Below are 60,948 nucleotides of genomic sequence, written 5' to 3'. Positions count from 1 at the left end.
GTGGAGGGAGGGACTGGAGGTTGTTGCAATAGTCTGGGAGAGGGGCGGGAGCTGGCTGCAGAACCGGGCCGCAGGGCGGGCCGGGCTGGGGGAGGCAGCCTCTGGAGGCTCCTCAGGGGCTGGCCAGAGCCGGATCCAAGGGTGTGGCGGGCCCAGTCATGATTCGGGCAATGGCCGGTGCTGGGGCGTCTGAGGGAAGGCTGTGAGCCGTCAGGCGGGCGAGTAGGCAGGCCAGATCAGAGGTCAGGACTCCAGCCTCAGTTGGGGTGAGGGCTTGGGGGGCAGGCAAGAGAAGCAGGAGGAAGAGGGTCAAAGGCCAAATTCCAGATGGTTTGTCTGGGCTGAGAATTGCTGAGCCAGGAGAGGGCAGGAGTGGAAATGAGCAGGGCACCTCGGACCCCAACAAAGTGCAGGGTTTCCTGGGTGGAGGTTGAGGCTGAGAGCCGCACCTGGGTGCCCGCCATTCCCCTGCTCCCGTCCGGATTGGGAGAGTTGGAGTGGAGCAGCCTAGGAACTTCGTACTCTTGTCGGGACGGGCAGGCAGCGGGCACAACCTCGGGGATCCGGGGCTGAGAGGACAGAGAGGGGCTGGTTGCGGGGCTCTTACTCTTTCTGCCAGCCGCATTCAGCCTGCCTCTTCCTGCTTCCCCCCCAGCACAGAGAAATGCTAACGGACGCAGGAAACGCTTGGATGACGGGTGGGTGGGTGGATAGAGGGTGCCCGCGTGCAGGAACGCAGGAATGCGCACGTGGATGGACGGGCGGGGAGGTGGGAGAATGGGTGTGTGCCCGGCTGGGCGGACAGACGGATAATGGATGGGTGGGGGAAGGAGGAAGCGGATGGCCTGACAGATGGCTGAGCGAGCATGTGCGTGTGTGGACGAGAGAAGATGTGGAGAGGCATGGCTGGCCACAGGGATTCAGGCAGAACGGCGAATTCGCCGTGAGCCACACCACGATGGCTGGCGGTCTCAGAATGCGACTCGGGATCTGTAGGAGTGCGGTCTGGGACGCCAGGACCGCTGGGAATGACCACTGGCAGGGATCACGTGTGATGCTCCCTTGGTACCATCGTGTGTCTTCTCGGGTGGGGCCCCAAGGCCGCTGCGTCTCCCTCCCAGAGGTCAGGCAGGTCCCGACACCAGGCTCGGCTCCCAGTGTGGGTTCGGAGGCTGCAGTTCTCGGCTCTGACCGTGGCCCTTGCGGCAAGGGCGCACCTCCAGACGGCCTTGAAGACAGAAGCCCACTTCCCCAGGAGGAGCCTGGTCTCCCAGCTCCTGGGACAAGCCAGACAGTGGTTTTGGACGCAATGTGTGGGCCCGTGGGGGTAGGGGTGAAGGCGGCCTGCAGAGGGGTTGGCCTAAAGAGAGCCCAGTGGAGCAGCCAGGATGGGGGTGTGGATCCGATTGGGGGGCGCCCCCTGGGCGGGCGTCCTGGAGCCTTGGCACAGCCCGCTGCCGAGCCAGCACATTGCTTTGTGTACAAATCACCTCCTTTCCTCCTTTTTCTTTTGTCCCCATCCCCCCACCTCCCTCCATTTCCAAATTCTTCCCAAACGGCCCCAGCCTTCAGGCAACTGGTGGGCAGGAGGCGCCTGGTCTCCAGTGGGAGCTGCTGGACGGATGGACGGGAGGTGGGCGAGGTCCCAGGGCAGAAGTGGGGAGGGAGGGCAGTCTTGGGGGGGAGGGCAGCGGTTTTGGCCTCCTTTCCCTCCCCACGTGCTGGGGCCGCACCCTCTGTGCTTCTGGATGGGAGAGCGGGACGGGAAGGGGGGGTGGTGGTGGGGATGGGACAGGGTGGGAGGGAGAGGCTTGGGGAAGGTGGGGACCCAGGAAGCGGTGGTGTGTCCAGGCCTGGTCCCTGGGGGTAAGGGATTCTGACAGCTGGAGGGGGCTGGGGGGTGGCGTCCCCCATGGAGAGAGGCTGGGTGTGCTCGTGGGTGTACCTGGATGTCTGTACATGGCAGTGTGTCCACGAGTGCATGTGCCTGCCCGGGGCTGGCTTTGCTGAGGGCCCATGCAGCTGGCTGATGTGTGCGTGTCCCCACGGGCCCACACCTGCACCCACAGCTGTGAGGGCAGGAACGTATGGTTCCTCTGGATCCCCCAACCTGGGCACAGCTGGGGCCCCGGTCCCTCTCCCGCCAGATGCCTGGCCTGAACATCTGGCCACATCTGCCCACAAGGATGGGCGTCTTGGAACCTAGCGCAGAGCTAGAAGGACCCAGCCCCGCCGCTCTGTTCAGCGTCCTCCCAGCTCCGAGAGGGACCAGGCTGACTCTGGGTCACAGGGTGGAGGCAGAGCAGGGACTGCCTGAGTCTGGGGATCCCAGGAGGGACGGCAGCTCCCCTGGCCTCTGCTGTTCCTGTCCTTCCTCTGCTGCTCTTTGGCTGTGGGAGTGGGGACTCTGTGGTCCTTGGGGCATCTGGCAGAAGCCTGCTGCCAAGGGTGACCAACCTGTCGCAGTTCGCTAGGGAGCGTCCTGGTCTCAGCACTGCAAATCCTGTCTAGTGGGAACCCCGTTCGCGCCCTGGCAAGGGAGGATGCTCCGTCACTCTGTTGCCAGGATGTTTCTTTTTCCACCATGTCCTTCCCTCTGCTACCCCAATGTCAGCGTCCCAGTCTGCATCCCCGAACCCTGGAAGCTTCCCTTCTCTTCCTGCCCCCTCCCTGCCCCAGGGATCTCTGGCGTCTCACTGTCCCCCACACACTATTTCTCATCCTGTCTCTTCCCTCTCTGCAGTCAGGCATCTCCTGCGCTCCTGGCACCCTCTGGGGTCTCTCTGTCTCCTCTCCTGTCCCCAGGATGGTCACCTTGTTGGTTTTTCGGGTCTGTCTCTCTGTTGTCTGCCTACTTCCTTGTCTTCCCTCTCCGCCTCTGGTGCCTGCCCTGTCTCCCCATAGCTGTTCCAGCGTCTCTGGCTTGCCCCCTTCCCTGGGTGGTCCAGGCCTCCCTCCTCTCCCCCCCGGTACGCACCCCCAGGGCTGGCTGGGGTGAGAGCCAGGTCTGGGGGCTGTGACCAGGCCGGGAAGGGGAACCCAAGCAGACATGATATTTATGTTAGGACTTCAAAGCAGAGCAGAGCCTGAGGCAGGCTTGGTGGGGGCCGGTCTGGGTAGGAGAGGGGAGGCGTGGTGAGCCAAAGCCTGATCAAGGTCAGCTCAGGCCCCTCCCTGGTGAGGGGCTCTTTGGTGACACTTATCTCCCCCGTGGGACACTGAGATCTAGAGTGGGGACAGAACAGGCTATTTTGGTACCAAGTTCCAAGAAAGGCACTTCCTGCAACCCCGGTCCTGCCTCCAGCCCCATCCTGTCTTCCTGTCACCCTGCAGGAGCGGGTCCTCCGAGCATCAGCCCCTCCGGGGAGGCAGGGGGCTCGGGAGGTGGCCAGAGCAGAGGGCTCCATCTCAGCAGGAAAACATCCCCGACGCTGTGTTCTCGGCTCTCTGGCAGAAGCCTCGCCTGGCAGGGCAGCGAGGGTCTGTAACCCTGTCGGCCCTGACTGGGCCAGCCGGCTCCCGCCCTTCAGGGCCTCTGGGGTCCAGTCCGGCTGCCGGTCTGAAGGCCCCAGGGGCCAAGATGGCCGTGAAGGTCACCCCACCCCTGCCCCCCACCCTTGGCCTAACCCCTGCTAAAGACACCCAGCTGCTGGGGCTGGGAAGGCGTAAGGTCAGGGGCCCAGGCCCGGGGTGGGGAGGCCGGGAGTGGCCGATTGTCTCATCCTGCGGGCTCCGCTCCGGGTCCTGAGCCCCTGCCAGGGGCCAGACCCTGCAGACACCCCTCAGGCTGGGCCACCCTTCAGGAAGCCCCCTCCCACACTAGAGACTTGCTTTGGACCCAAGATCCTTTCCAGTCTGAAGCCAACCCGGGCCCCCAAAGCCCCAGCCTCCCGGGTCACTGCCCCCACCTCGCAGATCCTTCCCGGGCGCTTCCCGTGAATCACTCAGGCTGGAATCTGATGAGCTCAGGCCGCCCCACCCGGGACCGCCGGCCTCTGCCTCCCTCCTGGCCAATGGGGGTGCCACACCCCCCACGGGGGTCTCCTCAGCAACTTCCAGCCCCCACCAGGGTCCACCATGGCCTGGAATGGCTGAGTGTGGCAGGGATAGGCCGGGGCTGGAGAGAGATTAGTCGGGATCAGGGCTTGGACCTCTTCAGCATGATCAGAAGTGTGAAAGAATGTGTGTGTGTGCATGTGTGTGCACGTGTGTGTGCGCGTGGGCGCTTCCTATGCCGGTGCGGCGTGAGAAGCAAGCCCACGTGCGTGACTGAGCAGAGGCCTTGGCAGCGCTAGCTGGGTGGGCGGGTGTCACCTGTGTAGCACTCGCCGTGTTTCCGTGTCCGCCTGTCCCCCATGGATGTGTGTCACGGAGCCACATTCTGAACCTGAGAGGCTGGGGGGGGTGATGAGGGAATGTCTCTGAGCTCGCAGATCTGGGGATGGCTGTCAGGGTGCAGCTCAGAGGAGGGGCCGGTGTGTGTGTGTGTGTGTGTGTGTGAGTGAGAGAGAGAGAGAGAGAGAGACGGGGTCCCATCCTGCAGGGCAGGAGTGGCTAACAGTCTCCAGGTGTTTCCAACACTCTGAGTGTTCCTGTTACAGCTGGGGGTGCCCAGGTGCTCTGTACATGAACTTGGCCTGCAGGGTGTCACAAATTCCGTGTGCAAACGCGAGTCAGGACGCTTCTGTGTGTTAAACTGCGCGGGGGGGCGGGCGGGCATGGGTCACAAGACTCCAGCTGGGTACGAATGCACTGTGTGGACGCCTTCTCCCCACCCCTCCCAGGGCCCCTCTTGGGACACTCCAGAGGCCCTGGCTCCCCGCATCCCCTTCCCAACCTCTGCTGGCAGGACTCCCGTTCGCAGGACGGGCCCAGGGCCCCACTGAGGGGAGGCTTCCCCACGCTGGCACCAGGCCAGTGCAGGCGCTCCGAGTGCCCAGGGTCCCTGGGTGGCCTCCCGCAAAAACGGGGCCGGCCATGTGCCTGGGAACGGGCGTGCTCGCCCCCTGGCGGCCGCGATGGAGGTTGCGCCGCCCGGGCCGCACAAACTCGGAGGAACTGTTCGGGCGGCGTCTTACGAATCAATCATTCCACATCCATCTCCTAAGTGCCAGTTCCGGTCCAGGCATTGTTCTGGCCCCCCGAGATTTAGAGGCAAACAAGGCTGACTTGGCTCCGGCCTGGTGGGGAAGACAGACCATAAACTCGCACAGACAGCCGCTGCCACTCCAGGGCTACTAAGAGCAACGTTTCCAGGCGAGGAAAGGACTTGGCGGCTGCTTGCCAGCCAAACGCCGGCCTTCGCGCCCTGCTCTGCAGCGCTGCCTGCGGGCCAGGTGCGGCTCGTCTCGCGGGACGTCCTCTTCCTGAAGGCCAAGGTGGGAGGCGGCGTGAGGGCCGGTCAGGGCTGGATACCGAGGCACCCAGGGCGCGCTCTTCCTGTGGGATCATGCTGCTTTTTCCCCCGACGGGGGCTGGGGGTGCTTGGTGCTTGGTCCATCCGGGCGCAGTTGATTATTGCGGAGAGGATGAGTAAATGGGTGCTTCTGTCTTGGAGGAGGGCAGAATCCCGAAGCTCCACAGAAGCTGGGTCCCAGCCCTTTGCCCTGTACTAAACCACTTTCCCTGAGCAAGCCTGTTTCCTCATCTGTAAAATGGGAATGAGATCAGTCTTAAACCAGTCTATCCTTGCCTGCCCCACCTCCGGATGGTGACCCTTGACCATGCTGTTACCTGGCCTCAGCCCCTGACCAAGTACGATGTCTTGAGAGGAAAACTCAAAAGGCTCAGTAGCAGGAAGGGCCCAGTAGTGCTCCGAGCAGGGGAGGGGGTTACCGAATTCCCAGAGCCTGGAAGTAGGACTGAGCACAGTAAGGGGTTGGGGGGGGGTGTGTTGCAGAGGGCCGCAAGGAAGGGGCTCAGAAGCTTCTGCCAGACCCAGTTCCCGTGAGGCCAGCTCCACATCCGGGTTTCTCTGAGCACCCTTGGAAACCGGTTGTTCTAGGTATTCCTCTGGAACTGAACTTGAGACATCCTGTTTGGTTCCCAGAACCCAGCCCCCCTCCCCCAGCCTCCCAGCTTCCCACCTCACTGCCCTTCACTCTTTGTCAAACTCCAATCAGGGGACATTTATTGATCACCCGTGCAGTGCGCAGCGCGGGGCAAGGCACTGGGGGGTGGGGGTAAGGAGGGGGGACATACAAAGGGGGAGACTCCCTACCAGCAAGAAGCTTGGAGTGGGGGGTGGAAGTGGGGAGGCAAGAGCTGTTGGTGGCTCTAGTGACGCATTGGAGAGCCACGCGCCCAAATTTGGTGCATCTGTCTCTGGACTGTCGGAAATCCCAATGTCCAGGATTTCTACCTTCCAGTTGTCATGTCTGTCTCATGTAGGGTATGATGTCTCTTTGTGGTCAGCACCTGAGGGAGTACCCCAGAGCGCGACTGGGGTCCTCCTTCCACCAGGGGACAGCTCTTTCCCAGGGAGTGATTCCCCCAGAGTTTGCCTGAAACCTGGGAGCTGAAGGCTGGCGGCGCTGGGCTCTGCACTGACCCCAGGTCGCCTGGTGGCTGCAAGAGTACAGGGTCTCTGGCCCCCTAACTCGGCTTCTGACTTTGGCCCTGGAGACCCACTCGCCCCTGGCAATTACCGACTGGCCACTTCCTGGGCCACGCGCACCCCCTTGTGGTCATCACTGGCATTTCCTTTGCTCCCATTGGCTCCCTGCCCTGGGTGCCCCCTTGGGGCTGTAGGGCCTTTAGGCTTAATTTATTGGTGGCTTAGAACAGAGGGCCCATAGTTGGAGCCGGACACCCCGGTTTGGGCGGGGAGCCTGTAATGGCTGGTTATGCGATCGGTATCTTAGGAGTCTCAAACAGTGTGTAATAAGCCGTGCCCAGCCTCCCGCGGAGCTCTTGTGAGGTCCAGAAGAGTTAAGTGCAGAGAAAATGGTTTCCAAGCACCCCCTCTGTTTTGGAAGCCCATCTCCCCTGTCCAAGTCCCCTGGGATGCCAGAGTGCGTGGCAGAAATTCCCACCTTGGAGAAAGACTGGGGTCTGGGTGCTCCCTGGGCCGGACCTGATCTCTTGGATCTCCCGAGGCGGAGGGACGAGAGCCTTCGGTGTAAGCACACAACAGACCCCGAGGGGGGCGGCCCGCTAACATCCCACCTCCCACCCTCTCCTTCCCTCTAGCCTGAGCTCTGCTTTGCAGCAAAACCATCCATTCGGCCTCTGGGGGACTTGTGGGAGAAGGCAGGGCACCCTCTCTTTCCAGGACACTGAAGTCTGGAGCTGCCGGTCCTCCAGCTGGGCTATGGCGGGCCTGGGCTCTGAGCCCGTGTTGGCTCCCTGAATCCTCCTGACACCCAGGAACAGGTGAAGCCTTTTGCGGCCCTGAAGCCGGCAGCCGGAAGGGGCTGCCAGTGGCTGGGCCCCTGTTGGGTTTGTCCCCTGCTGGACACACAGCACTGAAGGCTGGCTGGCCTCCAGCTGGGAGGGAAGGGCGAGAGGCAGAGGGCGTGAGCCCTGGGTCTGGGGTCCCTCAAACCCACTTAACTTGATTCCAGTGTTCCGGACGCGGCCAGGCCAGGCGCCACCCCAGCGGGTGTGATCACGGAGGGAAGCATCAGACGGGGCGGTGGCCGACTCAGGAGTGGCCTGGGGTGGGGAAGCCTGCAGGGGTGGGGCTGATGGCTGAGAGGCCTTCCCAGCAGGCTCGGCTTTCTGTCCCAAATGACCCTTCTGATCACTTCCGGCTACTCCTCTGCTGCCTGGCTTCCCGCAGCCTCTGGCCCCCCTGGCTGGGCAGGGGCCCCCCTGGCCTGGCCCATCCCTGCCTTGGCCCTCTCAGCACTGGTGTCCAACTCTCCCCGGCTATCCCCAGCACCGGCTTTGACCCCGATGTCCCCATCTCCCTGGACCCCTTTCTCCAACTCCCTGCCTCCTGCCTCTGGCTCCCCGCTGCCGACCTCCCGTGTAGACCCAGGCGAGGCCCCCTGGGTCTCAGGCCGCTCTGCCCTGCGGTAGACAAGGTAGCTGGTTGCGGGGAGCCTGTGGGCCAGGGCTCCGGGGGGCAGGCGGTGGTAGCCCTCTTCCTTGTACAGGAAGAGGCCAAACGTGTCGGGCTGGGTCACTCGGAACTTGGTGGCACAGAGCTGGTTCAGGGTGGCAATCGAGGCCCCGGGGGGCACAGCCAGGGTCTTGGAGGTACAGCCACTGTTGGGGTCCTGGTGGGCTACTCGGAGGAGGCGCTGTGCAGGAAGACAAGCGAAGCCAGAGTTCAGTCCTGCCTGCTCCATCTCTGGCTGCACAGCTTGAGGTCCCAGGGTAGGCTCCACAGAGACGGGGCGCAGGGTATAAATCCGGGGGTAGAGCCGAGTGACGAAAGCTTTTTGGATAAGGGGAGCTGCGGGAAGGTGAGGTCCGCCTTGGCCTTGGCTAGTGGGTTAGAGCTGCAGGCCCGGTGGCCGGAAGGATGGCCCCAGCAGCTCTCCAGAGCCTGACAGCCCTCCTCGGAGCCTCCCCCGGGGCCGAGCGCCCGTCCTGCATTCGCTCATCTCATCCACACATCGGCCCCAGGAGCCACGTCCTGTTGCCTCCGCTTATAGGTGAGGATAGCCAGGCACAAAGCAGTTATGTAACGTGCCCCACTCCTGCAAACAGAAAGTAGCTGAGGCAGGATGTGAAGCGGGCATCTGGCTGCAGGTCTAAAGTCCTCACCGAGGCTGGGGAGGGTCCCTGGGCTGGATGGAGAGGAGGGTGCGGGGAGCGTGGGCGGGGAGCCTCACTCCAGGAGAGGGCAGAGCCCCACGGGGGGTGGGGGGGGGGGCTGGAAGCCAGGATTTGGGGCGTGAGTTTGCCACCCTTGTCCCCCCCCCCCATGTCACGTCTCTGTTTCCTCATCTGTAAAATGGGATAATAATGGTCCTAAGGCCGATTTTCTTTGAAGCTGCAGGGCTGAGCCCCTGGAGCACACGGAACGCGCCCTCTCGAGGAAGGCGAGAGGTGGACGTCCACATAGGGGGCTGTTTCTCCGACACGGTGATGGGACTAGCCTCTCCCCTGCTGGGTCTCGCTAGGAAAAGGAGGGGACTGCGCGGGATGACGCCAGAACCCCGCCCCCGCACCCCGGGGCCCCGGCGGCTCAGGCGGCTGGTGGGGAGGCCCCGTACCTGGAGGCTGTGGGTGGCCGGCAGGCGGCGCTGCTCCCAGAGGCTGAGGGAGCGCTGCAGCTCCCGCGAGGGGCTCAAGGGCGTGGTGTGGGCCTGGTCCAGGCCACTCAGCAGGGCCAGGCTGGCGGAGAGGCTGGTCAGGTAGTAACCGCCTGGGACACAAGGGGAAGTATGCAGCTCGGGCTGGGGACAGGTGATGCTTCGCCGCGCCCCCCCCCCCCTTCCTGGGGGCTATGCAGCCCCTAAGCGGCCCAGTCCCCCCCCCACACACAGGGCAGTGGCACGCGGGGGCGCTCCCTCACCCTCTCCGGTGAGCAGGGTGGGCTCCAGCAGCTCCGACATGTACTCAGCTTCCAGCAGCAGCTCGGGAAGGTCGCACTGGGCCAGGACAAGACTCAGCAGCGGGAGGAACTCGTCTGCCCCCGCGGCCTCCCCTGTGGGGTGGTAGGGGAGGAAGCTTCAGACTCTGCTCAGGCCCCAGGGTTGGTGTCCACCCTGTGTCTCAGACAGTGACCTTCCCCTCCCCACGCTGGGCCTTGGGGGATGCGGTCTCTATGGTGACCACAGACGGGGGCGGGGTGGGGGAGCGGAGAGGCTGGGGAGGAGGACGCTCTATACTCTCTGGGCCTCAGTTGCACGGTTTGTGGGAGGTTGGACCCGGTCCCCAGTCTGCTGCGCCAGTCTGGGATCTCTGGGGGGCCTGCCTCTGACTGGGCAGGGGCTGGTGGGCAGCGGAAGGAGGGTTCCTACCCGCTTGGGTCCTCAGCGCTGTGTAGAGCAGCTTGCAGGCCTGCAGGAGCCGCTTGACCTGGGCGCTGGGCGAGTAGGCCCGGAGCAGCTGCAGCAGCTTGTGGCGAACCTGCTCCACCTCGGCCGGGGAGGGCAGGCTCACGTGGGCCCCGAAGGCTCCAGGGCCCTGGGCCCGGGCCAGGCGGAGGCCTTCGGCCAGGCGGCCCAGGGAGCCGTTGGTGGAGAGCCGGCGCCGCAGGCGGGCCGCCAAGATGGGCCGGAGAGGCTTGAGCACGGAGCGGTGTAGCGACTTCTCCAAGGCGTGTTCTGCAGGGGCGAGGCGGGCAGGGTCAGGGGAACTGCGGCGCCAGTGGAGGGGGGCTGTAGGCAGGGAGGGACGCAAGTTGGGGGGAATCTCTGTGAGACAGGAGAAGAGCAGGAGAGAGGCGGGGAGCGGGAAGAGCTAGACCTCCGGAGAGCCCAGCGGAGCCCCGGGTCTCACCCAGTCTCTCGGGCGGCAGCAGCTTCTCAGGGCCCAGCTCGGTGCTCAGCATGGCCCGGGCCCGGCTTAGTGCCTCTCGGACCCCCTGCAGCTCCCGGGGCTCAGGGCCAGCCCGCACCTGGGTCAGTAGGTCCTGTACCAGCTGGCCCACAGCCGTGTGTCGGTCCTGCACCAGGGCCGCGGCGGCCCGGCCCACCTGCCGCTCGGGCGCCAGCAGGGAGCAGAAGGCCGCGCTCATGGACCGAAGCAGGGGCCGCCGGCGGCCCAGGCCAGGGGAGGTCGCTGGGCTTCCCTGGGACCCCGGTGCCCCCTCCTCTTCTGAGCTGCTGGGGGAGCCGCAGTCTACCTCCTGGAGGGAGGGCAGAGGTGGGAGGCTGGGCCTGGGGCCCCCTGGCACACGGTACCCCACTGAACTCTCCCTTTGCAGAAGCTGGTGAGGGGGGAAGCTGTCTGTCTGGCTGGGGGCTGCACCTGGCAGCACGGGGACCGGGGGAGGCGGAACGGCAGGCGGTGACAGAGGGCTGGAGGTCTCTGTGGACACACGCACTTTGAAGCTCCTCTTGAATTTTTCCCGCTTGGTGGGGCCCAGGTCCCCTGGGAACAGGGGATTGAAGAAGCACAGGGCGGCTCCCGTGCCCTGGTCCAGCTCTTGTGGGGACCGGGGCTTCAGCCGGGGCAGCAGCTGGCCTTCAGACGGGCCCGGCTGGGCCTTGGTGTTGAGGGAGGAGCTCCAGAACTCTAGGGAAGAGAAACCAATTGGGGCATCAGGGAGGTTTGGGGAAGGTGCCCAAATGAAGGCACAGGCTCAGGCCATGTGCCCGCGTGCCTTCACTTTGTTTCTTGCCCTCAGCTTGCCCATCTGTGCAATGGGTAGCTGAAGAGCCCTTACCAATGCCCAGATGGGAGATGGCTTCCAGTTCTTTGTGGGTGGTTGCCTGGCAGATGGCTCTGGGGAGCTGGAGCGGGAGGAGAAGGATGTCCCTGAGGCCAGAGAGGGAAACAGAGAGCCAGGGGTGAGGGGTGCTCAGAGCTCTGGGGGCCGACAGGACCTGCAGGGGTTGGGAAAACAGACTGTCCCAGGGAGCCGGGACCAAAGGACACCAGGCACCCTGCGGCCAGGCTCACCGGCTGTGGCAGTAGGCGCAGATGAGCTGGACCAGGTCTGGGAACATGAGCTCTGAGCCCTCCAAGGAGACGCCTGAGAGATGGGAAGTGCGGTTGTTCTCTGGGAAACACCCCTGCGCCCGGCCCTGACTGCTTCCAGCCCCTTCCCCCCAGGCCAGGCCCGCTCACCCCCAGGGCTCTCCTGGACGTAGTGGCTGGAGACAAAGGAGGGGCCGCTGGCTTCGGGCAGCCGCACGCACAGGGCTTGGCACCCGCGAGTGTTAGATTTCCGCACCAGAAACGTCTGCAAGGGACAGGGGTCGGGGGGCTTGCAACCTCTGCCTCTGGCCTCTATCTCCCCGACAACCGCCGCAGCCGCCGCCGCCCCCTGCCGGCCAGTCCGGGGTGGGTGGGGGTCAGGGCCATGACTCACCCCGGGGGGCTCAGTCCTCAGCACGTGCAGCGCGGCCGCCGCGTTGGCACGCAGCTGCAGCCACACGGGCCGCGTGAGCAGCAAGCGCTCCCGCAGGCTCACGCTGCGCCCCGGCCGCTGGGGCCCGCCCGCCGGCCGCCCGCTGGCTCCAGGCACATCGTACGGCGGGTCCTCGGTGGGCCTAGGAGTGGGCGGCAGACTTGAGGGGGTGCCAGGCGGTGGGACCTTTGCTCCGCCCTCTCCCCCCTCCTCCGCCCCGGGGACAGACCCTGCTCTGCCACCCCTCCCCGCCCCACCAGGCTGCCCTTCCAACTTCACTAACTTTTCTCTCTCCGGGCGCCCAGGTGCGAAGCTGGGCAGGCTGGGGGCTCCGAGAGGCCCAGCTCCTGGCTCCCCGGGGCTTTCCATGGCCGAGAGCGCCTTGGGTCTCTCCCGGCTTCTCCCAGGACTCAGGAAGAGAATCCAGCCCCCGAGGCAGGAGCGCTCACATTCCCGGCGGTGAGTAACACTTCCTGAGGGCGGTTCGCCCTGTCACGCCCCGCCAGTTAACTCTTGGGTGTCCACTGGGCCCCGGGCCGAGCCCCGATTCCTCGGTTCTGGGCCCCGCCTCAGGGGCCAGGGATCCCGGTCCATGCAAGCGCCACTCCGAGAGCCCCAGCTGCGGGGCCCGCCCCCACCACACGGTGCGTCCGGAAGCCTTACGGGCCTCCTCAAACCACACAAGCAGGCGGGAAGGGGTTAAGCAGGGCCCATCTGGGCCCCCACAGGCCCAAGTCTATCCCCCCACCCCCGCACCTTTAAGTCTGCTGGTCAACTGCTCATCTGTGCGAGACACCGCGGGGTCAGCGGGGGGGGGGGGGGGGGGGGGGGGCAGATGACTCATTCCTGAGCCTACCTTGGGTGTTGGGGACTTCAGGTTGCCATGGAGAGAGGATGCTGTGTCTCCATGGAAACGAACCCCCTTGCTTAACTGAGGTTCTGGGGGTGGTTCTAACACTCGGCGCTCAACAGGGGGGTGCTTGGCTGTGAGGTCGTCAGCGCCCCGCGCCAGCTGCCTCCTACACGCCCAGGCCCCGCCAGCCTGCCTTACGGATCTGCCAAGTGACTGGGGCAGGTGCAGACATGACCCAGTCTCCAAGCACAGGCCGGGACACACGGTCTGCCACATGTTGCTTCAAACTTTGCTCGGGAGCCCCGGTCAGCCAGGGCTCGCTCCCCGACCCCCGGGAGGTGTGGTGGGCGAGTCCCCCCCCCGCCCCAACTCAGAGTAGGTTGGCTCCTGTCTGCTAGCAAGGGGAGCTACGGGGACTCTAAGAAGAGCCCACCTGACTCAGGCACCCCCTGGGGGAGCCCTGATTCTCTTGCAAGGTAAATCAGACACACACAGCTCACACCGAGGTCCCAGGAAAGGTTTTAATTCCAGTCCCTGAAATCTGGAGACACCAAGAACCTCCATGAAAAGACCTGGGGGACCTGCCTTCTCACCTCCAACAGCAGCCGGAAAAGACAGGCCCCCCAAAATATGATGTCTGGCTCAGAGTTCCCAAGAAATGGAGCCCAGCTCACTGGCTCAGTGACTGGTCCAAGGTCAGCAGGAAGGATGCTGCTTTGGGGTAAGAGGAGCCCCACCTTCTCCGTCTGGGAGAGCACCGAGGAGGCTGCCCTCTGGGAGGGGCCGCTGGTGCATTCGCCGGGGGCACGGAGGAGACAGTCTTGCCTGGCTAGGGCAGTTCTGGGCCACAGCTGTGCAGGCCCCCCAAGGAGGGCAGAGGAGTCCGGACCAGTGATGGCTGGAGGGGAAGATGCACCAGCAGTACCGGGGAGCTGGCTGGACAGACCCTGTCAGGCTGCCTTCTCACAGCGGGAAAATGTGGATCCTGGCTTTTCGGCCAGTTGCTCCGAGGGGCCTCCTGGCTCTGCACGGCAGGGTCATGGTCCTGAGGGAATGCCAGAGGCAGAGAGCACTGCAGGTGAGAAGCTGAACCAAGAGGGGACCACCAATACCTGTAGGGGCTGAGGCTGTTCCTCAGGGCAGCTCCAAAGCCCTCAGCATGGGTCCAGCATTCCAGCGCCCCCTACCCAGTCCTGGTTGGGGGGGAAGCTTCATCCCCTAGCGCTACCGACCTAGAGCTTCCCTAACCCCACCCCGGCTCTGGCTGCCCAAACCCCCAAACCCCAACCATTCTAACAGGGACCACTGATCTGACATAACCCCGGCCTCTCTTCGGGCTCTTTGCGAGGACGCTGGGCTGGGGGAAGGGGGCAGGAGGCGGAACAACTCCTGTGGGTCTTACCATCTGCTTTTCTCTTCTGAGGGGACACAGCTGCTCTAGCCTGGGTGGGTAAGAAAAGCCCCCCTGAGAGCCTGCCTCCAGCTTGGCAAGCACCCTCTTCCACATCACTTTCTCTGGGGTGGGGGCGCTGCTGGTGCTTCGTGGAGATGAGAGTCGGTGGGGGGGCGGGGGGGAGCCCAAGACCCTTTCTAGGCAAAGCTCTGATGTGGTCCGCCGACAGATCCCAGGCCAGCCCAGAACAGCCGCCTTCCCTCCTTCCCTCCCTCCCTCCCATCCCATCAAAACCTGCCCTGGAAGGAGGAAGGGGCTGACAGATTGAAAGGTCCCTCCTACAGGAAGTCTCAGGCCAGCACCTGGGTGGCTCCATCGGTTAAGCCTCTGACTCATGATTTTGGCTCAGTAGGGTCAAGAGCTCGAGCCCCACATCGGCCTCGGTGTTAGGCATGACGCCTGCTTGGGATTTTCTCTCTCTCCCCCTGCACTCCCCACTCCCCCACCACACCATTCCCACGTGCAAACGCATTCTCTCCCTCCCTCTCTAAAAAAGGCCGATGCCAGGGAACCTGGGCTGAAGGCAGGAGGTGCTGAGGGCGAGCAGGGCTCCCAGGCCCTCAGGAAGCCCAGGTGTGGGGAGCCCGCAGAGACCAAAGCTGGTGTCAGGGACGGGGACCCGCGCGGGGAAGCAGGGGTCCTGGCCCCACCTTTTTGATAGCCGTCCAGTCCTCCAGGATGTCGATCTCCTGCAGCATGTACACAATGTAAGGACCTGCGACAGGGGTCAAGGAAGCAGGAAGCCCGGTGGCGGGGACAGGTGTCACAGCGGGGAGGGGGCTGGGGACCCCGGTGAGAGCTCAGGTTCTGCCTCCCACCTTTTGGCTCCTGGGTCCCTAAGGCAGGGCCTGTGGCCTCTTCACAAGTCTGTGGGGGGTACTAAGCCTCACCCCTGCCTCCCCTCCGCTCCCCCTTCATCCTCCCTCCAGTGTAAAGGTCAGGAGGTGAAAAACCCAGCCCAGCCACTCAGGGAGCTTGCTCCTTCGATTCCCTGTTCCCTTCCTGTCCCTTCTACACACACAGACCTCAGTCCCTTCCATCCGGGAGTCAACCCTCCTTTCCTCTCCCACTGCCCCCCACCCCCACCCCGGCAACCGTCTGCTCTGTCCTCCTGGGCTCTGTACCTGATGTCTCCACGCCCTTGCCCCCCATTCACCCCTCAAATCCTCGCAGCCTGGATGCTTCCCTCCCTGCCTGACACGACTGCCATCACCAGGCAGCCGGGTCCCGAGCGTCTGATGGCCGGAGTACCCGGGGGTAGGGGTGTGGGGCATGCGGATTCTGTTCCGCATGTGCTCGATGCTGCCCGGAAGGATGAGGGTGTCCCGGGTTAGGCCACAGGGGTGCAGAAGACAGAGAAGCTATCGCCATTGTGAGGAAACCAGGAGAGGCTTCACAGAGGAGGTGACGCGTGACACAAGCCGTGACCAGGCACAGAGAGGCAGTACGACATTCCGAGAAGCGGGTGGAAAGTGAGAGCAGGCGGGGGAGGCAGGTGGCAGCGGGAGAGTCTGGGACCTGCCCGGGCTCTTGTGGGGAAGCCTGAAGAGCCTCAAAGGAGACTTCGCTCAGGAAGCTAAGGGACTCACTGAGGGGGCGCTGCTCTTTCTCCATGGTCCGCACAGCCTGGCAGAGACCCAGGCCCTTAGAAACTTCCCGACAGCTGGGTTCGCCTCATGTGTCCAGCGCGACTCCGCCGTCCACGTGCCTCCACCCCCGGGCTGGAGCTAACCCCGAGGTCAGGTTCAGGCCGCAGTGAGGGAAAGGATACCAGAGACGAGAGGAGCCTTCTTCCTCTTGCTGGCCGGCAGGGAGTCCCAGGCCTTTGTGCTGCTTCGGGCGTGCAGTCTGTCGTCCCACCACTCTGTGCCCCCAGAGCCAGAGTCAGGATCAAGGTGCTGGCCCACCCAGGACACCCCGCCTTGGAGCTGGGTCCCCCAGAGGAGCCGGGCCAGCCCTTCCCCTTCCTCTCCCGCCCAGGTTGGTGGAGAGAGCCGGGGCAGGGGGCTTAGAAGCGGAGGTCAGGGCCCGAGGACAGCATGGCTGTGCGAGCCTGGGGGGGGGCGGGGGGGGGCGCTGTACTTCTGTCCAACCCGTTTCTTCATCTGTTTCGTGGCCGGTGCCCAATGACCACTGCGGCCTCCCTAGGACCCCGCCATGAACACAGGCGCTGCGGACATGGGGGGAACCTGTGGCTGTTGTAGGCGTGGGGGTGTCAGAAGACACCTCCTGTTCTAGAAAGGGAGCAGGGGCCGAGGCGGGCAGGGGGCCCACTCTTGCTGAGCCTCCCTGGTGCACCAAGCACGGGGCCGGGTCCTTTCTGTGCCTGGTTCCGTTTGGGCCACACAGCGAGCCCATGAAGCAAGTTCTCCGGCACGCTCCCCGGGCAGGCGGGGGGCGGGGGGATGGCACAGAGAGAGTGGCGCCGGAGGGCAGCCTCACCCGAGCTGATGTCCAGGCTCTGGCGGTCCTCCTCCAGCCTCTGGATCCGCTCCTGCAGCTCCCCCTGCAGGGTGTCGTACAGCAGCAGCTTCTCACTCTGGAAGGGGTGGAGCCGCTCAGGCTCAGTGGCGGTTGGGGACAAGCCACTTTCGCTGTCCCCTACCCCCCCACCCCCCACCCCGTGGCATTCACCTCCAGGTGCTGTCTGGCTCCCTGCAGCTCACACTCGTACTTGTTCCGGATCACGTCCAGACAGAAGCCCTTGTAGATCCCTACAGCGGGGAAGGGAGACGGGAAGCCCAGCTTGGCCAGGGACCTGGGTGTCCCAGACCGGGAGCCAGGAGCAGGGCCTGGCTAGGAAGGGAAGAGCGGGGAGCAGAGAGCCCCGGGCTCGGCAGAGGCAGAGAGGGGAGGCGGGGGGGGGGGGGGGGGGGGGGGGACAGCCCAGCCCACAGACCTGCCACCTGAATGCGGATCTTGAGGCTCCGCTGCAGCCCCCCCAGAGGCTCTGTGTACTCGGGCGCCCGCTCAGCCCCCACTTCCTCCAGCCGCACCCTCAGCTGACTCAGTCGTTCCCTGAACAACCTGGGAGGGAAAAGGCAGGGCATGTGTGTCCCTCAAGCACGTGGCCGGTCCTGCGCAGCAGGTCCGCAGTCGCCCCTGCCCCACACCGGCCCGCTGCCTCCGCGCCCCCGCGCCCAGGGTGCCCCGGGAGACACAGCCCCAGTCGCCCCACACTCACTTCTCCTTTAGCTCCGAGAACTGCTTCTCCAGGTCCAGCATCTCATTGACGCACTCGCTGCGACGCCGCTCGTAGTCCTCATCGTCCATCTCTGGGACAAGAGGCCAGTCAGCGCTGGCTGCCGAGGAGCGGGCGGGCATGCGTGGGCACGCGTGTGCGCGCTGGGGGACTCACCTGAGCTCTCCTCCTCGGACTCCGTCTGGCTGCCGCTCCGCTCCTCCTCGCTCTCTTCCTCCTCCCCGTTCATCTCGGCGGCCGAATCACCCTCTGCTTCCATCTCTTCTGTGTCTTTGCTCGGAGGCTGGACGGGCATCTGGGCTCTGGGAGACGGAGGGGAGCCGTCACTTATCAGGAGCAGGAAGTGGCCATGCGGGGAGTCAAACCAAGCCCTGTGCGCACATTTCCCTGAGGCCTGGGAGCCATGGAAATGCTCACGTCCTGGGACATTGTTGCTGATCCCAGTGTGGGGAATGCTGGCCAAGGTGATGGCCTTTAAGATGGGAAACACCAAAGATGGGGTCCCCACTGCCTCGGGGATCGGGCACACACTTGCGACTGGGGCGTTTAAGGCGCCACACAGACTGAAGGACTGGGCCAGCTCCTTGACTCCACCATCTAACAGTCAATCCTTCAGTACACCCTTCCGTCCTCCTCTCCACCCCTTCCTGTTGGTCATCCCCCTGGAACGCCCTTCACTTCTTTTCCTGAGAACACTCTGCGATTCCCGTCCCGTCTCCCTGTGCTCTGGGTCACCCCCGATGTCCTTCTCTTTTCTCTGGAGCCTCAGGCTACCAGCACCCCCGCCTCCACTGTTTCTCCAACGCTCCCTTTTGACAGCTCCTGCCCACGAAACTTTAGAGGTGTTCGGGTACTGCCTCCCATTTAGAAATAGCAGAAATGCAAAACCTTGCCCCATTCCATTCAACTACTCCCCATTTCCCACCTCACAGCTACGCTTTTCAAGGCTCTGGCTGTTCCTACCCTTTCACCTCCTCGATGTTCCGGTCCATTTCCCTATGGTCACCCTCGGCTGATGTGAGTCCCGTGGCAGCAGATGACCCCCTGGTGCCCAATGCCAGTATTTTTTCCTGCTTCCCTTAGTTGAACGCTATTAGTCATTCTTTCTTTCTTTTTTAAAAAAGATTTTATTTATTTACTTGACAGATCACAAGTAGGCAGAGAGGCAGGCAGAGAGAGAGAGGAGGAAGCAGGCTCCCTGCTAAGCAGAGAGCCCTATGCGGGGCTCGATCCCAGGACCCTGGGATCATGACCTGATCCGAAGGCAGAGGCTTTAACCCACTGAGCCACCCAGGCGTCCCTATTAGTCATTCTTTATTTTGTATACTCATCTAAGATTTATTAAAGACCGAACACATGCCAGGTAACTTCAGACAGTAAAGGAGATGCTGGGCACGACAGGGCATGACAGGGCATGACAGGGCAGAGACAGATAGTCTCTGACTTCAAGGAATTTACAGCTTCCTGGGAGAGGCAGAGAAGCGGACAGTACTGTGGTGTGAGAAGGGCTAAGATGGCGGCGGAGGGGTATATGGGAGAGGCATCTAACTGGAACCCGGAGTTTGCTCCAACAGTGAAGGTTTGAGGGGAAGATCCTTGCCGCAGCATCAGCATGGAGAGCTCAGACAGAGGCGCGGAGATGGCTGGGCAGGGAACATTCCAAGCAGAGTGCACAGTGTGTGCACAGACTCCGAAATGAGAGAAGGGGCATATGAGTCTAAGCCTCAGAGAGAAATCTGGGCTGCAGGTATCGGTCATCGGCATATAGAGACTTCTTGAGGCCATGGGAGAGGGTGCAACCAGCAGGGCAGAATGTGTGGAGTGAGAAGAGGTCCAGGATGGACTCCCAGGGCCACCAAAGCGGCAGGTGATGAAAGCCCAGCAAAGGAGAAGGAAATTAGCAAGAGGTGGAAGAAGAGAAACTCAGTCGTGGGGAGAAATAACTTCAGACGGAAGGATGGTGACCGTGCCAAATGCTGCCAAGAGATCAATGAAGAGGAAGACTAAATGGTCCTCCCAATAGTTAATCTCTCTGCCTACTGGAGGCTTGATTTCACTGCGATGCTCTTCCAACCTCTCTGGGCCCAGCTCTGTAGACCTTTAGATCAGTGTAAACACCACTCCCCTCCAGGAAGCCCTCTGTGTTTACTTCTCTCTAATTGCCCATTTTCACGTCTGTCTGCCTAACCAGGCTGTAGGTCTCTCCTGTGCAGCGATGCCGCTGCCGCAAATACAAACGTAACAAAGCACTTTTTCAGGCAGACTTTTTACTTCTTGGTTGCCCCAGAACCCTGTAGTGGTTGCAAACCTGAAGTATTCTGTTAACTTTTCTCAACACAATTCGAGTTATGTAAAATGACTGGCTCAAGGCGCAGCTTAGTCGCATTCCTCAAGGGTTTCACAAATGATCTGAATCCGACCTTTTCAGTTCTCCAAACCAGCCTCATTTTTCCCCGTTCTCAAGCCTGAGTTCCTGCAGTTTGGCCAATTTGCAATTCCTCTTCATTGCTAAATACATATATTTACTTTTGTCTCCAGATGTCTCTAACTCTCCTGAGTGAGCAAAATTAAATCACAACCTCCCCTCCTTACCCCGGGCGCAAACGGAGGATAAACACCGCTACTCTGAGTGTTGTAAAGATCGCAAGGGGTAAAGGGTGGAAAAGGAAATTGCAAGGCGCTGAACATAGGCAATTTATGTTTTCAGAAAGTGAGCATTTCCAGGGCAGACCTCCACGGAAGGCCGCTTCTTCTCCCTAGAGAAAGCCAATCCAGACCTCTACGCGGTGCCTTGCGGCGCGGCAGGACCCTCCCGCCCCGTTCCATTCCCGTCTGCGCCGGCGCCGCGGGCGGGGGAGTCACTGGCTCTTCCGCGGCCAGCAGCGGGCCCGCGGCGCCGCACGCGTCCGGCCGGTTAAGTCTCCGCTTCGGCCCTCACTGGGTCAGCTCCGACCGACTGGCCAGAGACGCCGAACTAGGTGCCCTGAGGAGCGTTACGCACCGCGGGGAGGGGGCCTCCGGGTTGGCGTCTGAAACTCCCTGAGAGGTGCCCGCGGCTGCCGGGCTCCCGGAAACGTCGCGCCCGTCCCTCTACTCCGGGAGGCGGGGCCCGCCGCACTTCCGTATACGTTATCAGGAGGCGCCCGTCGCCGAGCTCACAATTGGGCAGCTGGGGCGAGGCATGCTGGGATACCGCGGGGTCGGTCTCCATAGCAACCGGCCGACATTCGTGCAGGCCTTCAGCAGCCGCGCAAGACCCTTGTGGTTTCCCTGCTTTGCGGTTGCAGCCCCTTGGGCCGCAGCTCCTCCCCCCGTCCCGCCTCCCTGGTCCCCCCACCCCACGTGTGGAAGGGAAGAGGCCACGACCCCACCCCCTGCCCGCCAGGTTCAGGAGAGTCATGGAGCCAGCCGTAGGTGTGAACACTCATTTATTTACACATGGTCGGTGGTAGGCTAATAACCCAGCCCAGCCTATTCGAGGGCACAGATCGGGCAGAGAACCTGCAGACCCTTCCTTTCTCCAGAGCTCCCGAGGGCGGAGGCGGCTGGAAGAACCAGGAAGTGTAGGGCTCTGCCCAAAAGCTAAGAACTAAATTCAATGCCTTCACCTGATTTCTTCCCCCAAAAGTCCATTTTGTTAAGTACTCAGACTTCTCAGCTCTGCCCCATTCATACTTTTCACTCTCCTACGGCCCACCCACCCCAGATTGTTAATAATAATAATAACAACGATAATACTGTCATAATATTAATAATACTTCACATTTGTACGAAGCTTACAGAATGGTTCACATACAGCATCTCATCTGAGCCTCCCAACAGTTCTGTGAGGTAGGTACGTTCACCTCCCTTTTTACAGACGGGATAACTGAGGCTCAGAGAGGAAATGGGATTTGCTCAAGGCCACACAGCTAGTTAGTGGTAAAGCCAGGACTTGATCCCAGCACCCCGTATTCAAGTCCAGTGTTCTAACATCACAGCTACCACTGTAAAGTGGCGTGACATTTCTTACCCCTGTCAGGCCTGAGGGACGGCCTAGGGAGGGAAGAGGCTGAGACTTCTCTGACTAGGGCAGAGAAAGGCTCAGCAGTGACGAGGGGAGTCGGGGTACTTGGCCTTCAACTCCTGTTTGAACTGGCGGTAAAGGATCTTATTGTGCTGATTTTCGGCCTCCTTTTGGGGATGGAACTTCAAAGCTTCCTTGAAGCCCTTATGAACCAGGAAACCTTCGTTGAGCACCTCGAAATCAAATCCTGCCACGTGCAGCTCACAGGCCTGTTGGAGGAGAGACAGGTCAGTGAAGCTGGATGAGACTGCTGAGGCGGACACTGACATCCCTAAAGCCCCTCTCCGGCATTCCCACTCCTCCGGAGACATCCTGGGTCCTCCACACCATCCAACCACTGCGTGAACTACGACCGTCCTGCCTCATCGCCTCCTTTCCATCCAGGACCACTCATAGCTCCCAGAGCCCACCGCTCCTCCTGCCCCATGTCCCCTGCCCTCTCCCTTTGGGCACCTGGCTGATCCGATTGAAGCCATACTGGCGAAAGCGCTCGTCGAAAGTGGGCACCTTGCCTCCGGCCACGTAGAATGGTTCCCAGGGGTCCTGCCAGGGCACCACATAGGCAGGCCTCAGCAAGCTCTCTTCGGGCAGGTTGACCCAGCGGGAGTAGTTGGTGGGCGCCTGGCAGGGCGTGCACAGCCCATAATAGAAGGGCCGCACCTCGCCCACTTGGTAGAGCTGCAACAGCTCGTTCTTGTTCGTGGGCATGCGGCGGGCTCGGCGGATCTCGAAGGCGGGCACCACGAGTGCTGTGCCCGCCCACTGCTTGCTCTGATCCAGCATTTCCCGAAGGCCCCGCCACAGCCCCTCACTGGGCACCATGTCCACGTCGATTACCAGGGCATAGTTGGCCCCTTCCCGAGCCAGATTCCTCAGCAGGTTATTGGGATAGGAGACATTGGTGCCCAAAGCATAGTTGATCCCGGGCTGGGCCACCCTGGCTAGCTTGTCAAAGACCTCCTGGCAGGACCGCAGCAGGGCAAACTCCCCCGGCTCCCGGGGATCAGGCACAGCGGCCTCATAGCGCGAGGGGCACACAAGGTGCATGGCGACCCGGGCGCGCATATCGGGGCAGTGGCTGCTCAGCGCGTAGGTCAGCACCGTGGCTAGCTGCGCCTCCTCCTTGGTGGCCGCGAACACCGACACGGAGAGCGGGCCCTCCCAGCGCTCCAACAGGCCCGACAGGTGCAGCAGGTTGTCCACGCTGGCGTGCGTGGCCAGGATCACATCATTGGGGTCCATGGTGGTCTTCAGTAGGCCCCTGTAGACGCGGTAGTCGCCACTGGCGTCCAGGACGCCCCCAGAGGCCAGAGCGGTGCGGAGCTGCGCCTTGACCTGGTCCACGGACCGCGGGGACGGGGGAAAGAACTCGAAATACTGGTCTTGCTCCTCCTGCCCATGTAGCCCGGACAGCAGCGACAGGTAGAGCAGCTGCAGCATCGCCACCAGCATCAGCGCGGCCAGAAGCAGCTGGTAGAAGGCGCACCGGATGGCGTAGGACATCTGCATGGCTCTCGGGGCTCCAGGGCGCGCAGCGGGGACCACCGGGCCGCAGCCTTTGCCAGCCGCCGCAAGCCCGGATTTACCGCAGCCTGCCGAGCGCAGCCGAAGCGAGCCGAGGCGAGCCGAGCCCGGCGCAGCTTGCCCGCCGGAGAGGGCCTTGGGGCGCCAGCCAGCCCGCCCCCTGCGCGCGAGGAGGAGCTACTGCATCCCCCGCACGCCGCGCTCTGCAAAACCCGAAAGTGCCCGCGGCCGCGACTGCCGGGTTCCCAGGGATATTCAACCCTCCCTCCCGATCAGTGTGCGACCCCCCGGACCGGGCGCTTTCTGAAACACCCGTGCACTCGCCCACGCCTTGGGGCCGGGAAACCGTGGCCGAGCTCTCGGTCGCAGCTTGGTGAAGGATGGCGCGGGTTCGCGGCTGCGGCCGGTGGGAAGGAACACGAAAAGTCCTTTTCCTTCCGCTTCTCTCCCTCCGCCAGGTCCTAGGAAATCCACACCGAAGATGGGGGCTGGGGGTGGGGCGGAAAGTGCGGAGAAGATGAGAGATAAGGGCATGTGGAAAAGAGCGCTTCACGTGGGACGAGGTGGCCGAGTGGTTAAGGCGATGGACTGCTAATCCATTGTGCTTTGCACGCGTGGGTTCGAATCCCATCCTCGTCGGTCGGTCGCGTTTTACAGGAGGTGAGGGGGTGTACTTTTCCGACTCCCTGGGAAGAGGGCCCGGGGTTCAGTTGCACGTAGAAGACCTGGATTGGAATTCTGGTCGATGCCAAATTGGGAGCCAGTATATTATCTGCGGTAATTAGAGAAGCCCCTTGGAAGGTGCCACCGTTCTGTGTAAATGGGTGGAATTTGGGAGTGGTGTGGTTGCTGGCCACGCAGCCGGCATCACTATGTGCTTGTTGAATGAGTGAGCAAGAAGCTTCTGAAGTGTCCCCACTGGCCGGAGCTTGAGGAGAGACTGAAAAGTAGTGACGGTTTCACTGAGGTGTCAAAGTCATGGAAAGCTACATGCAAGGTCCAGCCTGCTATCTGGGTAGGAAGGCCTGGCCAGGGAGCGACCCTGGATCCCCAGTGTGATGGAGTGAAGCATGAGAGATTCATCAAAGACCAGCGTTGGGGGGGTATTAAGCATCCGCCTTTGGGTCATGATCCCGGAATCCTGGGATTGAGCCCCGCTTCAGCTCCCTGCTCAGCTCAGCAGAGAGCCTGCTTCTCCCTCTCTCTCTGCCTGCTGCTCCCTGTGCTTGTGCTCTCTCTCTCTCTCAAATAAAGAAATAAATAAAATCTAAAAAAAAAGACCAGAGTTGAAAACCATTAATAAGGGGTCGGCTTTCCACATACTTTTCCCTATGTATCTCTTCTATCTGGCCATTCCTGATTCATACCCTTTTGTGTTAAATCTGTAATCCAGCCAGTAAAATGGTTTCCTGAGTGCTATGATTTGCGGAGGCAAATCAATCGAATCCAGTGAGGGGGTGGCAGCTGGAACCTCTGAGGTATTGCCAGTCCATCAGGACCACAGGTGACAACCAGAACTTGAGATGGGCATTTGAAGTGGGGGTTGCCGTCTTGTGGGACTGCACCAGCAGCCGTGGGACCTGCTGCTGTCTCCAGGTAAATGGTGTCAGAATTGAGGTGTGTTGGAGGGCACTTGGGGGGTGTCGGGAGTTGCTTGGTGTGAGGGGGAAGCCCACACATCAGAATTAGTGTCAGAATTGTGTGTATAGAAATACAATGGGTGGGAGCACCTGGGTGGCTCAGTGGGTTAAAGCCTCTGCCTTTGGCTCAGGTCATGATTCCAGGGTCCTGGGATCGAGCCTTGCATCGGGCTTTCTGCTCAGAAGGGAGCCTGCTTCCCTTCCTCTCTCTCTGCCTGCCTCTCTGCCTACTTGTGATCTCTGCCTGTCAAACAAATAAATAAAATCTTAAAAAAAAAAAGAAAGAAATACAATGGAATTTTGTGTGTTGATCTTGAATCCTCCAATTTTGTTGAATTTGGTTATTAGCTCTAAGTGTGTGTGTATGTGTATTCTTTAGGGTTGTTTTTTTTTTCTGTATGTGTATTCTATCATTTGTGAACATGGATGGTTTTACTTCCTCCTTTCCAATTTGGATGCCTTTGATTTCTCTTTCTTGCTGAATTGTCATAGTTAGGACTTCCGGTGCAGAATTAAGCAGATGAAATGGTAAAAGCGGACCTTTTCCTATCTTAGGGAGAGGCTATGAGTCTTTTATCATCGAATATAACATTAGTTGTGGATTTTTCATAAATGTGTGTCATTAGGTTGAGGAAGTTCCCATCTATTCCTGGTTCATTGAGTGTTTGTTTTGTTTTGTTTTTTTGTTTTTTTTAAGATTTTATTTATTTGACAGAGAGAGACAGCCGAGAGGGAACACAAGCAGGGGGAATGGGAGAGGTAGAAGCAGGCTTCCTGCTGAGCAGGGAGCCTGATGCAGGGCTCAATCTCAGAACCCTGGGATCAGGACCTGAGCCGAAGGCAGACGCTTAGTGACTGAGCCACCCAGGCGTCCTGAATGTTTTTATCTTGAAATGGTGTTGGGTTTTGTCAAATGTTTTTTCCGCATCAGTGGAGATGACCTTGTGGTTTTTCACCTTCATTCTATTAATGTGGTGTGTTACGTTAATTGTTTTTTTATGTTGAACCCCCTTGCATTCTGGAGTAGATCAAGCTTGGTCGTGGTCTATAGTCCCTTTAATGAGCTGCTGGGTTCCGTTTGCAGCATTTTTTTTGAGATTTTTACATCTATATTCATAAGGGATATTGGTTATTAAGTCTTCCTGTGATGTCTTTATCTGGCTTTGGCATCAGGATAGTGTTGGTCTCATAGAGTGAGTTAGGGAATGTTCTGCCCTCTTGTATTTTTTTGGAAGAGTTTGAGAAGATTGGTGTTCATTCTTTATTTTTTTTTTTAAAGATTTTATTGATTTGAGAGAATCAGTAGGAAGAGGGGCAGAGGGAAAAGTAGACTCCCTACTGGGCAGGGAGCCTGAGAAGAGACTTGACCCAAGGTCCCTGGGATCATGACTTGAGCCAAAGGCAGATGCTTAACCAACTGAGCCACCAGGGCCCCCTGGTGCTCATTCTTTAAATGACTGGTAGAATTAGCCTGTGAAGTCACCAGTTTCTTGTTGGGACATCTCTGGTTATCGATCCGATCTTGTTATTCCTTTTTTCTTCTTTTTTAAGATTTTATTTATTTATTTATTTGTCAGAGAGAGAGAGAGCGAGTGTGTGCACAAGTAGGCAGAGTGACAGGCACAGGTGGAGGGAGAACCAGGCTCCCCGCCCGGCAAGGAGCCCCACAGGGGACCGATCGCAGGACCCTGGGATCACGACCCGAGCTGAAGGCAGGAGCTCAACCGACTGAACCCCCCCAGGTGCCCCAATCTTGTTATTTATTGTATGTTCAGACGTCTTATTTCTTATTGAATCAGTTTTGGTAGTTTGTGTGTTTCTAGGATTTATTAATTTCATCTAGGTTTCTCATTTGTTGGCATACAACTGTTCATGGTATTCTCTGATAATCCTTTTTATTTCTGTATAATCAGTAGTAATGACCCCACCTTTGTTTCTGATTTTAATAATGTTAAGTTCCTCTCTTTTTCTGAGTCTAGTCAAAAATTTGTCAATTTTGTTGACAAATAACCAACTTTTAGTTTCATTGATTTTCGGTTTTCTATCCCTCACCGTGTTTCCCTTCACCCTAATATTTATTGTCTCTTTCCTTCTGCAAGTTATGGGCTTAATTTGCTCTTCCTTTTCTTTTATTATTTTTTCTTTTTTTAAAGATTTTATTTATTTATCTGACACAGAGAGAGAGAGATCACACAGAGGCAGAGAGACAGGCAGAGAGAGAGGGGGAAGCAGGCTTCCTGCTGAGCAGAGAGCCTGATGCGGGGCTCTATCCAAGGACGCTGGGATCATGACATGAGCCGAAGGCAGAGGCTCAACCCACTGAGCCACCCAGGTGCCCCATCTTAAATCATTCTTGACATGAACTCTCTTTTGTCTGATATTAGTATATTCATTCTGGCTGTCTTTTGATGACTATTGGCATGGAATACCTTTTCTCATTCATTTTCAATTCATTTGTGTTTTTTGCTCTAAAGTGAATTTCTGGTAAACAGCATATAGTTGCATCGTTTTTTAATCTATCTGACAACCACTGCCTTTTAATTGGAAAGTTGAATCAATTTGCAAACCAGGAGGTCCTGGTTTTATGTCCTCATAAAAGGGTGAGAAACTCGAGGGCGAGGATTGGCCTTCAAATGTTTGTGTCTCTCCACCAGCCACATAGCGCCCTCTACAGGTGTTTGCTGATGGCAGCTGGTTGCTTCTGAGGGAAGCTGGGCGTGTTGACCGGACTGTGTCAGGCTGAGGTGGCTAGGGAGGGGGCGGGGGCCAGGGGACTGGGCATCAGGAGAGGAACGGACAGACGCCGCCCATCGGACTCAGTATGTTTCTGGCACTGAAAGCCGGCTGCATACTGACTGAACGGGCAGGTTGATCTGAGTCTCCCAGGAAGGAGGATGGGAAGAAGGAATTCCAAGTTGTGACATCAAAGGGACATCTGAGGGATGAGTGTCCTCTTTCTGGGCCCATCCTCCCTCCACCACTCAGCCCAGTGTGGGCTTGCTCTCGAAGACTGTAGACCAGCAGCAGTGGGTTCCCTGGGACTGTTGCCTGGCCTGCGAGGGTGGGTCTGGCAGGTCTGGGGACCTTTGAGTTCAAAAGGCAACAGTCTGTGAAGGTGGAGAAGGAGAAGGGGGCCCAGGACGTGAGTGGTCCTATTCTCACCATTCCTGGTCAGGCGGTCCAGTGGGGCCCCGTGGTCTGCACAAGATTCCTTTAGGACTACGAGCCCCGTTTAGTAGACATCTGTCTGTACTCCAACCCCGACCTCTCCCCAGGACTCCACACACAGTCAGGCAAGTCCCCATTCCCAGTGCTTGTCAGTGAAAGGACCTGGCTTTGAACCCAGAATGCTGGATCGGGGGCGCCTGAGGGGCTCAGTGGGTTAAGCCTCTGCCTTTGGCGCAGGTGATGATCTCAGGGTCCTGGGATCGAGCCCCGCATCGGGCTCTCTGCTCAGTGGGGAGCCTGCCTCCCCCTCTCTCTCTGCCTGCCTCTCTGCCTACTTGTGATCTCTGCCTGTCAAATAAATAAAAAATCTAAAAATTAAAAAAAAATACTCCCAAAATAGTTTCTATTAAAAAAAAAAGAAAAAGAAAAGAATGCTGGATCAGTTCACCCATACTTGACCACTAGGTTAAGCAGCCTCTGAAGAGGCAACCACCCTTTTCTCTCCTGGATCTCTCCTCTGTCTAACTCCCAATTTACGCCTCATCGCCAAGGCCCTTCATCGTCCCCAACCCACCGCTCCAGCCTCATCCTCTCCCCTCTCGCTCTCTCACATCTTGGGGCTCCCCAACCCCCCCAACCGGAAGTGCCCACCGTTCCCTGAGTTTCCTGAATATGCTGTGTCCATGCCACCCACTGGCCCTGCTGTCTCTGCCTGGGACGCCCCTCCCCCACCTGGGCCTTGTATGTGTTTGGGGGGCGAGGGGAAGACAACAAAGACTAGGACTCATTTTTCCTTCCTTTGAGGCCCCGCTGCGGGGACACTTCCTCAGAGCTGCCGCCTTGACTTTCCAGAGCATCGTTTTTTGGAATCTTACATTCCACACTTCTGAAGGGCCCTCACAGACCCCATCCCGTGTTACATTCTACTTCCCGTGGCCTTGGGGCGGGGACCTGTCTCCTTTGTGTCAGGCTCACCAGACCAGCCAGGGTCTGGCACAGTGAACAGGGGTCAAAGGAATGAACCCTCCCTTGGGGGGTCTGTTCTGTGGCTTTATGTCAGCCCCCAAGGTCCTATCTCACCTCTGAGCAGGGAACCCGTGCTGGCTCAGGGCCGGGTATTTAATAGCTGCTCAACGAACGTTCCTGGCAGGTGGGAGGGCACGGGGGCCGAAAGGCTGGTGCCTCTAATGGCTTCGCTTTTCTCTGGGCTGGGCAGGATAGTACAGGCGTGTGATGAGGCAGGCCTCTTGTCTATCCCTCCAGAAAATTCACCAACTGCCTCCCTGAGGCTCCAATTTTGAGAAGGGGTAGGGCTGGGAAGGCAGAGGACCCCAGTGGAGGGGGAGAGCGATAGCTGTTCACGCAGCCAGGTGCTCTGCCCAGGAGCACAGGCCACTATGTGGTCAAGAGGGCCCAGCATAGGGATGCCCATGAATCTCCACCCCTCTCCGGGCCTCAGTTATCCCATCTGTCAAATGGGTACCATCAGCCCTACCCCACCCGGCTCATCAAAGCCAATAATGCTGAAAGCGCTTTGGAAATAAAGACTCAATGAACCAATTATACAAATGAAGAAGGTTGTTATTAGACCCAGGAACAGGGTTGGAGGGAGAAACAGCCAAAATGTGGAGTAAGTGCTTAGGACTCCTGCCTCGAGCCTCTTGAAGGAAAGAGAAGCAGGGAGTGGGCAGGAAGATCAGCACCTACAGGGAGGAGGGAGGTGGGGGCTGGGTCCCGGCTCTGCCACGGACCGCTCGTTTCCCCCTGAGACTTAGTTTCCTCACCTGCACTCGGGCAGCGCACGATCCCTGCCTGGCACCCCCCAAAGGTCTCAGTGTGACTCGGGGACAGAAGAGCTTTGCACACTGTAAAGAGACGCGCACCCATGAAAACCCGCTGCAGCTCTGAGACCGAGGCCCAGCCGGGCTCTGCGGGGTGGAGACAGTTAGGTGTTGGCAATGAAAACACTGTTTGGGGCCCACAGGGTCCCGTGAGAACCCTCAGATCCCTAAGGTCTTTTCCTTCCTTCTCCCTGCTGCCCTCAGCTTCCTTGGCATCCTCTGCCCTGGGGTCTGAGAGATTTGATCCTGGGGTTACTGAGGCCTGGGGAGACGAGGAGCTCCCCATTCCCACTCTCAGCCAGAGGCGGGGCCCCACCAGCTACACCCTTGGCAAGACCCCACTGGTGGCCTCCGATCCCCACAGATTAGCAAGTGCATTTCTTGAGATGAACAAATATACTCTTGGCTCTCTTTTTCCCTGATTGGCGCCTTTGGGATGAGGTCTTGTGCGTCTCTAAATAGTCCGTCTCCGTGTGTCGGCTCCATTCCTGGGTGAGGGTCAGAACGACCGCTGGTGAATTTTTCCTTGCAGCTCCCAAGTGGACACCAGCCGGGGAAGGAGAGCAGCACCCCACCTCCTCCTGGCACCTCCAGACCAAGGGGCCCCCGCCCAGCAGAGGCTTGAACCTGGCTCGCCATCCCCCCTTGCATCGGGGTCTCAGCTCCGAAGGGGCAGCGAGGATAGAGCTGTGGGCGAGCCCTGGACGGAACACTTCAGAGCAGAGCCTTGAAGAGGAAGGAAAAGGCGGCTCCACAGGAGAGCCCCAGGGCCAAGAAGAAGGTCATGAGCGTGCCAGCCACCTCCCTCTCGTGTGGCAGCACCTGCCTAGGACACACAGGAGGAGGAACTCTTAGGAGACACCAGGCCAAGCCTTGACCCAGCCGCCAGTACCCTCTGCTCCCCTTGCAGCAGGTCACCTGAACTCTAGTCTGGGCTGACCCCACCTCTGGGTCCCCGTAACTAGGCCCTTCTCTCTGGACTTCGGTTTCCCGATCTATCAAGCCAGGCCCCTGCCAAGAACATCTCTCAGGCCCCTGCAGGCCCAGTTTTAGAGGATTCTAGATTCCACTGCCTTCAAGCGCCACAAAACGTCCCTGTCACCTTTACTCTCTCTCGATTCTCAACTCCATTGTCCCTAAAGTAAGTAGCCCACGATCCCCCCACTGGATCAAGACATTAGCTCCACGTTCAACTGAGAATTTGGGGAGGCTTTGGGGCCTAGGCCCAGAGGGGAGGCTCTGGAAATTGTCCCCGGGCTATTTCATGGGCAGGAATGTGTTTCCCCGTGCCCCGCCCCCCCTCCCCAGCCGCCCCAGCTGCTCAGGCTCTGTCTCCCCAGCTCCTGCCCTGGGGCAGGCTCAGAATGGGGGGGGGGGGGCACCAGCGAGGCCTAGAGACAGCTAGGGCCGGGCTGGCTAGAAGCCGAATGGGCCCCCTCTCCGCCGGCCGACCTCCCCACCCCCAGGCCCTCCCTCCTGCCCTCCAGACCTGGGCGCCAGGCACATGGTGAGGGACATCAGATAACCGTTGGATACGGCGAAGAGCAGCATGAAAGTGATGAAGTAGGCGTCCTGTGGGAAGAGGATGGGCAGCCGGGACCTCTCGGGCACGTGGCAGAGCATGAAGAGTGGCACGAACAGGATGCGCAGGCCGACAAGCAGAGGCAGCAGCCGGCTGTCCTCGTCCGGCTGTGGCAGGAACTGGGCTGAGGGCCGTCCCTGGGAGCCTGCCCCGGCTGTACTCTGTCACTTGCCCTGACCTCCCGCTCTGCATGTGCCGGGGAGCACCCAGCACGGAGGCCTCTGGAGGGTGAGGGGCTTGGTCGAGGCCACCCAGCAATCAAGGACTGGCCGGGGGCTAGCCTCCTCCATCCCTTCTGAGCTCCAGGTTGGCCTCTCTCTGTGGCAGAACTGGGGGAGACCTTACACGGTATCTTTGGTTTCCCAGCGAGGCTCCTCCAAGGACGCCTGGGGGTTCCACGGACCCCTCTGGGGCAGAGGGGGTTGCTGAATGAGATTGGAGGCTGGGGATCCAGACCCCAGCCCAGCCGGGATCAGAGCAGCTCCTCTTTGGTCTGCCTCATTCTATCTCCTTGGAAGACTTCCTTTAGAGAAGTAGCCCCTTGGCTAAAAGCAATCCAGATACTCGGAATCTTGTCCAACCTCTCACTTGGGATAGGAACCTCCAGGTAAGGGTCTCTGGGCTGGATGCTGGGGACACAGATCAGGTGGACATGACTTCTGCTTTCAAGGAGCTCATTGTCCAAGCCCTGCCTTGCATACCTCCAGGGGCCAGGAGCTCACTACCTCTTGGCCAGGTGTTCTGTTGCCAGACCTAGATTGGTCCGACTTTGGGGAGATCATCCTTCCGGGCTCTTTCACACCCTCTGATCCCCAACGGCTTCCTGGAAGTGTCAGGTGCCCCCAGCCCAGGTATGCTCACCCACAGGAAGTAGGAGGTCAGGCTCCGTCCTACCCAGTCCATGATGTTGAAGAGAAGGAAGCAGCAGATGGGGTTGAAGAACCGACCTGGGAGAGAGACAGGGCTCGTCCTGGTCTCTCCTCCCTCCCCCCTCCTCCTCCCCTTAATTCTTCTGCCCTCCTTCCTGTCCCCTGCCCTGCCCTCCTCTGCTTCCCAGCACTCACTCCACTTCCCAGGACTGGTGGAGCTGGTCACCATGGCCGTGATTGCAGGGAACACAGACAGAGTGACAGTGAAGACAAGCACAAGGCACAGCGCCGTCAACCAGATCTGAGAGCCAGAGGCAGGGGTGTAAGTAGGCGAGACCAACTAGGGCCCCAAACGCAGCCCCAGCCCCCAAGCACTGGCCCCGGAGGCAGGACACCCGAGGCCTGGCCTTGCTGGGTTCCTGACCCACTTTGACTCTGGCACCTTGAAATGGACCAGGGGAGCATGAAGGCCCCACTCCATTTTAAGGGTCTTTGGAGAGGACTGGAGAGAGCAGCTCTCTCTTTCCCAGGGCTGGTGGTTGGAAGCCACATCCAAGCCAAACCTTTTGGAAGACAATGAAAACTGAAGGTTTTCCTGGCTTCTGGGGCTCCTCAGGCTCCAGCTCTGGCTCCTTCTCAGCATCCAGATCCAGAGTCAGGGCTACCTTCTGGGGGCTGTTGGGAATACCGTTCTTCTCATCTGGGGCAAGAGGGGAGGTCAGGGTCATGCCTGTGGCAGCCAGGCTCCATGGAGAGTGATTCCCAGCAGTTAAAACAAGTGGTTCTCCTCCAGCCCGGGATGTAGGCAAAGAGAATTAACCAGGAAAATACGCTAAGCTACTTCTTCGGAAGCACCTACGTGTGTTGGGCAGAGTTAAGCACCTTAAACGGATTATCTCCCTGCTACTCCTTTCCAGATAAAGAAACGGAGGCTCAGAGGGGTTTAGGGTCTTGCCTAAGGTCACCCAGCTTGGATGCCGTGAGGCCGGGATTCGAACAAATGCATTTGGACCCAGAGCTAGTGTGTTGGCACTCTGCGGTCTCCCCATTTTGCAGAGGGGGAAACCGGCGCTCTAAACCAATAGGGATGGCTCTGCTCCCACTGGATTTGTTCTGGGTCTGCTCGCACAAGTCTACCAGGAGTGAGGACTCCAGCTGGGGAGGTGTCCCAGAGGGGAAACGCTTCCCTGCGGAGGTGGCTTCAGCCTCCCGTGGGTCCCTCCCCTCCCCCCTGCCAGGCGCCGCCACGCAGAGTCCTGAACTCACCAGGCTGCAGGAGCTCAGCTTTGGTCTCCAGCTCCTGCCCTGGCGCCTGTGACGGTTTCTTGGCTAGGTAGTAGCGGGCAAACTCCTGCAGAAGGAAAGCGTTGGCCCTGCCTGGCGTGGCGGAGGCGTCTGGCTCCCTCTCCACCCTGGTGACTTCGAGGCTGGAGCCCCCCAGTGGCTGACTCCTCCGGGGATCAGGTCCCTTCCTCCTCCTCCCCTGGCCTCTCGCAGGGCCTCAGACTCAGAGCTGTATCTGAGATGCTCTGAAGTGGGGCCTCGAGCCCAGTACCAGGCTCACCAGGTGGGGCAGGCTCAGGTAACACACGATGGACATGAAGATGCCCACGCAGGGTGTGATGAAGTACCCCAGGGCGGAGGTCTGGGCATCCACGCCACCTGTGCAGAGACTTCAGCTGCAGAATGGGGGGGGGGGGGGCTGGTCCCGCTGGCTCCCACGGGCGGGGTGGGGGCGGGGCTCATGACTCTTGTCCCACTTCGCATCATGCACTTCTCAGATTCACCTCCTGGCCTCTTCCACTCTGCTGGCTGACAAAACTCAGGAACCCATGCAGGGCCCCAGCCCAGCCCTTTGCTTCTTTCATTCCTCCCTACTTGTCACTTTTGTTGAGCACCTATTACGTGCTCATTTTACTGCATGCTCCCTACAGTCTGAGGACAGAGCTGTAAGAAGCATTTCAGTGGGAAAACTGACACAGGTGTCCAGTGCCCCTGGCTGGGGAGCAGTGGAACTAGGATTCCAATCAAGTTTACCTGAATCTTAAACCTGTCCCCCGTTCCCTGCACCCCAGGCTGCTGCCACTTACCAGCGTCAGCCTCAGGAATCCTGCCCCAGGCCCCAAGTTAACCCAGCCCTCATGTGATCATACTCTACTATAGAGCCCAAGAGCCTCACTCCCTACCCCCAAACCCAGCCCCAGCTCCCCATCACCTCCATCGCTACCCAGAATCCAAGGCATCTCACTCCTTGCACACTCTGTCTGCTCCCCAGAATCCCAGAGGCCACTTCTGCCGCCCCCCAACCACCCAAGTCCACTCACTGGCCATGGACATGAGCATGGCCAGGGCAGCGAAGATCCCAGCCAGGCCCTGGCCACTGAGGAAGAGGGTGCTGTAGGTGGAAGGCATGGTGCCCAGCTGCCCGAAGAGGCTGCCCTGCAGAACTGCACAGAAGGCTGTGGAGGGAGAAGAGTGGGGGCTGTCGCTCAATGAGGCAGGCCTTAGAGGCTCCCTGGAGGAGGCGGGGGCAGGATACACAGGAGACCCTGGACTAGGTCGGGCAGGCATCAGACTCTGGGCATCCTGGTGTAACACCGTCCCATTCATTCTTCTTCTCAGCTCCAGCCATAGGTCTGAGGGACTAGGGCCCAGGAGACCTGATCTTAGGTCACTGTGGGTTTGGGACAAGTGACTTTTCTGTTCCCGCTGGGGCTCAGTTTCTCCTCAGGGGCAGGAGTGCGGCCGCTGCTGTCTTTCCTTCTGGGATATGGTGGGCCCTTTCAGTTACAAGGAAGAGGCTTGGCTGAAGCCCTGTGTGCAGAGGGTTAGGGAGGTGGGGAGGTGGGGAGGTGGGGAGGGGCGGTGGTGCTCACAGTTGATGAACCAAACAGACGCCATGGTGATGGAGAAGAAGGGCCCAGGGCTCATGTCCACCTTGACCAACGCCGCCGTCAGGGCAAAGAGCAGCAGGATGACCAGCAGGCTGCCCAGAATCCGCACCGTCTCAGGGACGCTGCTCATAGGTAGGGGCGGAGTGGGCATTGGCTGGACCCCCGGCCCAGCAGGGGGAGGCAGGCAAGAGATGGAGTGCAGGGTTGGACAGCGGGAGCTGGAGGGGGCATGCGGGGGGAGTGGAGGAGGGATGGGGGGTCTTCCCTGGGCCCAGGGATGGATGGAGCTTCCTTAGCCGGGGCGGTGGAGGGACCACAGAGGGGAGGACTGTGGAGAGCCTGAGGGGCAGGGCCTCTCACCACTGGTACAGAAAGGAGTTGAGGAGCGTGAACAGCAGCAGGGGCAGCTGGGACAGCAGTGTCACCCAGTTGTTGAAGTTGAAGGTGTCAGCGGGGCCGGTGTGGTTGCTGTCCAGGGTCCCGCTGGTGGTGTTGGCCCCTGCCAGCCGGCCCTGGAAGTACTGCCAGGATGCCAGGGGAGGGGATACAGGTCACCCTCCGACTTACCCTGAGGACCCTCCCCCCCCAGCTTTTCCTCTCTGTCTCCTCCCATGCTTGCCATTGCTCAGTTAAAGTTTGCGGGAGCTGTCTGTCCTTGTACTGATCCTAGCACCTGGCACACAGTCAGAGCTTGATGAATGTTCCCTGAATTGAACAGCTGATGTCTGGGACAGAGCCCAAGCCCTAAGAACCCCCAACTTGGGCCTTACTCCATCTTTGAATCACCCTTCCTCTGCAGAGCCCTGGTTCCAGCCCCTACCCCCATTCCTGCAGCAGCTTCCAGATTCCTGAAGATTTACTGAGTGCTTACTGCAAGCCAGGCCTGGCCCAAGTGCTGACCAACTGTATTCCCTCTGGAACACACATTCATTAAGCTTCTGCTTAACTTCCACCCCCCCCCCACCCATGGTTCCCTGTTGCCTTCAGGGCGAAGCCCCAAGATTTTGAAACAGCAGTGGGAGCCCTTCAGAACCAGATTCTGGCCTCCTATTTGTGTTGCATCTCCTGCTCCGTCCTGCTAAGCTCTAGGTACTCCAGGCTCTGGCCCTTTCTCTGAACAGGCTAGCATTCCCCTGCCTGAGTGCCGTTGCAAGCCTGTCTTCTCCACCTGGAATGCCTTCTCCCTTTCCTCCCGCTGCCTCCCAACCCCCAAACACCCATGCTTTACCTACCCTTCTCCCAAGTTACAAATCACCTCTTCTATGAAGCAGAAGGAATTACTCCCTCCCCTACCCCCGCCGGGGACCCAAAGGACTTTACTCCAAGCCTGGAGTGGCAGGTGCCCTATTAATAGCTCTTTGGCACCCAACTCTTTCTCAAGACCAGGGGCTGATTTAACTTTGGGTCTCCAGGGCCCAGCAGAGAGCCAGACACTGAAAAGGCATCTGGAAAGTTGCTGCATTGAATATGTATGAATAACTCAGTCCTAAAGAGAATACAAACCCCACAATTCTGCCTTCCCTTGAGAGAATGCAGGCTCCAAGAAGGCGGGGGTTTCCTCTGTTTTGTTTCCCCCTATAGCCCCAGAGCCAAGAACAGGGCCTGGTTCACAGTACATGCTCCTTATTAACTGTTTGTTGGATGAATGAATGCAATTTGTGTTTATTCAATGAAAACCAAAGGCTTGGATAACCACGTTGGGAGTGGATTAGCCCAGGAATGAGTAGCCGGGGAATAATGACAAACAGGGGTAGTGGGTGGGTAGTTCTTGGCTAGTTCCACAGCTCCCGCCCCCGTTGGTGGCCTTGCCTCTCTAGGATCTGGGCATCCCTGAAACCTTGACGTTTCCTATCTGTGAGCGGGGCACCTCCCCTCTCTGAGGCCCCTTGCTTCAGCGGACAAACGCGCAAACAGGCACAACAAGGAGTCAAAGGCGGCGCGGTGGGAAAGCGCCTGGTACTCCTCGCGTCCAAGTCGATGGTGGCTGTGGCCATGAGGCTGGGCACTCTAGCCGAGTCTCACCGGGATGGCCGTAATGAAGAAGTTCCAGGGAAGGAGCGTGCCCAGGCCCAGGATAAAGAAGCTGATCCCGACCAGGTGGTAGCTGTGGGGATCAGTCAGAAGGTCACCCCGAGGACGCATCGCCTCCCCGCCCCCCGCCAGGCCGCCCCCTCCGCAGAGCGGACTACAACCCCCATCACTCCGGCTCAGGTAGCTGAGGGAGGAGACTGATGGGAATTGTAGTTCCATCCAGTCCGCTTTGAGCCTTGGAGCGCCCGAAGGCAGCGGGTCTGCGCTGGCCACGGCCACCCGGATCCCCGTCCGCACCCCACCGGGTCCCCAACTCGCCTGTCTTGCGGGGCGTCTCCTCGCGCCATGGCCGCCCAGAGGGATGCGCCGGGGTGGGAGGGAGGTGGCGCGCCGCACCTGCACCTACGCCGGGGCCCGAGGGCCGGGGGATCGGGAATCCTGGGTCTTGTGGGCGGCGGACAGAGGGAGGGGGTCGGGTCTCCCCGAAAGGGGCGGGGGCGGGGGCGAGGCGGGAGCGGGGGAGGAAGGCCGGGACGGATTTCCGAGGGTGTCAGGCTCCACGGGCTCGGACCTCGCTCCGCCTCCGGGGCGGGGACAGAGGGTCGCACCACCCCTCCCCACCTCCTCCTAGCCGGGTCTCTGGACTCCCGCTTTGGACCCGCTGGAGCTCGCGGGCCTCGGACCCACGACTGCCCTCGTGGTTCCGGGCGGCTCAGAGGCAGCTGACCTGAGAAGGTCCCCTGGGGCCTCCCCGCCGCGCGGGCGCGGGTCACGGACCTCCGCGGGAGGGGTGGGGGAGGCGGTAGGGGAGGTACCCCGCCCCTCCCCCGCCCCGAGCTGTCGAGCGACCCCGGTCCCTCCGCCAGTTCCGAGGTGGTGTCGGACCCGCGCAGCGCGGGGTAACTCGGGAGCCCGCGGAGTTGCTGGCTTGTCCAGGGGTAACCTGAGCGTCTGTCACCAGCGGTCCTGGGGGGCTGCGCCGAGCTGGGTGCTTCGGGAAGCCAAGGGGAGGGCCACGTGCCGGTGCTGTCCAAGCCCGCAGGCGGGTCTGGAAGATAGACCGACGGCTTCTTCTCCTCCCAGCGGTGACTGGGGAAGCGCCGGGCCTTTGGGGCGCCCTGCGGAGGCGTGGGCCCAGCTGGGGAGTCCAGGCGGGCTTGGCGACAGTGAGGCTGAGCTGCATTCCGGGCAGCAAGGGGTTAAGCAAAGGCTCAGGAGGAATGGGTGACCCGGAGACGCTCTCCTAGCGCTGCCGCCAAGCAAGCAAGCAAACAAACAAACAAACAATTTTCCGGCGGCCCCAGGTCACATCACATCAAACCTATTAAGACGCACCCATCTCCTAATTTTTTTTTTCTTCCTGTGAAAAACTTCTAAAAGATTATAAACCGCTGCAATTTTGGAACTAATTTGCTCTAGCTCAAGTAATTTACAAATGGGTGTGTTTGCTCTGCAGTCCCCGTGCAGACGGGGGATGCTGGAGAAGTGAGAGGCTCCAGACCACAAATTACTTTCATAAGAAATGAAATTTTACGAGCACTTCCAGATTACGTGTGTGTTTCTCCATTCGACTGTGAGTCTATGGGACGACTGTGCTGGTCTGGGCCAGGGTTTTATTACTGCAAACACCTCGTGCTCCTGCCTGGCTGGTAGCAGGTCCTCCATAACTGGGTTGTAATAAATACAGCGATTAAGGGGCACCTGGGTGGCTCAGTGGGTTAAGCCTCTGCCTTCAGCTCAGGTCATGATCTCAGGGGCCTGGGATCGAGCCCCACATCAGGTTCTCTGCTTCGCGGGGAGCCTGCTTCCCCCTCCCCCTCTGCCTGCCTCTCCGACTACTTGTGATCTCTCTCTCTCTGTCAAATAAATAAATAAAATCTTTAAAAAAAAAAAAGTATAGGAATGCCTGGGTGGCTCAGCTGGTTGGGCGTCTGCCTTTGGCTCAGGTCATGATCCCAGGGTTCTGAGATTGAGCTCCCGCCTGCTTCTCCCTCTGCTGCTCCCCCTGCTTGTGCTCTCACTCTCTCTGTCAAATAAATAAATAAAATCTTTAAAAAAGAATAAATAAATAAATAGTAAAAAGATAAATTTGTTTGTAATTTAATATCAATTCAAAATTAATTTCTGAAACAATGAATCATTTAAAGACAAGCAGGTAAGGGCAGCTGGCTGGCTCAGCTGGGGCAGCATGTGAGTCTTGATCTCCGGCTTGTGAGTTCAAGACCCACGTTGTGTGTAGAGCTTACTTAAAAATAAAATCTTAAAAAAGCAATAAGGAAAATTAAGTAAAAGGGACTGCAGGGAGGGCACAGCTCTGGCTTGGGTTTTTCAAAGAAAGGCCAGGAGGAACTGAGCCTGGGGACCCTGCATTTGTTGAAACAGTGAGTGAAGGTGAAGGCGAAGGCATTTTAGGGAGAGAACAGCCTGTACCAAGACCAGGGACTCGGGAATGCTGGCACCTTCTGAGACACACAAACAGATCCCTTTGGCAGGCCTTGAGGGAGCAGGAGGCTGGCTGAGATTGCTGGTGAGGACAGGAGGAAAGAGTTTGGATTTCCATTCAAAGGAGAGGTTCTCAGGGGCACCTGGGTGGCTCAGTGGGTTAAGCCTCTGCCTTTAGCTCAGGTCATGGTCTCAGGGTCCTGGGATCGAGCCCCGCATCGGGCTCCCTGCTTGGCGGGGAGCCTGCTTCCCCCTCTCTCTCTGCCTGCCTCTCTGCCTAATTGTGATCTCTGTCGAATAAATAAATAAAATCTTAAAACAAACAAAGGAGAGGTCCTCAACTCTCAGACTTAGTCAATCACAAATATAGCAAATGCTTTGTTGCTCTCCTGCAGTGAATTAATATGTAATAAAACATATCTGTACATACACAAACACACACATAGTGTAATGTACGTATAATATCCTAATTGTGCTACACAGGATAAGTAAAAGGATTTAGTAATAAAATAGTGTGTGTTTGAATACATAAATGCTCAGACACAGTTGGGCAGTGGGATGGGAGCCCCCCTCTTTGTAAAACCATAGTGAGGGATGCCTGTATGGCTTAGTGGGTTAAGGCCTCTGGCTTCGGCTCAGGTCATGATCCCAGGGTCCTGGGGTCCAGCCCCACATCGGGCTCTCTGCTCAGCAGGAAGACTTCTTCCTCCACTCTCTCTCTCTCTGCCTGCCTCTCTGCCTACTTGTGATCTCTGTCAAATAAATAAATAAATTCTTAAAAAAAAAGAACAAAAAACACCACAGTGAATCTAACCATGTGCGCCCAGTGTGGATGGGTGGTCAGCCCACCACTCAAAGACCACTAGCTTGCTATTGGTGATGTGACTTTCTGAAATGGTAACTAAGTCTTGGCAAGGTTCCAAACAAACTAAGTGCAGCCGTCTCTCCACCTAGACAGTGGCTGTGTTACAGAAAGATGCTGTGTATTCTCAAGCCTTACAAATAATACACTGTGTCCGTGCAGAGAATGGGGGTTAGAGGCCAGGCTCAGAAAATCATCCACTTGGTTTTCAAAATAAAGAAGAGATTTGATTTTCACTACCGTTTTAGATCTATAGAACAGCTGAGTAAATAGTACATAGATTTCCATATATTCACCCTCCCACCCCGTTCCCCAGTTCCCTTTATTATGTTGTGGTACATTTGTTACAATTGATGAGCCCATGTTGATACATTAACTTAGCCCTTAGTTCACATCAAGATTCACTCTTCCTGTTTATATGGATCTTGTCTGAAGCATCCACGATTATGGTGTCATACAGGATGGTTTCACTGCCCTAGAAGTCCCTCATACACCACCTCTGCCTCCCTCGCCTCTGTCCCCTGAATCCCTGGCAACTACTGATCCTTTTGCTGTCAAAATAGTTTTGCCTTTTCTGAAACGCCATGTTGTAGGAATCAGACGGAATGCAGACTTTTCAGACTGGATTCTTTTGCTCAGCAATATGCCTTTATGGTTTCTCCATCTTTTTGTGGTTCAGTAGCGCGCGCTCTCTCGCTCTCTTTTTTTGTGCTGAATAGTATTCCATTATACGGATTATGACAGCTTGTCTATCCACTTTCCGATTGCAGGACGTCTTGGTTGCTTCCAGTTTGGGGTGATCATGAATTAAGCGGCTGTACCCACTCGCGTGCATGTTTTTGCTTGGACATACATTTCCAATTCAATGGGGTAAATACCCAGGAGTATGACTGATGGATAATGTGGTCAAACAATGTTTAGTTTTCTAAGTATCTCCCAAACTTTCAAGTGTGTCTACCATTTTGCATTCTCACAATGAACGAGCATTCTGGTTGCTCCATATCCTCGTCAACATTTGGTATTGTCAGTGTTTTAGATTTTGGTCATTCCAATAGGTAGATAGTGGTATCCTGTTGTTTTCATTCACAATTCCCTAATGACGTATTACAACGAGCATCTTTTCACATGCTTATTTACCATTTGTGGATCTTCTTTGGCAAGGTGTCTGTTCAGATCTTTCGCCCACTTTTGAATTGTGTTGTTTTCTTATCGCTGAGTTTTAAGAATTTTTTTATATTTTGAATATAAGTCCTTGATCAGATATGTGTTTTGCAGGGCACCTGGGTGGCTCAGTCCATTAAGCATCGGACTCTCGATTTCAGCTCAGATCATGATCTCAGGGTTGTGAAATCAAGCCCCGTCTTGGCGTTTGCCTGTCCCTCTCCCTCTGCTTCCCTACCTCTCTGCCCCTACTCCCGCTCATGAATGCTCCCTTGTGCAATCCCTCTCTCTCTCAAATAAATAAGTTTTCTTTAAAAAGTTTCTAGGGTTTTTTTTTAAAAGATTTTATGTATTTATCAAAGAGAGAGAAAGAGAGAAAGAAAGCACGAGCAGGGGGGAACGGCAGAGGCAGAGGGAGATGCAGGCTCTTCATTGAGCAGGGAGCCCAATGTGGGACTTTATGTGGGACTTGATCCCAGGACCCTGGGATCATGACCTGAGCCAAAGGCAGACGCCCAACCACTCAGGCATCCCCTAAGGTGTTTTTTTTTTTTAAACACAGACATGTTTTTGCCAATATTTCCCCCAGTGTATGCCTTGTCTCTTCATTCTTTCAACAAATCCTTTCACAAAGCAGGAGCAGGAAATTTTAATTTTAATGAAGTCCATCTTACCACTTTTTTCTCTTTCATGGATCATTCTTTTGGTGTTGTATCTAAATGCTTATCACCAAACCCAAGTTCATCTAGATTTTTTTTTCCCTATGTAATCTTGTAGAAGTCTTACTGCTTTGTGTTTTACATTTTGGTCTAAGATTTCTCTTGAGTTAATTTTTGTGAAGGATTTTTAAAAATATTTTAAATCTATATGAATGCTCAAGGAGTCAGTTAGATGTTGTTCAGGATGCAGGACCTGTTTTCCTTGTGTAGAACTCTCTTGTGCATTTAGGGATAACTATTATCTCTGGCCTCAGCCACTAATTGCAATTAGTGTCCTCTCCTCCCATGACTGTGATTACTAGGACAAAATTCTCCAAGATCCTGGGAGGCAATATTGTCCTACTAAGCATCATTCCCCCTCCCATCCCCCAAGAGATAGGGGAGGGGATGCTCAAACAACGTGATGAAAGGTCACTGCAGTTGCTGTGAGTTTTACCAGGGCACTTTGGATGCATCCATCCCAAACTGATTTTTGTCTAGATCACTTGGTTTTGAACTTCATACAAATACAACTTACTTTTTAAAAATTCAACACATTTTTGAGATTTATTCATGATGTATACAGTTATTGTTCATTCACTCTTCACGGATGTGTAGTATTCCATTGCCGCACAGTGTTTATTTGTTGGATAAATGTTGCAAGTGTCGGGCTTGTTTCCACTTGTGTTCTGGTCTAAGCAATGCTGCTCTAAGTGGCATTGTACCCACTGCATGCCTCCTGTGGGCCTCTGTGCAGGAGATCCTATGGATCAGGGTTTCTCAGCCTCAGCCCTATAGACATTTTGCATCTACTGATTTTTAAAAAGATTTATTTATTTATTTATTTAATAAATAAGAGATATATATTTATATAAATGATACAACTAAGAATTATAAGTGAGAGAGACAGGGAGAGAGAGCGCGTGCAAGCAGGGGGAGGAGCAGAGGGGAAGGGAGAGGGAGAGAATCTCAAGCAGACCCCTCACTGAGCATGGAGCCTGATGTGGGACTTGATTCCTGTACGCTGAGAGCACAACCTGAGATGAAACTCAGAGTTGGTTGCTTAACTGACTTTACCACGTAGGCGCCCTGACATGCATTATTATTAACTAAACTCCTCAGCCCCCTCTAGCCTGTGCCTTTTTCTCAGTCTTTCATTGTTTTTCATGACTTTGACACTTTCGAGGAGTACTGGTACGGAATTTATAAAACATCCCCCAACTTGGGTTTTTCTGTTTTTACTGCGATTAGACTGGTATTGAGGGCAGGGACTACCCCAACAGCGACACGCCTTTCCATGAACAGTATCTAATATCAACATGACATCACTCGCGATATCAACTTCGATCTCTGGTCACATGGCCAAGTTTATCCACTGCAAAGCCACTATTTGTTTTTCCATACTGTATCCTTTGGAAGCCCGTTGCCACATCTGCTCACAGTCAGGTGGGCAGGGCTTGGAGCGCCCCCTACCTCCTCGAGCGGGGAGGAGCTACATATACCACCTGGAATTCTTTGTAACGAAGCTTTGTCTCTTCTCTCCCACTTACTTATGTCACTGTGGACTCGTGTATGTATATTTTATGCTTTGAGGTATAATCTCGTACTATGTATTTACTTTGCTGCTCAGATTTTCCCAGCCCTGGCCACTGGGAGTCATCCTAAATTTTCCCTGCTGTAGCCCTGAATCAGCCTTTCCCCCAAGGAGCCCTGCTGCTTTTATTGGAGAATGGTATTTAGAAACCAAAATCCGGGGACTGGGAGTCAAAGTGACCTTTTAAAAATGAAAATGAGGGGCGCCTGAGTGGCTCAATGGGTTAATGCCTCTGCCTTCGGCTCAGGTCATGATCTCAGGGTCCTGGGATCGAGCCCCACATCGGGCTCTCTGCTCAGCGGGAAGCCTGCTTCCCCCTCTCTCTCCTGCCTCTCTGCCTACTTGTGATCTCTGGCAAATGGATAAATAAAATCTTTAAAAAAAATGAAAATGAGTGGGGCTGTGGCGCCTAGGTGACTCAGTCACTTAAGTGGCTGACTCTTGGTTTCAGTTCAGGTCATGATCTCAGGATCCTGAGACTGAGCTTTGTACGGGGCTCACCGCTCAGCACGGAATCTACTTGTACCTCTCCCTCCCCATTCACCCCTTCCCCTGCTCTAACAAACCCTCTTCTCTCTCTCTCTCTCAAATAAATAAATAAATCTTTTTAAAAATTGCATTATAGGGCGCCTGGGTGGCTCAGTGGTTTAAGCCGCTGCCTTCGGCTCAGGTCATGATCTCGGGATCTTGGGATCGAGTCCTGCATCCGGCTCTCTGCTTGGCAGGGAGCCTGCTTCCTTCTCACTCTCTCTGCCTACCTCTCTGCCTACTTGTGATCTCTCTCTGTCAAATAAATAAATAAAATCTTTAAAAAAAAAGAAAATAAAAAATAAATAAATAAAAAATAAAAATAAAAATTGCATTATATCAGCTGCCTGCATACACTTCTGGATAGATTCTCACTGTTCTCAGAGTTAGAGCTGGGTCTGTGTAAGGCCTGTAAGATCTAGCTTGGGTGGCCTCCCGACACCCCCTGGTCCCAGCTGGCTCCGCTCCCCTCAGGCCACCAGCCACGCCACCCCTTTTGTCTCCCAGGATAATCCAAATGTTCTATTCTTGAAGGCAATGTGAGCGTTGAATCCTCCAAGTAACTCTGACCCCTCCTGAAATATTCCTTCCTGAGAGAGAGAGCAGTCCTGGCTACTGACCTCCTCCTGTCCAATCTCCAAATCTAATTAGAGTCTCTGTTGCAGGACCCAGTGTTTTCTCTTCCGTGGCAGAGACTGTCTGATATCTACAAAAATCCTTTCTCTCCTTTGGCAGCAAGAGACTCCTCACGGGGCGTGTGACACCATCCAGGCTTCACTTCCCAGGTTCCTTTGAAGTTGGGCTTGGCCATGTGCTGAATTTCTCTAGTAGAATTTGACTGGAGTGACATGTGCCACTTTCTAGACTGGCCCGTAGAAACTTCCTCCATGCCTTTTCCCATCCTAAGGGCTGGGATGGGCACAACCAGGGGTTCATGGAAGCTTTGCGCAGACGATGGCAGCTCTGATGTCATGCCCAAGTGGGTTAAAGCCTCTGCCTTCGGCTCAGGTCATGATCTCAGGGTCCTGGGATCGAGCCCCACATCCGGCTCTCTGCTCAGCGGGAAGCCTGCTTCCCTTCCTCTCCCTCTCTCTGCCTGCCTCTCTGCCTACTTGTGATCTCTGTCTGTCAAATAAATAAAGAAATAAAATCTTTAAAAAAAACCACTTCTGGGGCCTGTTTGTTTCAGCAGCTTAGCCTACCTCGTTGCAAACACCTTCCAATTCAGTTCAGATGCTTTCAGTGATGGATGGCAGAAAGGCTGGAGAAAGGTTTCTGGTCTGAATGGAAGAACAAGCTAGTGCTGAATGTTTTCAGCTCTAACCCTTAGAGATGTGGAATGAAATCTCTGCTTCCACAAATGTAGTGCAAGGCCGAGCTTGTAAGGAGGAAAGGGAAATGGGGCATCCTTGAGTACTAGAAACATAGACGAACCTGAGTGTCAGAGAAGCAGCCTGTGAGCTGAGAAGTTGGCAGTTGCAGGGCGGGGAGGGGGTGGCTGGGAAGGCTTAGAGGCTTGTCATTGTCTTTGTTGCGTGTTTGCTTTTCTTTTATAGACTTAAAAATAGCGTATGTTGAGGACTTACTGTATGCCAGCCACTAATCTAAGCACTTCACATGAGTCCACTCATTCAATCATCACAACCTTACGAGGGGGGTGGTGTTGTGAATGCCCCCAGTTTATCGATGTGGAAGCTGAACCACAGAGACCTTAAGTCACTTATCTGGTCTCCCCAGTATAAAGGGGCGGAGCCAGGACTTGGAGCCAGGCAGTGTTTCTTCTGAGCCTGTGCTCTCAAGAAGCACGTGCATACAATACGCCAGGGCAAGAAGGAGAAAGATGAATAAAAGCTTAGTCTAAGACTCCGTTTTACTTTGGGAGTAATGGTCCTGGCACGGCCTCCCTCAGAGCCCACGCGTCACACGGTCCCCAGGGTCTAGGGAGGATGCCTTGAGGCAGGAGACAGACCTCTGCTGCCATCGTTTTCCAAGCTGTCTGCAGCCCTCCCGGCGAGCCTCTTTAAGGGTCGGGGCAAGGAATCAAATTCCTTTTTATTCTCTACACACGTTCCTTTTGAAGAACCAGAATGCCACGAGATTGATTAACACAAGGCTCTGTCTAAGGAGATAGCCGTGCAGTCCCTGTGTCCCGCGGATCCTGGGACGCCCTGCCATGAACCTGCGGGGTGGTGGCTGTCTTGGGAGCAGCTATCTGAACTGCTGAAAGCAGTATGTCCAGGTCTCCCCGTCTGTAGCTATAGTTAAGACCTAAGCAGAGAGGGACGGAACCAGGAGCGTTGCATTTTTCGCATCCTAGGGGTCCTCCAGCCCGGACTCACTCTTGTTCCTTGAATATAACATATTCTCTCTTAAGCATAGGAAGGAGCTCTTTCAGATAATTACAAAGAGCTCGATGGTGGGGAGGAGGTATTAACCATTCTAATAGGTCCTATTTGCAGGGACTGAAAAAGCCCATCTCTGCCTTGTCTGGGGTGTCCACAAGGGGGCAACCTAACACTTGCTTATAGATTCTCCAAGGGCAAAAGCTCGGTTTTTAACCTCACTTAAGAACAAAAGAGGAAACCTCAGCCTTTGAGATGGGATGAGTTTGAAATGGGACCTTTGCACAAAGCTGGGACTTGTAAAGGCTGCAATCGCTTTATTAGGAAGACCAACAAGCTTCCCCCTGGGCCACGGAGGCAGTGAGAAAGCTTGTCTCAGCTGTGGACCCAGCTGGGAAAAAGAAATGTTTTTTCATCTTCAGGCAGATGTGGAGCTTGAATTAGCCCATTGGGTGGCAAACTCAAGCTGAGAAATTATTTAAAAAATAGCCCCAAGCTATTTCTGTGTCTTGGATGCCCAGCAGTAGCAACCAGGGGACCACTTTGGTGGCATAGAAACCCTTCTTAAAGAAATCACAGTCAAATGAAGAAATAATTTCCCATGAGCAAGGATAAGGAGATGCAAAAATTGAGAGCATTACTTATCTCAGGAGCTAACTCATGCTTCCGGATAGGAAGACTTATTCTTATCACAAAGACCCCCATTCTCAACAATTTAACACGGTATTTCCATATTATCCTAATTAAAACCTTAAGGATTATTTCATAGCATTTGAAAACTGATTTTGAAAAAAAACCAACCTGAGTTTTGAAATTCATCGTGAAGAAAAAAATGAGAGAGAATAACTAAAGACAGTTTGAAAAGCAACCAGGAAGTCAGACTTGCCCTAAAGACTATCAAAGGATATTGTAACATTATTGTATGAGTTAGAGTCCAGCCAGAGGACATGATCCACATAGTAATTTGGATAGGGGGAATTTAATATAAAGAATTATTTCCAGGGGATTGGATAATGGGGGATTTGCTAGTAGGAATTACAGAGAATTCTAAACAACGAGGGGTTGGTGGATCTAAGGAGCAGTCCCCGGGAATAGGGCTGAGAAATTGTCCAAGGAAGAGCACACGCACACATCTAGGCTGGGGGCCAGACCTTGCCAGAGAGGGCAATGAGAAGCTACCCAAGTGCCTTTCTGGCAGCACGTAGAGCTGCCCAGAACATGTGCCAGGGGGAATGCTGCTGCTGCGCGGTGCTGGCCACCACCTGCTCAGGAACTGGGAGCTGAGAAAGCTGACATCAGCAGGAGCTGGTCACTGGAAAATCTGGTCTTCCTGAGGCCAGTGCTCAGGAAAGCTGTGCCCATGAGGAACCTATTGTGGGAAAACTGCCTGCCCGAGAGCTGAGCGTTCAAGGGGTAGAAGACACGAACAGACGTTGCTCCAAAGAAGACATCCAGATGGCTAACAGACACATGAAAAGATGCTCGACATCATTCATCAGCAGGGAAATGCAAATCAAAACCACAGTGAGCTCCACCTCACATCTGCCAGAATGGCCAAAATAAAAAACTCAAGAAACAACAAGTGTGGGCGCCTGGGTGACTCAGTTGAAGCCTCTGCCTTCAGCTTGGGTCACGATCCCCGGGTCCTGGGATTGAGTCTTGCATGGGGCTCCCTGCTCAGGGCAGGGAGAGGGGAGTCTGCTTCTCCCTCTACCCTTCCCCCCTGCTCATGATCTCTCTCTCTCACTTTATCTCTCAAATACATAAATAAAATCTTAAAAAAAGAGAGAAAGAAGTGTTGGTGAGGATGGAAAAAGGAACCCTCGTGCACTGTTGGCAGGAACACAAAGTGGTGCAGCCACTGGCAGGTAATATGGAGTTTCCTCAAAAAATTAAAAATAGGGACACCTCAGTGCCTCAGTTGTTAAGCGTTCTGCCTTCGGTCCTGATCCCAGGGTCCTAGGATTGATCCCCGGATCGGGCTCCCTGCTTCTCCCTGTCCTGCTTCCCCTGCTTGTGCTCCCTCTCCTGCGGTCTCTCTCTGTCAAATAAATAAATAAAATCTTTAAAAAATTATAAATAGAACTCCCCTATGACCCAGGAATTGCACTACTGGGTATTTACTCAAAGCATATGAAAACCCTAATTTGAAGAGAAATATGCACCCCTCTGTTTACTGCAGCATTATCTACGATAGCCGAACTACGGAAGTCGTCCATGTCCATCGATAGATGAATGGATAAAAAAGATGTGGCGTATATACACAATTGAATATTCACAACGGAATATTTTATATTTATAATATAAAAAAGAATGAGGGGCTCCTGGGTGGCTCAGTGGGTTGAGCCTCTGCCTTCAGCTCGGGTCCTGAGATTGAGCCCCGCATCGGGCTCTCTGCTCAGCGGGGAGCCTGCTTCCCCTTCTCTCTCTCTGCCTGCCTCTGCCTACTTGTGATCTCTGTCTGTCAAATAAATAAATAAAATCTTTAAAAAAAAGAATGAAATCTTGACATTTGCAACAACATGGATGGACCCAGAGAGTACTGTGCTAAGTGAAATAAGCCAGTCAGAGAAAGACAAACACCAAATGATTTCACTCGTGTGGAATTTAAGAAACAAAACAAATGGGCAAAAGGAAAAAAGAGGCAAACCAAAAAACAAGGGGCGAAATAGGTGAAGGGGATTAAGAGTAAATTTGTCAAAAAAAAAAAAAAGAGTAAATTTGTCTTGGTGAACACTGAGTGATACATGGAGCTGTTGAATCACGATATTGTACACCTGAAACTAATATAATGCTGTATGTTAACCACACTGCAATTTATTTTATTTAAATTTTTTATTTTCATTTTTACGTAAGGCTCTGTGTGCCCAGTGTGGAGCTCAACACAATGCTTAAACTCATGACCCTGAGATCAAAACTTGAGCTGAGATCAAGAGTCGGTTGCTTAACTGCTGAACCACCCCGGTGCCCTCACACTGGAATTAAGAGAGAGAGAGAGAGAGAGAGAGAGAGAGAGAGATGAGCACTAGAGAAAGGAGCTTGACAAGAAACTGTCAGGGGAGACACGGGAACCAGGAAATCCCTTTCTTCCTTCAGTGGCTCTTCAGCGCCCTCTATTGATAAGGACAGGATTTCCAGCAACAGGGGGCTAATACACCCAAGGAGAGTTGTTCTGGGGCTGTGGGTATTACCGGTCAGATCCTGCAGCCAAAGAAGGAAGACCCACTCAGTGGACTGGAATCCTCAAGCAAGCTGCTGCTTAGTGTTACAACTCTAGGCTTCGAAGATGGTAGAAGAACTAAAGTCACATTTTAAACTTACATTTTTTAAGCGCAGCTCTTTCAATGCAGAATAACTCGGTGTTTGATGACTTAAAATCTATTGAAAGGACACCGATCTTTTTGCCTTTGGAGATAAAACCGCAGAAATTTGTGAGGACACCAGAGACACAGTCAGAAAACAATGGGTGGTTGGCTGGACCTGCTTATAGGTGGAGATCATGCCAAGAGGACTGTTCAGCTGAAGCAGATGAGAACCACCACACTGCCCTTCAGATGAAGTCGAGGCTGGTGACTTACTGGGAGCTGTTAGCATCTCTGTTCTGGATTTTATGTCAAAAACGTCATATGTGTCTTTCTCGCTCTTTCCATGTTCAGTCAGTTGGGGGAGAGTGAAGAAGAAGCTGGACCATGAAGATGGTCATTTGAAATTAGAGTAAAAAACACACAGCTAAACTCCTACTACATCTTCAGGAAGCAGCCGTAATGAGGAAGCCCCCGACTTGTCTTGCAACTTCAGTTTTCTTTTTAACACATCTGAAAGACATCAGCCCCACTCGAAACCCTGCTCATTTTAGTCTTGGGGAACCACAAGATATGGTTCTTTTGCCTCCAGAACCTGGATCCTCTGAGCCTCCCTCTGCATGTACAAAGCCTATGTCGTGATACAACGATTTTCATTTTACTGTCTTTGGAATAAGAAAATGCAGCTACGGGAAAATGGTGAAGTGATTGCCACAATATGTCACCAGCATACAGCACTCAGCCCTGTTGTATGTAGACTAATGAATCTCGAATTGTGGAAGTAACGTGTGAATGGGCAGCTAACCCAGATTTCTTGAATGAATGAATAACGATGTATGTGCGAGTGACTTTCATTTTCTACACTATGTACTTTTGCTCTTTGGGTCCAGTTTATATTCCTGTGTTATTTGTGTAACTAAAGCTAAATAAAAATTGGGGCGGCTTAGTCAGTTAAGCATCAGACTCTTGATTTCAGCTCAGGTCATGATCTCAGGATTTTGAGATCAAGCATCAGGCTCTGCTCTGAACGTGGAGCCTGCTTGAGATTCTCTCTCTGCCCCTCACGCTCGCGTGTGTGCTCACTCTTTTTTTTTTTTAAGATTTTATTTATTTATTTGACAGAGAGAGATCACAAGTAGGCAGAGAGACAGGCAGAGAGAGTGAGAGGGAAGCAGGCTCCCTGCAGAGCAGAGAGCCCGATGGGGGACTCGATCCCAGGACCCTGAGATCATGACCTGAGCCGAAGGCAGCAGCTTAAACCACTGAGCCACCCAGGCGCCCTGTGCTCACTCTTAAATAATTAAATATCAGGGTGCCTGCCTGGCTCATTTGGAAGGGCATGTGACTCTTGATCTCAGGGTCCTGAATTTGAGCTGCATGTTGAGTGTAGACACTACTAAAAAGGCAAATAAATGGGGGCTCCTGGGTGGCTCAGTGGGTTAAAGCCTCTGCCTTCGGTTCAGGTCATGATCCCAGGGTCCTGGGATTGAGCCCCCGCATTGGGCTCTCTGCTCAGCAGGGAGCCTGCTTCCCCCTGCCCCCCTCTGCCTGCCTCTCTGCCTACTTGTGATCTCTGTCAAATAAATAAATAAATAATATTTAAAAAAATAAAGAGGCAAATAAATGAACTTAAAAAAATAAAAATCAAATCAAGAATATTTTCTTTCTTAAAGTCATAAAAATAACATTTTTACATTTCTAATGAAAACCCTGTGCATGTTTCCGATAACAAAAACCGAATCTAGACTGCAGACATGCCGTCATCAAAATCGTGGCATATGGAACAGCTAGCCTAAGTGTAAGGGTTTTACACTATGAAAATTATAAAATGAAAACAGGAAATAATTTCGATCTTAGGTTAGGGAAGATTCTCTTTTTGTAAATTATTATTGAAGTATAATTGACATATTATATGACGTTAGTTTCAGGTTGGGAAACTTTTCTTAGCTAGGACATCAAAAGCATGATCTATAAAAGAAAAAATGATAAATTAGATTGCGTAAAAATTTAAATGTAAGAGGTGATCATTTCTTTGATCAGAAATGCTGGGAGCCTAGAATATCTTGTCTCCCCAGATAGTAAAAAGTACCAAAGACTGCTAGAGTCACGCTCAAAAGATCTCAGATGCCATTGTGAAGAGGCCAAAGATGGGGCATGGAGGTTTTTTTTTTTAAGATTTTATTTTCTTATTTGACAGAAAGAGAGATCACAAGTAGGCAGAGAGGTAAGCAGGGGTGGGGGGGAAGCAGGCTCCCCACCGAGCAGGGAGCTGGATGCGGGGCTTGATCCCAGGACCCTGAGACCATGACCTGAGCCTAAGGCAGAGGCTTAACCCCCTGAGCCACCCAGGCGCCCCAGGCATCGAGTTTTAATAAGAATAACAATTGCGTGGGCCATCTGGGTGGCTCAGTCAGTGAAGCATCTGCCTTTGGCTCAGGCCTTTGGGTTCCCTGCTTATTGGGGCGTCTGCTTCTCCCTCCGCCCTTCTACCATCCATACTCTCACATGCTCTCTCTCTCTCTCTCCAGTAAAGGGCCTTACATGCTTCAGCTGGCATCGGATTTGGGGGTTCAGGATCCTTGGCGTTCTCTGATTTCTTCTAAATATTATCATTTGAATTCTTGAGGTTCCCAAACTTTCTCAATCAATGCCCTAAACTTCACAGAAAAGATCTGGAAATGGTTGAATTCAATATATTTTTCTATTGTAAAGGCAACATAGGCAATATGGATGTGATCCTGGGAACTATCTACCGAGTGCGGCAGGCAAAACCCAGGTTGTCTACGTCCTCATCCCCAGAGCCGGTGAATATGTCACGTTACAGGGCAAAAGGGATTTTGCAGCTGTGGTTAACCTAAGGGTCTTTAGATGGGGAGACTATCCTGGATTGTCTGGGCAGGCCAAGGAGGCGGTAGTGTGAGTCAGAGAGAGTTTGGAGACGTTATCCTGCTAACTCTGAAGATGGGGGAAGAGGCCACAAAGCAAACCTCCATCACCTCCTCCCCCGTCCTCATTCTCAGCTAATGACTCTTCCCTACTTCTCTGACGCAACTGAAGCAATCCGATTTCCCTCCAGGCCCTGCTCTTCTTGCTCTCTGAACCATCCAGGTTTCTGTCCAAAGCCAGTTCCCCCCTTGTCCTCCATGTTCGATCTGCTCTCACCTTCTCAAGGACTGTGCCCTAGCAAGTCTCTCCTCTCTCCCCTCTAGTGATGTTTGCTCTGGACTGGATCTTCTCTATCAGTATTTAGACATGGAGTCAATTCCTCCCATCTTAAAAACCACATAAACCCTCTCTTGGTCTCACGTCCCTTGCCAACTACCACTCCTACTTTGGCTCCTTTTTTTGCAAGGAAAAAAAAGCCCCGCTGATACTCTTTATCTCCAATTTCTCCCCATCAATCCCCTCCCAAACCCACCCCAACCTGGCTTTCAGCTTGGCGTCACCCATGCAAAGAGCCATCCATGACATCCAAGTCCTAAATTCTCAGTTCTCATCTATTGACTTCAGCTATTGTCACTTCGGAATTGACCTGACAGACTGCTCTGTCCTTGTGGAAGTCCTCTTTGCACTTGCCTTCTAGACACTTCCCTTCCTCTTCCTCCTGCCTCAGTGGTCCCTCTTTCCCAGTCTCCCTCTCCTCCTCAATCTCTTCGGGTTGCTGGCTTTGAACCCCTCTCATTTCTGTCATGCCTACTCCAGATCTGTGACTCGAAATACCACTTATATTCCCGTCTCCCCCCAAATTTATATCCAATTCAGACCTCCACGTTGAACTCAATATCAAGTTCTCAAGGAGCCAAGCAACACCTCCAAGTAACACCAAGTAACAGCTCCCTTGGTTCTACGCGGGGAAGAACTGAGCCTCTTTGTTGCGCAGCGTAACATGGCTTCCCAAGAGAGCTCCCAACTTGTCAACAAGTCCTCCCTGCTACTCTATTTAAAATTCCAACCCCCGGATTTCCCAATCCCACAACCTTGCTCTACACTTTCTTTTTGCATAAACATAACATCTTTGAATTTTCTTATTCATTATATCTGTGGCTTGGTCTCTGTCCCCACTAGATGGTAAACGCCACAAAGGGAGAGACCATTAGTTTGTACATTACTGTATCCCAGATGTCTCCAGCAGGGTCTAGCATAAATATCTGTTGAGCGAATGAATGATGTTTTCCTACTTGCCTGGATATGCCAAGTTTTTTCGCCCGTGAATGCCAATGGGAAGCAGTCTATATCCCTGAAATCTAGCACCTTCAGGTTGAGGTTTTGTTCTATCTTTTCATGCGATTCGTCCCCTCCTCCAGGACGTGCATGTTTTCAACCTATGAGCTTTTGTATATAAACAAAGGCCAATCCTTATTTCAGAAAGTATGATACTGTATCTTTTAATATTTTTCCTATTGCACTTTTTTTCTAATCTCATCACTGGGAATGCCAGTTATGTTAAATTTCATTTATGAATCTTCTATTACCTTCTTTAAAAAAAAAAGACTTTATTTAGTTGACAGAGAGAGATGCAGTGAGAGAGGGAACACAAGCAGGGGGAGTGAGAGAGGGAGAAGCAGGCTTCCTGCTGAGCAAGGAGCCCGATGCAGGGCTCCATCCCAGGACCCTGGGATCATGACCTGAGCCAAAGGTAGATGCTTAAGGACTGAGCCACCCAGGCGCCCCTTCTATTACCTTCTGATAATCATTTTACATTGCTGTTCCTTCCTTTTATGTTTTGGTTCAGAAATAGGCAATTTAATTCAAGTCAATGAGTCACTGGGAAAGATGCGTGGGCGGGGCTATCTGTCAGGCTCTTGAGATGGAAGCAGATGGCACACTCAACCTGGAGAAACAAAGATGGAGCTACAGAGAAACAAGGGTCAGACTGGTGGTAGCAGAGGGTCACAGGTCAGCCTAGAACCTAGAGAGGGAGGCTGCAGGGACAGAGTGCCTGACAGGGTTTCAGTCTTTCTTTTTCCTTTTCTTTCTTTCTTTCTTTCTTTCTTTCTTTCTTTCTTTTTTTTTTTTGAGAGAGAAAGAGAGAGTGGGTGCACAAGCATGAGCAGGGGAAGGGGCAGAGGGAGAGGGAGAAGCAGGCTCCCCACTGAGCAGTGATCCTGACTCAGGACTCAATCCTAGGACCCTGAGATTATGACTTGAGCCGAAGGCAGACCCTTAACCCACTGAGCCACCCAGGCGCCTCAGGGCTTCAGTCTTTGATGAAGAAATGCCACCAGTCCATGGTCACCCAGCAGAGATGAAGCTGAAAAGTTTAAATACCTCTACCTCACTCTCCTCCATCCTTCTATTTTCTTGCCAATGATTCCTGTTGGTCACATCACTTGGCAACAAATGGGCAAAGAAACCCACTGGTTCCATCATAGATATCCCCCTCCCTCTGCTCGAAGCAAGCTCAAGAAGATGGTCAGTAGGTCTGGAGGTGCAAATGGAAAATATCCAGTACCAGAGATTTTTTTTTTTGGTGAAATAGTTCCCAAGTGTGCTTGGTTTATGAGAATTTACTAGATATGGCTCCAATTGAAAGTATTCATGGTTCTTGGCTCTCCCTGATAGAAGTCAGAACTGAACAGTTATGGAAAACGAACTGAGAGGACACATCCCTACGCCCATCCCCACCACCACCGCTATGACGCTAAAACCCTGGGCTTGGAGCACACCCCTGGGAGCCACTTGGGGGCGGATAGGGGATGGGTAAGAAATTGCACATGGATGGTTATAATCTAGTGCTGGAACTGTGAGTGCGTAGGGAATTTGCCAGCTGGTCCCAAATTTTCCCAATCCTGTAGATTTCCTAGAGTTACTGGCTGTTCCAGAGGAAATTCATGTCAAGAGGCAGAGTGGATCTATGTAGGCAACTATAAATGTACCTTAGGAGAAAAACTTTGGGGTCAAAAAGAGGGAACACCCCAATACCCTCCAGCATTTCCTACTGGAGGAAACAGTAGGAAAGCATTTAGGAGAAGCTATTTGGGGACACATCTGGGTAAATCCAAGGAAAGATCACTTTTGGATGGATTTTTCCAGCCCTTTCAGGATTGCCACAATGACAGAAAATCCTGTTAAGCTCATGGGAAAACAACAGAACCATCCGGAGTGAAGGAAAGATGTTGACTGAGTTGGTGTCCTTTGAATGGGGACGAGAAAGCCATTAATGGGCCTTGGAAGTCCAGGATCTTGGTAAGAGGAGTTACTGTCCCGCATATGGGGACAACATGCCCATTGCTGACAGTTCACCGCAAATTCCTGAAAGATCTAAACCACACTGTCGCAGTGACTTTAAACTAGAGCTTTAGAAATTGTGACTTGGGTTCCCCTTTAATGGTTTACACTCAAACCCTTGACATCCCCAAGTGGGCGAGCTAAGAATAACAGCGAAAGCAGCCACAGTGGAGGCACAGATTTTGAATCTCCATTTAAAACAGAGCAACTATATAATAAAATCAAATCACATGGTCAACGTTTTGCAACAAATCTAGATAACAAGGTATACCCATGAGCTCCAAAATGCAAGCCAGTAAGGAGAAACTAACAACAGCCCCCGGAGCCCAGGCATCCCCACAGGATAGATTTTTATGTATGTGGAAATAAACAAGCATCTAACGCCTATGAAGCTTCAAAATTCTGAGACGTGGAAGAGTGTCCCTTCTCCTCTCCTGTCCTTGGGCATTTGTTAAAGGAGGAGTAGCCCAGCTATCTCCTTAGCCTCCCTTACCAAGGAGTAAAGTCTCACGGAGGTGTGCTGGATTCCCCATTAACCAACTCTTAAAAATCCCTAGATCAGGGGCCTAGAGACCTGGACTCTATCCATAGTTGCTGAAACTTGGGGCAAAACATTTTACTTCTCCGAGTCTCTGTCTCTTTACCCGTAAAATGCGAATAATTTTTAATAAGTGTTGTCTTGCTTATCTCAAGAGACTATGGCGTGGATCGACAAAAACCATGCATTTGGAAGTGAGGGAGCCACAACTGCTTTTCACAGTCACGAGTTCAGGTGGCAGGTCTGCCCCTTACCGTTGTGGAATCTTAGGCAAGTCTCGAGTTCTCTCAGCCTGTTATTCTCAGCTGTAAAATCGTAATAGTAATCATCATCATCATCATCATCACCATCATAGTCTGAATTGCAGAGCTGCTGTGGGAATGAAATGAAGCGCTTAGCAGTTTAGACACACCCAGAGCACTCACTGAACCTTACCTACTAATGTCTTCATGATGCCCTGTTAATTAGGGTCCTTATGTGAAGACTGTTGAGATCTTTTACGCTCTTCCCACTAGTAAACGCCAGAGGGCGACATAGACGGCGGGACCCCAGCCGCAAGCCGGCCTGACGCCGCGCCACCACTGGCCACGCGGTGGCGCTAAGCAACAGGATGTCCGATTTTTCCGCAGAGTTTGAGGCGCAGAGAGAGCGGTCGGAATGGGAGGGGAGATGGGGGCAAAGGGGAACCCTGAGACTTGAGAAGCCCTAAACCAAAGGATCAGGGGTCCCTGGACCATGTAGCTTCCGGATTTTAGGGACATAAAGGATCATTTGGGAAAGAATGGGTTTTGGAGTCTTTTTGCATATGAGGGCGCCCCCTTCCTCCTAGCGCCGGATCTGCATCCCCTTCCCCGGGGCAGCCTGGGCGCTGACAGCGCGAGCGTTCGTCTCTGCGTGCTCCTCCTCTCCTCGCTCTGGCTCATTCATCTGCGGCCGCGGTACGCCGTTGCCACGGAGACGTGATGCAGGCGGGGGTGGTGGGGGGGGAGGGAGGCCCCGGGTGACGTCTGAGCTGCTAGCAGCTTGTCTCCCGCGGCCTCCCAATTCTTGCCTATTTTGGAAGAGAGCCGCAGCCCTTCTGCTGATGCGCGCGCGCTGGCGCCTTTTAAAGGCAACCGGCGGAGTGGCGGCTCCGCTAGAGCCCGGGAGCTGCCCCCGCCCCCGAGCCGCGAGCCCCGCGTGGAGCCTGGGCCCGGGAAGCCCCCCGCGCCATACTCCCCACCCCCATTCTAGCGCCCTTCACTCACTTTAGGGGAATTCCAACCACGGAGAAAGGGGGCCCTGCCCTTGCCCCTCGTCCCCCTCTACCTCCCTCCAACAGGGGAGACTCTTCTTCGATAGGAGACTTGGAAGGAAACGAGATGCCAGGCCTAGCGCGTTTGGGGATCTTCTCTGGACAAGGCCACAAAGTGAAAACACCAGGTGAGAACGTCACTAACCGCCGGGCTACCCCGGGTCTCTGGAGATCCACGCCCCTCCAGCTTCCCGCTTTAGCCTTTTTCTCCTCAGGCTCAGCCTGGGGTCGTTTAGGATCTTACTGGAAGGCCCTTGACCAGTTTCTCGAGCCCACTCATTACACTGAAAGGGAAACTGAGGCCCAGAGAAGGGTAGTGATTTGACCAGGGTCACTTGGTGTGTTCCTGGAGAGCGGTGAGCCAGAGCCCAGCGATGCGGACTTCCTAGCCAGAGGTCAGTCCCCTGTTTCCTCACCTTGAGAACAGCTGACGCAGTGTGCCAGCCTCTGGCCCTTACCCCGCACCCGGCTGCAGAGCCAGACGGCTCCCCTTCCAGCATGGCCTCGGCTGCTGCTTCTTCCCCAGGACAGTCCAGATCTAGGTGGCTTTCTGGATTGTTGATCACTCTAGATAAGCTTCAGGATCCCAAGGACGCTTTGGCCAACCAACCAGGTTGCTACTTGCAAACGTCTGCTTCCGTCGAAGGCTTCCTACAGCTCACCAACTCTCTGGAACTTTCTGGGGCCAAACCTCTTCCAGACTGCTTACAAGCACTTGTTAGTTTCTGGATGGATGTATGGCCTGCAGGCTCTGGCCAGGCTCCCCAGAGCCCTGTGGACCCAGATCTTCGGACTCCCGTGCCCAGTCCTGATGCCTGCACTCTCCCTGTAGCACCCACAGGGGTGTTTGACCAGAACTCCCTGAAGACAGCTGTGAAGTGCTCTACATGCCCAGGGTACTGTATACATTCCAGACATCTCTGGGCCCCGACCCTGGACCAGGGCTGGGGACCCAGAGGTGCATCCGACCCAGCCTGGATGTGAGTACCACGTCTGGCAAAGGAGAGAGGTTCCTGATCTGGAGCAGTTATAGCCCCCGGAATCCTGAATGGCTCTTCCAAGGGGTATCCATTGCCAGAGCCCAGCCTTTGATGCACAGAAGGGGAAACTGAGGCATCCCTTCGAGAGACACTATTTGCCAAGGTCACACAGCAAGTCAACGCATTGTTGAGACTAGTTCCAGAACACCGCCTCTTGGCCTGGGCAGGGAAATCTGCATCCTGATCCCAGCAGCCAGACTTTGAGAGGTGCACAAAGCCAGGCACCCGGTTGAGGGTCCACATTTACTAAATGATGGCTGCGCCACCTGGACCATTCTCTGTACTAGAGCCTCAGTCACCCAAGGGGGATGACTAAGGGGCTCCCACTTCAACTGTGAGCCTGGGATTCTATGAAATGTGGTGTTTTTCCAGGCTGTGCCTTCCCTCTCTGGCGGTCTGTGGGACGCTGCTGGGGTATTTTCCTCCCATCAGCGTGACGCTAAGGAGTGCCGTGAGGAGACCGTAGTTGCTTCAGCCACGGTCTGTGCAGACCACACTGGGATGACCTGGAAATCTGCTTTACGCACTTTGGAGCCCTTTGGATCCCTCCAATGGTAAGTCCCCTTGGTGCACTTGGCACAGACCTGTGAATAGCCTCTGACAGGTTGGGTTTGAAGGAGGAAAACCAGTACTCGCTACCACCCAGGTCCACACAGGCCAGCCCTCCAAGGCCCAAGGTGGCCCTACTTGTCCAGGGATGAGGGCTTAGTCCTCTGGGAGACTTCAGGCCCACCTAGACCCTAGCACAAGGCACATGGGCTCTTCCCATCTGAAACCGGCTCTCGGGAGCAGCATTCAACCTCCAAAACCTGAGACGCACTAACCAGCTGAGCCCTGGGCCCAGAGATGCTCACAATGCCAGATATGGGAGGTTCCTTCCAGGCCAAGTGGTCCAACCCGCTGCCACTGCCAGTTTGCAAACAGGGAAACTGAGCCCAGAGAGGGGAAGGAGTTTGCATAACACCCAAGATGGCTGGTAGCAGGTCTACCACCAGAATCTTGGTCTCCTCTCCAGGACTCTCCCCTGCACCAAACACAATCCACTGAGATCCAGGCTGAGCCCACCTCTGATTCTGCAGAACCTTGACAATCCTTGACAGAAGGCTCTTCCAGCTCATTCCCTGGGTATGTTAGGTGATTCACGAGCTTTCCCTTCAGCCGGATGGTCCTTTCTTCTAAAGCTTCCTGGTGTTCCCTCCCCATATGCCCAGGCTTCATCTTTTCCTGCTTCCAGGATCTGCTCCGTCAACCCACCATAACTGCAGCTACCCCTTTCCTGCCATGGTTCAACCAGCTCCCTGCAGCTCTAGCATTTCCAGGGATGGGGACCATCACTCCCCCCGCTCTCGGGAGTCTCTTCTTGGTTGCTCCTCCGGCTTCCCCTCTGTCACTGGCGATCCCAGGCCTGCTGCTTTCCCATGGTCACCCCAGCCTCGAGCCCCATCAGTCACTCCTGAGCTCCTGTGGGCCAGTCCTTGGAGACTTCCTCTCTGTCTAGGGCCAGTGGGAATAAAAAGAACCCGTATGTGGCAGGTTGCCATGACGTTTGAGTGACGTAATGCGCGCGTTAGGTGTATAAGGTGCAGGGAAGTGCGGCATCAGTGAACTCTCGTGTTGCAAGCTGTGTCCAGGTGATAACCAGATCCTTGAAGCCGGGGCCTGTGGTGGCCTAAACACCGAGGGGCAGAAGAGGGAGGGGGCCAGGAGGAATTTGGGGTAACTGGGAGTGATAGAAACCAGAAGTGTTTTAAGTTGGGGAAGAACTTAGTTAGGTTGGCTTCTAGAAAAATCCAAGGGGAGCTCAGTCGCTGAGCACTGA

General features: G+C 55.4%; 4 protein-coding genes and 1 non-coding gene across 9 annotated transcripts; 1 reads left to right on the top strand and 4 right to left on the bottom strand.

The window, feature by feature from the left end:
• Window positions 1–6,128: 6,128 nt before the first annotated feature.
• On the bottom strand, window positions 6,129–12,516 carry RIN1 (Ras and Rab interactor 1). 2 transcript variants are annotated; one of them, XM_046014264.1, is made up of 10 exons: window positions 12,261–12,450; window positions 11,939–12,119; window positions 11,695–11,809; window positions 11,527–11,599; window positions 11,291–11,382; window positions 10,402–11,139; window positions 9,921–10,226; window positions 9,473–9,604; window positions 9,171–9,322; window positions 6,129–8,249 (listed from the first exon to the last, which is right to left on the bottom strand). In XM_046014264.1, the coding sequence occupies exons 1-10, from the start codon at window positions 12,344–12,346 to the stop codon at window positions 7,755–7,757; spliced, it is 2,370 nt and encodes a 789-aa protein (XP_045870220.1). In that variant the 5' UTR covers window positions 12,347–12,450; the 3' UTR covers window positions 6,129–7,754. The 2 variants fall into 2 exon arrangements, with proteins under 2 accessions (XP_045870220.1, XP_045870221.1); XM_046014265.1 differs by having other exon boundaries at window positions 8,109–8,651; window positions 12,261–12,516.
• An 827-nt stretch (window positions 12,517–13,343) lies between these two features.
• On the bottom strand, window positions 13,344–20,596 carry BRMS1 (BRMS1 transcriptional repressor and anoikis regulator). 2 transcript variants are annotated; one of them, XM_046017892.1, is made up of 10 exons: window positions 20,487–20,596; window positions 17,642–17,787; window positions 17,468–17,558; window positions 17,183–17,310; window positions 16,918–16,997; window positions 16,726–16,822; window positions 16,055–16,147; window positions 14,934–14,998; window positions 14,233–14,272; window positions 13,733–13,875 (listed from the first exon to the last, which is right to left on the bottom strand). In XM_046017892.1, exons 2-10 carry the CDS (start codon window positions 17,778–17,780, stop codon window positions 13,868–13,870), a joined length of 741 nt encoding a protein of 246 aa, XP_045873848.1. In that variant the 5' UTR covers window positions 17,781–17,787; window positions 20,487–20,596; the 3' UTR covers window positions 13,733–13,867. The 2 variants fall into 2 exon arrangements, with proteins under 2 accessions (XP_045873847.1, XP_045873848.1); XM_046017891.1 differs by lacking the exon at window positions 14,233–14,272 and having other exon boundaries at window positions 13,344–13,875.
• Window positions 20,597–20,896: 300 nt separating this feature from the next.
• B4GAT1 (beta-1,4-glucuronyltransferase 1) lies at window positions 20,897–23,215 on the bottom strand. Its single transcript, XM_046014282.1, has 2 exons — window positions 22,005–23,215; window positions 20,897–21,760 (listed from the first exon to the last, which is right to left on the bottom strand). The coding sequence occupies exons 1-2, from the start codon at window positions 23,058–23,060 to the stop codon at window positions 21,569–21,571; spliced, it is 1,248 nt and encodes a 415-aa protein (XP_045870238.1). The 5' UTR covers window positions 23,061–23,215; the 3' UTR covers window positions 20,897–21,568.
• A 417-nt stretch (window positions 23,216–23,632) lies between these two features.
• Window positions 23,633–23,714, top strand: TRNAS-GCU. Its single transcript has one exon. It is a non-coding gene; the product is annotated as a tRNA-Ser (tRNA).
• A 5,758-nt stretch (window positions 23,715–29,472) lies between these two features.
• SLC29A2 (solute carrier family 29 member 2) lies at window positions 29,473–37,915 on the bottom strand. Of its 3 annotated transcripts, none has more exons than XM_046014150.1 (12): window positions 37,419–37,915; window positions 37,092–37,173; window positions 35,430–35,590; window positions 35,052–35,191; window positions 34,500–34,634; window positions 33,740–33,837; window positions 33,442–33,526; window positions 32,739–32,875; window positions 32,371–32,476; window positions 32,168–32,253; window positions 31,214–31,413; window positions 29,473–30,450 (listed from the first exon to the last, which is right to left on the bottom strand). In XM_046014150.1, the coding sequence occupies exons 1-12, from the start codon at window positions 37,445–37,447 to the stop codon at window positions 30,090–30,092; spliced, it is 1,620 nt and encodes a 539-aa protein (XP_045870106.1). In that variant the 5' UTR covers window positions 37,448–37,915; the 3' UTR covers window positions 29,473–30,089. The 3 variants fall into 3 exon arrangements, with proteins under 3 accessions (XP_045870106.1, XP_045870107.1, XP_045870108.1); XM_046014151.1 differs by having other exon boundaries at window positions 30,318–30,550; XM_046014152.1 differs by having other exon boundaries at window positions 30,382–30,546.
• Window positions 37,916–60,948: the final 23,033 nt, after the last annotated feature.

Source organism: Meles meles, chromosome 8 (genome assembly GCF_922984935.1).
Source record: "Meles meles chromosome 8, mMelMel3.1 paternal haplotype, whole genome shotgun sequence".
Taxonomy (NCBI): Eukaryota; Metazoa; Chordata; class Mammalia; order Carnivora; family Mustelidae; genus Meles; species Meles meles.
The sequence above is the reverse complement of the archived record's forward strand: the minus strand, read 5'-3'. Positions and strand labels throughout refer to the sequence as shown.

Coding starts and splice junctions, on each gene's coding strand:
- RIN1 (XM_046014264.1), bottom strand. CDS start 12,346: ATGGAAAGCCCCGGGGAGCCAGGAGCTGGGCCTCTCGGAGCCCCCAGC. Junction 11,383..11,526: donor TGCGCCTACTGCCACAGCCG/GTGAGCCTGGCC, acceptor CTCTGGCCTCAG/GGACATCCTTCTCCTCCCGC. Junction 9,323..9,472: donor CACCCTGCTCACCGGAGAGG/GTGAGGGAGCGC, acceptor CTTGTGTCCCAG/GCGGTTACTACCTGACCAGC.
- BRMS1 (XM_046017891.1), bottom strand. CDS start 17,780: ATGCCCGTCCAGCCTCCGAGCAAAGACACAGAAGAGATGGAAGCAGAG. Junction 17,311..17,467: donor TTCTCGGAGCTAAAGGAGAA/GTGAGTGTGGGG, acceptor TTTCCCTCCCAG/GTTGTTCAGGGAACGACTGA. Junction 16,823..16,917: donor GAGCCAGACAGCACCTGGAG/GTGAATGCCACG, acceptor CACCCCTTCCAG/AGTGAGAAGCTGCTGCTGTA.
- B4GAT1 (XM_046014282.1), bottom strand. CDS start 23,060: ATGCAGATGTCCTACGCCATCCGGTGCGCCTTCTACCAGCTGCTTCTG. Junction 21,761..22,004: donor GCTTCAATCGGATCAGCCAG/GTGCCCAAAGGG, acceptor CTCCTCCAACAG/GCCTGTGAGCTGCACGTGGC.
- SLC29A2 (XM_046014150.1), bottom strand. CDS start 37,447: ATGGCGCGAGGAGACGCCCCGCAAGACAG. Junction 35,591..37,091: donor TCTTCATTACGGCCATCCCG/GTGAGACTCGGC, acceptor GCATCCTGGCAG/TACTTCCAGGGCCGGCTGGC. Junction 33,838..34,499: donor CATGCTCATGTCCATGGCCA/GTGAGTGGACTT, acceptor GTCTCTGCACAG/GTGGCGTGGATGCCCAGACC.